Here is a 72,089-nt window from a genome sequence, read left to right as displayed (position 1 = left end):
AGAATGCCAAAAATATTGAAGTTTGCAAAAAAAGTATCCCAAGAATAAAGCCTTCTGGTTCTGATATTTGTCTCCAGGTCACTTAGCTATGTCAAATAAGACAAATTACTTACTTGAGAATAAGCAAATTCTGAATCTAGATACAGGTCATGGGGTAAACCAGGGATGTAGTAGTGCTCGGGGTTGGGCAGAAACTATTGTAGATGTTGGAAGAAAGTCTGCTTGAGAGACAGACCATGATTTCAGGCCATTTCAATGAGGGTCAAATGGAAATTATCCAATAGAACACATGACTCCAAGGAGGTCCAGCACAAGGGGTGCCAAATAGTGTGGGTGGCACTAGGGGCCAGCCAAGTGGGAAGGAATGCATAGCATCTGTGATGCATGTTCAACATGCCAAGTACTAAAGAAGGAAATATTCATCACAGAGAGGAAACTGAGGCTCAGACAGGCAGAGAAAACTCGCATTTGGTGAGCTCGGCCCACCTGCCAGGCGTTGTACCCTGTGCTTTCATAAACATTATGAGAGCTGCCCAAGGTCATACAGGTAGAAAGTGGGAGAGTTGCAATTCAAACCCAAGTTTTCTGATTTCATGCCTAGTGATTTTCCTACTCACTCTACTGCCCTGTGTGTAGCTCTGCATCATGAAGCATTGTCTCAAGAATCCATTCGAGCTGGAATCATGGATTGCCTCCTTCTTGGCTATTCTTTGCTGAAGCCAGCACTGGCAATGCTGCTCAGACAGAACACTTTCCTGAGGGCAGCATCGACACAGAGGCACAAATGCTATCTTCTCCCATGCCAGAGAAGCAGACAACATTTCTATCATTCTCCCTATTTCCACCGTTTTACTGGCTCTAACTTCCAACAATTTTTTGAAATAAACAAAATGAACCAGTTTAAAAGAACATTATTCATACTTTCAAAGGACATGATAACAGTGAGAAGGCGAATTTAAGGATGAGAAAGGAAGGACACAGATTGTTCTTTGAGTGAATGAAGAACACTGGTTGATGAAGGCCTAAAAGTGTGCAGCTCCTAAGACTTTTTTCAGCCAGACATTTTATACTGTTTGTGAGCCCATGAACTTTAACCAACCAGGCTCCTCTGTCCATGGAATTTTTCAAGCAAGAATACTGAAGTGGGTTGTCATGGCCTCCTCCAGGGTATCTTCCCCAGGGATCGAACCCATGTCTCTTATGTCTCCTGCATCGGCAGGCAGGTTCTTTACCACTAGTACCACCTGGTAAGTCCAACCAATTATTAAGTAACAACAAAAACCAAATGTTTGACTTTATTTTTTATACTTACTTTTTAAAGATTTATTAGTTAGTTCAGTTGCTCATTCGTGTCCGACTCTTTGCAACCCCATGAACTGCAGCACGTCAGGCCTCCCTGTCCATCACCAACTCCTGGAGCCTACCAAACTCATGTCCATTGAGTCAGTGATGCCATCTAACCATCTTATCTTCCGTCATGCCCTTCTCCTCCTGCCCTCAATATTTCCCAGCATCAGGGTCTTTTCAAATGAGTCAGTTCTTCACATCAGGTGGCCAAAGTGTTGGAGTTTCAGCTCTAACATCAGTCCTTCCAATGAACACCCAGGACTGATTTCCTTTAGGATGGATTGGTTGGATCTCCTTGCAGTCCAAGAGACTCTCAAGAGTCTTCTCCAACACCACAGTTCAAAAGCATCAATTCTTCAGTGCTCAGCTTTCTTTATAGTCCAGCTTTCAGATCCATACATGACTACTTGAAAAACCATAGCCTTGACTAGACAGACCTTTGTTGGCAAAGTAACATCTCTGCTCTTTAATAATCTGTCTAGGTTAGTCATAGCTTTTCTCCCAAGGAGTAAGTATCTTTTAATTTCATGACTGCAGTCACCATCTGCAGTGATTTGGAGCCCAAAAAAATAAAGTCAGCCACCGTTTCCACTGTTTCCCCATCTATTTGCCATGAAGTGATGGGACCAGCTGCCATGATCTTAGTTTTCTGAATGTTGAGCTTTAAGCCAACTTTTTCACTCTCCTCTTCTACTTTCATCAAGAAGCTCTTTAGTTCCTCTTCCCTCTGCCATAAGGGTGGTGTCATCTGCATATCTGAGGTTATTGATATTTCTCCCAGCAATCTTGATTCCAGCTTGTGCTTCATCCAGCCCAGCATTTCTCATGATGTACTCTGCATATAAGTTAAATAAGCAGGGTGACAATATACAGCCTTGACATACTCCTTTTCCTATATGGAACCAGTCTGTTGTTCCATGTCCAGTTCTAACTGTTGCTTCCTGATCTGCATACAAGTTTTTCAGGAGGCCCGTCAGGTGGTCTGGTATTCCCATCTCTTTCAGAGTTTTCCACAGTTTATTGTGATCCACACTGTCAAAGGCTTTGGCATTGTCAATAAAGCAGAAATAGATGTTTTTCTGGAGCTCTCTTGCTTTTTCAATGATCCAGCAGATGTTAGCAATTTGATCTCTGGTTCCTCTGCCTTTTCTAAAAACAGCTTGAACATCTGGAAGTTCACAGTTCACGTATTGCTGAAGCCTGGCTTGGAGAATTTTAAGCATTACTTTACTAGCGTGTGAGATGAGTTCAACTGTGCAGTAGTTTGAGCATTCTTTGGTATTGCCTTTCTTTGTCAACTGAAATTCCATCACCTCCACTAGCTTTGTTCGTAGTGATGCTTCTAAGGCCCATTTGACTTCCCATTCCAGGATATCTGGCTCTAGGTGAGTGATAACACCATCGTGATCATCTGGGTCGTGAAGATCTTTTTTGTACAGTTCTTCTGTGTATTCTTGCCACCTCTTCTTAATATCTTCTGCTTCTGTCAGGTCCATACCATTTCTGTCCTTTATTGAGCCCATTTTTGCATGAAATATTCTGTTGGTATCTCTAATTTTCTTGAAGAGATCTCTAGTCTTTCCCATTCTATTGCTTTCCTCTATTTCTTCGCGTTGATCACTGAGGATGGCTTTGTTATCTCTCTTTGCTATTCTTTGGAACTCTGCATTCATATGGGTATATCTTTCCTTTTCTCCTTTGCTTTTCGCTTCTCTTCTTTTCAAGATTACGGATGGGTATTATGGTTTTCATCCATCCAATATCCCATCTGTCCACCCATTTATCCATCCTTTTATCCATTCTTCTATCCACCCACTAACCCATCCATTTGATCAACCATCCACCTCAATATGTCATACACTGAGTTATGTGCCAAGAATCCAAAGAGCATGGTCCCTGCCTTCAGAGCACCCACTTCCATCTGGGTCTACTTGGCAATCATTCCTGGAATATAAGCACTTCTAGACATAATGACAACCTTTTTAAATGATTAAATATCACAAGCGTGAAAACATCAGCTGTTCTCAGATGTTACGTCAATAGAAATCACCTGGAGTTCTTGTTACACTGCAGATTCTGATATAGATCCGGGCAGCCAGATCCCCCATTTCTAATTAGCTCCCAGGGCTTCCCTGGTGACTAGACTGTAAAGAAGCTGCCTGCAATGCAGGTCGGGAAGATCCCCTGGAGAAGGGAATGGCTACCCACGCCAGTATTCTTGCCTGGTGAATTCCATGGACAGAGGAGCCTGGAAGGCTTCAGTCTGTGGGGTTCAAAGAGTTGGACACGACTGAGCAACTAACAGTAACCTAAACACTAATGCTTATATCATCAGTCCTTGGACCATGCTTTGAAAGCCAAATTTTATTTTACAGTACATAGAGATGACATTAAATTCTAGATTTTTGTACACCAGAAAGAGCCAGTCTTCACAAATTTAAGGGTAGATATACCACCACCAAATTCACTTTTCTTATCCTGCTTCAGAGAAACATCTTCACAGAAGTGGTTTAGGCTTTAACGTACTATATATAACCCCTACCTTCCTCCACACTTTCCCTTCCAAAAATTAAGAGTTCAGTTGATTTTTTTTTTTCTATTTCATAGGGCTTCTTCAATTTTCTCTCAAGAAAGGCAGAGTGTGGCTTCAGAAATCCACTGATAATTAGAAGCACTTCAGAACATGGGGTGGGGATCCAGAACTAATCACCCTAAGCCTGCAGGTTGTGTTAGGAATCCATCATGATCACATTTGTCTTGTACTGCAGACCTGCAGAGAAACCTGCAATTCATTCTGATGGCTACAAGCCACCAGGTACCTAACAGCTTGTGGGTGATTAAGGATGAATTATGGATCTTTCATTAAAAAGGTTCCAGGAAAAAAGTGGGGACAGATGCCAGATATGTTTATATTACTTACAGGGCTTAGCAATCATGAGCACTCACAGCTATTTTCTGGCAATGCCTCTTTTTAATTTTCTCATATTTTTAAGTGGCACTTGTCCTTTGGTGCCATAGTTGCACTGCCTTCATGCAACTTTTGCAAATAAGGGGAATTCCTTTCTTTCTAAGATCCAGAAATGTCTGGGTGTCATTCTTTCCTAGGAGAAAAGAAATTGGCAATGATCTTCACCAATTGATGTTGGACACACATTTTTTTTAGTAAAAGATGATTTCAGAGCAATACCCCATTAACATTCTGCATACTTTAAAGAGAATATTCTATGATACTGTTTACAAAGCCTGTATTGGTACACAGTTTCTAGTTCAATTACAGAAGACCCAAGTTATTTTTTCAGGGCCACAGAGAGTGCAATTCAATCTCAAAATCTTTGGGAAATATGCCCATACTCCAAAATGCACAGATATACTTCTTTTTAAAAGAAAACCTTTTATTTGTTGTTTCCTTGACACTGTCACAAGATCATTACATCGTATTTAATGGTGAATACATGTATATTCAATGGAATACTACTCAGCCATAAAAAGGATGAAATAATGCCATTTGAAGCAACACAGAAGGACCTAGAGATTATCATATTACGTGAGATAAGCCAGACAAAGACATATATATATGTTTCCCAAACTCCTAATTTATCCCTCTTCCCCTTTCCCTTTTGGTAGCCATAAGTTTGTTTTCTGTGTCTGTGGGTCTATTTCTGTTTTATATATAAGCTCATTTGTATCATTAAAAAAATTCCACATATATTGTCTTTGGCTTATATACATAAAAATATATACATATATATGTGTATATATATATATATATATATGTGGGGTTCAAAGTGTGTATGTACACATATACACACTTATATATTGGGCTTCCCTGATAGCTCAGTTGGTAAAGAATCCGCCTGCAATGCAGGAGACCCCCGTTTGATTCCTGGGTCGGGAAGATCCCCTGGAGAAGGAAAAGGCTACCCACTCCAGTATTCTGGCCTGGAGAATTCCATGGACTGTATAGTTCATGGGGTCACAGAGTCGGACACAACTGAGCAACTTTTAGTTCACATATATATATATATGATAACCAACAAGGACCTACTATATAGCACAGGGAACAATGCTCAATATTTTGCAATAACCTATAAGGAAAAGGAAAGAATATGAAAAAAATATATATATATCTGAATAACTTTGCTGTATATCTTTAACTAATACATTATAAATCAACTATACTTCAATAAAAATTTGTTAATTTAATGGTGAAGATAAAGGTGAGCACCACAGTGATTAAAAACAAATCAAATTTAAGTAGGGCACCATAAGATAGAAAGTTATCAAAGGATAGAAAAATGATTTACTTAAATTGCTCCATACTAATAAGCACTGTAGGGCTCTCAACGTCCATTTCCAGAAGACGCATCTGGTTAGGCACACCAGGATAGGACATGCCTCATGGAATGCCCTTCCAAGACTATTACAGAATGTGCCTATGATATAAACCAGAAAAGGCTGCATTTTAACCTCTGTGACTTAAGCATTACAGACTGCAGTTTCAAGAAAGGGTTAGGAGAAAGGGTTCCACTGGGTACAGGGTGAACAAACGTGCAGCCAAGAGAACCAGAAGCATCGACTTCCCAGAAGGGACCATGAAGCAGAGCCCCGTATGTCGGTGTTTAGTCGCTCGGTCGTGTCCACTCTTTGCGATCCCATGAACTGTAGCCTGCCAGGTTCCTCTGTCCATGGAATTCTCCAGGCAAGAATACTGCAGTGGGTTGCCATTTCCTCCTCTAGGAACGTTCCCCAACCCAGTGACTAAACCCACGTTTCCTGCATTGCAGGTGGGTTCTTTACCACTAAGCCGCTGGGGAAGCCGTCAGAGCCCCATACGTTACCTTAAATACTAGAAATCTTTAACCTGTCAGTGGTGGTGGATCCTCTGTGGGTAGAGGGTTTTATGCTTTCCTTTTTTTTTTTTTTTTTCTGATGTAGATATTTAAATTTCCCCGTAACATTAGAGTTACAACTTACTTTCCTGGAATGAAAACTCTAAAACTAACTGACAAACACTCTGTGGGGTTTCTACAAGGCAACAGGTTTGTTTCCATTATAGAACACCCAGAGTTTTTACCTCTTTCAATTTACCTATGTTACTGCTTCCCAAATCTCTAAGAACAGAGGGATCCTGGTTCTTACATAAGAAGGAAGGCACCAAAAACATACTAGGAAGACTCACCTATCTGAACTGTCAATACGAAATCTGCCTGACAGGCAGTGGTATGAAAATTTTTGCTAGTATTTGCTTTTGAACACTTTCATCTGGGGTTCTCAAAATCAGTTCCCTATAGAGATACTATCTCTATTTATGCTTCTTTACAATTAAAGTTTTAATGGCATCAGTAGTACTCAAGGCAGAAACCCAGCCTGAGATGGAGATTGTGAAGCAGTGTACTTAGGCTCTACAAGTGGACAAGAGTTATTATCAGTCTCTGTTCAATTATAGTGAAGATGATTTACCGTGGACAATTGGTTTTTGGTTGCCTAATACATTTCTGTTGACTCCATCTCATCTTTCTAGTGTAATAGTACCCCTATGGATGAATTATCTCCACCCTATTAGGTACAGTCTATTAAGGCTCTCAAGCTGGATCAGGCATGTGGTAGTTCAATCAGAATGAACTTCAGGAGTTTCGCAGAAAGTATTAGAAAAGCGATGTTCTCTTTCCTGGTGAGCATAATTTCAGAAAGATCTTTCTACTTTAAAGGTGGAGTTTGAAACTGCTGGGGACGCCCCGTGAAGACTGGGAATGGGGCCCACGGAGTCGAAGGCAAAGAAATTCCGCATTACAAGCTGGGAAGAGCCCTGCAGTGAGCTGTGTTTGAAAACAGATATCTATCCCTGGATTTTTACTTCTGGAAATAATAATTCACTTTTTGACCCAAGATACTTTGGATCAGGAATTCTGTGATTTGTTACGGAAATCCGTAATTGTCAGATTTTTCTACCAGGTGGTAAAAATTGTTATTTTGCCCCTTGCTACTTATAATGAAATTTCAATGAGCTGTCTCAAGGAAGACAAAAGAGTGGGGGTGGGGGAGGTGAACATTTTCAATTTAGGTATAATCTTATTTTCCCTTTTTCAAAACTTTCATCCTTTTCTTTCTCTCATCAAATATTTTGTCAGGATTAAGATGCTAATAAGCACTTCAATGAGTTGATTAGATTTTCACTGCCTTTTTTTATTTTTAGCTGTGTCTAAGCTTAGTTCCTGGTGTGCTGTTAGTAAAATTGTTAAATTGGGGGTAAAAGAAAAAGAACATAGTTAATTTACCAGTTTGATAAGTAAACAATTGAAAGTTGGTTGCATTTGTTTTTAATAGAATGGTAATGATGATGATGGTGATGATGATAAGTAGCCATTCTTGAATATTTTCTGTATGGGGAACAAAATGCAAAATGCTTGACATTAGCTCATTTTATCCTTAAACCTACTTAGGAGGCAGAGGATAGAGAGTGTGATATTTTGATTTATGATATGAAATACATATTTGGTCTTTGTCCTTGTTTCTAGCACAGAGCTCCCTTGGAATTTTTTAAGTGCTGAGAGTGATTAAGGTATTTTACTATGTTAATGAGGTGACTTTTGGAATGTTCCTAGGTCACCTAAGGACGAGGACTCATCTGCAAAGGAACCAGCCACTTGATTAGAGAGTTGGAACTTTCAGTTCCATCCCCTGACCTCTAGGGATGGGGGAGAGGCCAGAAGTTGAATCAATCACAACAGGGCCCAAAATTTTAATCAACATGACTGTGTAATGAAGCTTCTGTAAAAATCTTAATGGACTGGGTTCAGAGGGCTTCCAAGTTGGTGAATGCATAGGGATTTGGGGAGAAAGGAACACTCCAAGAAGGCAGGGAAGTTCCATGTCCCTTCCCACATACCTTGCCATCTGAATCAATTCTATTCTGCTGTTACTGAGTGATACCCATTTGTAATAAACCAGTAATCCAGTCAGTAAAATGTTTCTCTGGGTTCTATAAGTCACTCTAGAAAATTATTCAAAACTGAGGAAACTGTCTTGGGAACCCCCTGATTAAGTCAGTCTGTCAAAAGTAGGTGGGGGTAAGGGGCAGTCTTGTAGGACTAAACCCTTAATTTGTGGAATCTGATTTTATTTCTGGTAGATAGAATCAAGTTGAATTGTAGGACACCCAACTGGTGTCCCAAGTATTGCTTATTGGTATGAGGGAAACCAGACTTCGCAGGTGACGCAGTAATAAAGAACCTGCCTGCCAATGCAGGAGATGCAAGAGGTTCGATCTCCGAGTGGAGAAGTTCCCCTGGAATAGGAATGGTTACCCACTCCAGTTTTCTTGCCTGGAAAATCCCAAGGACAGAGGAGCCTGGTAAGCTACCAATCCAGGGGATTGTAAAGAGTCTGACATGACCGAGCATACACACACTCATGAGGGAAACCACCCCCACCCCACCAATACACATATTAGAATTAGGTCCAGGGACCTAATTTAGGGAGAAAACCCTGATTTACAGAGTTTGCCGATTTCTGTGGTATAAATTCTCCCACTATAGCTGATTTTAAGCAGCCAATGGTTTAAACAGTGGCTTGAAAAATTCTTGCATACTTAACGATTAGCCCTTGGCAACCAGTCTAATAGACTCCAGTACAACACTGGAGGAACTGGAATCCCAGAGACTATGCAGTTTACCCAAACCCAGCAATGTGCAATCCCTGGTCTGTGTTACTCCAGCGCCCGATCTCTACAGCCCTTCAAATCATGGGGCAGGTTTTCACTGTTTATTTGAGAAAAACATATGGGATTGCAAAAGTATTTTAAATATCCTTTGCATTTAGATAAATTATATTTAGTGGGACTATTTAAAGAGCATTTGAGTCTTCTATATTTTACCAATAAAGAGTCAAGAATCTATAGTATATATAGCATTTGTATTAACAACTGAGTAACAGTCACCAAGCTCTTCTGCTACAGTGTTTTGAAGATAATCTTTCTATGTCTAGTATGTCTGGGAATGTTAATGAAAATTGAAGAAATGATTAAAAAAGAATGGAGCACCAATTAAGGATGATTTATCAGCATGTTTCAGCACTAAACCCTGTCCCAATTCAAGTGTTGCCATGTATCTTAATTTTACCACAAGCCTTTCCAAGAGGTTTCCAGGAAATTTATGTGTGGGTTTTGAGCCCATGAAAAATATTGAGTTAAAACTATGGATTTAAAGTCATTGTACTTGTGTGTCTCTGTGTGTGTGTGTGTATATGTGTATGTGTGCTTTAGTACCAAATATTTCCATACTGTGGAAAATTCAGTAAATTATACTAATAAGCTATAACCCACATTACTTCCCTTTCATCACCCATGCAGGCCTGACTACAGTCTTTCTTGACTCATAAGTAAAGGATTTTGCATATATTGTTTATTATTTCGATCTAAGTCTAAAAGCCACAGCAAAGTAAAATTGATAACAATTATACACATTAGATAATTGACATCTTAGCACAGCAGAGCTATTAGTGTTCACTAGATAATAGGCATAAAAGCACTTCGGAAAATTCAAGGCACTGCACAAATGTGAGGAATTAGTATCGAGCAAAAAAAAAAAAGGAAAATATCAAAGATTATTTCTCAACTAGTACAGCCGCTATGGAGAACAGTGTGGAAATTTCTTAAAAATCCGGAAATAGAACTGCCATATGACCCAGCAATCCCACTCCTGGGCATACACACCGAGGAAACCAGATCTGAAAGAGACACGTGCACCCCGATGTTCATCGCAGCACTGTTTATAATAGCCAGGACATGGAAGCAACCTAGAAGCCCATCAGCAGATGAATGGATAAGGAAGCTGTGGTACATATACACCATGGAATATTACTCAGCCATTAAAAAGAATACATTTGAATCAGTTCTAATGAGATGGATGAAACTGGAGCCTATTATACAGAGTGAAGTAAGCCAGAAAGATAAAGACCAATACAGTATACTAACACATATATATGGAATTTAGAAAGATGGTAACAATAACCTTATATGCAAAACAGAAAAAGAGATACAGATGTACAGAACAGACTTTTGGACTCTGTGGGAGAAGGCGAGGGTGGGATGTTTCGAGAGAGCAGCATCAAAACATGTATATTATCAAGGGTGAAACAGATCACCAGCCCAGGTTGGATGCATGAGACAAAGTGCTCAGGGCTGGTGCACTGGGAAGACCCAGAGGGATCGGGTGGAGAGGGAGGTGGGGGGGGGGGTTGGGATCGGGATGGGGAACACATGTGAATCCATGGCTGATTCATGTCAATGTATGGCAAAAACCACTACAATATTGTAAAGTAATTAGCCTCCAACTAATAAAAATAAATGGAAAAAAAAAGAAATTAAAAAAATTATTTCTCTGCAACTCAACTTATACACGTTATTTTCAAACAGTAAATTATAACAGAGTAGAAACTTCCCCACTAAATACATGTAATAGAACTAATAACTAAAAGTGGCTTTAGGAGTTATATATTTTGTGTATATTTTAAGAAGCAATATTTTTAGTGTTGACTGAAAAAATACAGTGTGAGAGTTGTACATAAATTATTGGGGGCAAAGTGAGAACTACAGCCCATGAGCCAGCATTTCAAATAGCTTGAGAAACTGCTCCAAAGATGTAGGGTCAGTGTATATGTGATTTTGGTGAAGAGGGGAGTACATGTAATCAAGCATGTATTTTTGCAGAAGTTTACTGCTAGTCACAAGGAGCAGACGTCACCATGAAGGATTTTACTGCTTTTCCAGAGATGAGAAAATGCAAGAATTGGGCTCATAAAACCTTCTCCTGAAAATATCTAACTATCTGAAGGCCTGTTCTGCCAGTTTTCCCCAGAGCACAGAGTGCCTCATTCCTGATCTCCACCCTGAACTTCTTTCAGAGGGTACTGAAGGTCAGTGGTCATAGCAACTTGTGATTTAATCCTTATAGAGGCAGATGGCAAGTGTCAATTTTTAGCTGGCCATTATTTTTCAGGAAACTTGATCATACCTCTATCCATTACCAAAAGATACTAGTTCTCTATAAGAAATAGGTTGCAATTTTATATGTGAATATTTACATCAGTTGTTTAGTTTTTAAAACCTCATACCATTAAGAAATTAAGTTTACTTAGGATAATCATACTGAGGGAAATCAATCCTGAATGCTCATTGGAAGGACTGATGCTAAGCCTGAAGCTCCAGTATTTTGGTCATCTGATGCAAATAGCTGACTCATTGGAAAAGTCTTGATGCCTGAAAAAATTGAGGGCAGAAGGAGAAGAGGGCATCAGAAGATGAGATGATTGGATGGCATCAGCAATGCAATGGACATGAACTTGGGCAAACTTCAGGAGATGGTGAGGGACAGGGAGACCTGGCATGCTGCAGTCCATGGAATTGCAAAGAGTCGGACATGACTGGGCAACTGAACAACAGCAACAAATCATATTGAGATTGTACTCTTTAAAAAGAGTTCTTATCTGTTGGAGTCACATAATAAAGTATTTACAGATGAAATAATACGGTGTCTAGGATTTGCCTTAAAATATCCGGAAAGGGAGATGTTGGTAGAGGACATAGATAAAATGAGACTGGCCATGTGTGGATAAAAGTTGAATCTGTGCTGATAGGTACATGGAGTCTGTTTACTAGTCAGAGTTTTTAGATGTTTGAAGCACTCCGTAATGAAAGTTTAAGAAAACACACCTCATACCAATATTTCAAACACTGCAGAACATTCCTAAGGGCTGAATAAAAAGATATGGGAAGGGCTTCCCTGGTGATTCTGTGGTTAAGAATCTGCCTTGCAATGCAAGGAATACCAGTTCAATCCCTGGCCTGGGACAATCCCATATGCTGCAGGGCAACTGAGCCTGTGTGCCACAACTACTGAAGCCTGCGTGCCTGGAACCTGTGCTCCACAACGAGAGAAGCCACCTCAATGAGAAGCCTGCGTACCACAGTGAAGAGTAGCTCCCGCTCACTGCAACTGGAGAAAGCCCGTGTGCAGCAACGAAGGCCTGGCACAGCCAAAAATAAATAAATAAATAAAATAATTTTTTTAAAAAAGGATATGGGAAGAACTTATTGTCAAAATACCCATTTTTGCTGATCTTATCAATTTTTGTCTAGTCTAGTCCAACCCGCTCTCACATTGCTGCCAAAGTTATATTTCTAAAAATTAAGTTTATTTGTGGAATTCCCTTGCTCAGAAGACCTCTTCTGAGACCCCACTGCCTTAACGAAATGATTAGTGTTTCTTCTGTAAGCACACAACACTTTGGTCTTAATTCCCTTATAGAAACTTCTTATCTGGCATGATCTTCTCCCCCTCTCACATTTTTATCTCCTCAAGACTCTGAAATCCACAGGAAAAACCTGAAAGAACTTTTTTGCCAAACCAATATATACACATCTAAAAAATCTGAATATTAGAAATATACTAATCCTGTGTTTCTGGTTGGGTAATCCTGTGGACAGAGGAAGCTGGTAGGCTACATCCATGGGGTGCAAAGAGTTGTATATGACTTAGCAACTGAGCACCAGCATGACCCCCAACAGAGAGTACTGAAATCTGGTAATTCTCTCAGTGCAAGATTGTATTGCTTTAATGTACAACCATAATCAAAAAATCTACTTGAGTGCTTTCCCACAAGCAAGGATAGAAATAAGTAGATAAGTTGATTTTCATTAAAATTATTTTTATTAAAGGATACAATCAAGAGAGTAAAAAGTTCATTGCATGGGACAAACTATTTGCAAATCATTTTTGGACAAGAGTCTAGTATGCAGAAAATATAAAGAACTTTTACAACTCAGCAACAAAAAGGCAAACAATGCAACTGAAAAAAATGAGTATAGGGCCTGAATAGATTTTCCTCCAAAGAAGATGAATGAATGGACAGCAAAGCAAATATATGAAAAGATGCTCAACATCATTAGTCATTAGGGAAATGCAAAGCAAAACTACAAGAAAATATCACTTTCCATTCACTGCATGGCTATAATAAAAATGACAACATAACAAGGGTTGATGACGATGTGGATAAATTAGAACATGATATGTTGCCAATAGGAATGTAAAATGGTGCAACCATTGTGCACAGTAGTTTGGCAGTTCCTTAATAAGTTAACACAGAATTACCACGTGACCCAGTAATTCCATTTTTAGGTATATAACCAAAAGAATTGTAAAAAGTGTTCAAACAAAAACTGGTACACAAATATTCATAGAGACGCTTTTCACAATAGCCAAGGGAGGAAACACCCAAATGTCTATCAGCTAATGCTAATAACTGGATTTTTTTAAAAAGTGGAATTTTATACAATGGAACATTATTCAGTCATGAAAAAGGAATGAAGCAGTAATACATTCTACAAAATGGGTGAACCTTGAACATGTGCTAAGTGAAAGAAAGGTCACATATTGCATGATTCCATTTTTAGTAAATATCCAGAATAGTCAAATTCATAGAAACAGAAAGCAAATCAGTGGTTGTCAGAAGCCAGGGGAATGTGCAGGGACTGCTTAATGGGTGTGAGATTTCCTTCTGGGATGGTAAAAACATTTTGGAAATAGTGATGGTTGCACTACATGGTGAATGTACTGTTACTAAATTTACACTTTTAAATGGTAAAAATAGTAACATTAATGTTATGCGTATTAATATTTTACCAAAATAGAAAATGATGTTTTCCAAGTCCAACTTGGGGATCTTCCCAACCCAGGGATTGAACCTTTGTCTCTTATGTCATCTTCATTGGCAGGTGGGTTCTTTACCTCTAGCGCCACCTGGGTATGCCCCCTGACATCCTTTTCCTCTCTCATGCTTTCATCCTCTTTCCTACCGTTTCCTTCCTCACAGCCTAAAACCATGTACATGTTTCTGCATTCTAATAAAGGACCTTCCTTAACCTCCGCTCAAATATGTATAGAGCCAAGCTCTTTGAAAAGCCACTGGGTGGCTTCTCTCTCCACTTCCCTCTGCCTTCCGCGCACCCACCCTATCCTGATTTGGTGCTCAGAACACCTCTAGGAGACTGTACTATTTTTATTCCATTCGACTACAATGAAAATGAGTCATAGAATTGTTAAGTGACTTACTCAAGGTCATACAGGCAGCAAATGTTCAAGAAAAAAATGAAACACAACCTCTGGATCCCAAGCTCTTAACCAGATCAGGATTATAATAAGCTCTACCAGGATATAAGCTCCATGATAACAGGAATTTTGTGCCTTAAATTAAAAGGCAAAAATAAAGTAAGTATTATTCTTTCCCTTGAATCTAGAAGAGCACCATAACCAATGTTCAGTGAATATATGGACTCACAAGAGCATATAAATGACAAGCAATGCTTTTAGAGTAGAGGAATTCTAAGGAAGAAAATCCGCTTTCAGTGATCTTGACCCATTTAGAGATGTCACAGTTTGCAAACTGTAAAACTAAAGTAAAGTCAGCCTGATTTGGAGGTCTGACACCATTTTTGTCTCAGAGAATTTTGTTGGGTCTGGAAACTTCCCCGTGAATATTCAAAAACTTCTGGTCTGAGACACTTGCATCTATATTATTGACAGATATTTGAAAAGTTCAGAAGAAAGGACTCTAATTGTGACTTAGGTCTTTAATTAGAGAGGTAATTTGAAATAGGAAGATAAGAGAGGGTAGCTTCTACATGGTGTTTGCCTTAACCTATCAGTCTATGAAAGTATATAAACACATTTGAGTATTGTGCTTTCACAAACTTTTTTCATCTTGTTTCAATGCAGATGCCTAGTACTGTAAAAATTTCCTTTGGCAAGGTAAAACCACAGCTAGTAAGATGTATTTTTCACTTCTGAATTGCTGTCTTTTAAATATTATTTTGGGCTTCCCAGGTGGCGCTAGTGATAAAGAACCCACCTGCCAATGCAGGAGACACAGAGATGAAGGTTTCATCTCTGGGTTGAGAAGATCCCCTAGAAGAGGGCATGGCAGCCCACTCCAGTATTCTTGCCTGGTGAATCCAATGGACAGAGGAGCTTAGCAAGCTACAGTCCATAGAGTCACACAGAGTCAGACATGACTAAAGCATCTGAGAAGGCAGGCATGCAAATGTTATTTTATTGACAGTAAAACAATGATTTGATTTATTTACCTATGGAATTTATCTATAATTAATTAATTACCTATTCTAAACAACTAAAATTAAATATTCTAAATATTTGCACCCTGCGATATAGGAGACAGAATAGAGGCATGAGCAACAGGATGAAATAAAAAACATAGGAGGGACTTCCCTGGAGGTCCAGTGGCTAAGACTCTACCTCCCAATGGAGGGGGCCCAGGTTTGGTCCCTGCTCAGGGAACTAGATCCCACATGCCACAACTAAAAGATCCTGCGTGCTGCAAAGAAGATCAGAGGTCCCAAGTGCCACAGGTAAGACCTGTGCAGCCATATAAATATTTTTTTAAAATGGGAAAGGAGCTTAGTTCACTGGACTACAAAATCGATAATTTGCAAAAGTGATTTTGCTTGCATTGTCTTATTTAAGATGGTCTAATTTTCCCTGGGCTTTGACTGTGTGGATCACAATAAACTGTGGAAAATTCTTCAAGAGATGGGAATACCAAACCACCTGACCTGCCTCTTGAGAAATCTGTATGCAGGTCAGGAAGCAACAGTTGGAACTGGACATAGAACAACAGACTGGTTCTAAAGAGGGAAAGGAGTACGTCAAGGCTGTATATTGTCACCCTGCTTATTTAACTTATATGCAGAGTATATAATGAGAAACGCTGGACTGGAAGAAGCACAAGCTGGAATCAAGATTGCTGGGAGAAATATCAATAACCTCAGATATGCAGATGACAACACCCTTATGGCAGAAAGGGAAGAGGAACTAAAGAGCCTCTTGATGAAAGTGAAACAGGAGAGTGAAAAAGGTGGCTTAAAGTTCAACATTCAGAAAACTAAGATCATGGCAGCTGGTCCCATCATTTCATGGCAAATAGTTGGGGAAACAGTGGAAACAGTGGCTGACTTTATTTTTTTGGGCTCCAAATCGCTGCAGATGGTGACTGCAGCCATGAAATTAAAAGATGCTTACTCCTTGGGAGGAAAGTTATGACCAACCTAGGCAGCATATTAAAAAGCAGAGACATTACTTTGTCAACAAAGGTCCAGCTAGTCAAGGCTATGGTTTTTCCAGTGGTCATGTGTGGATGTGAGAGTTGGACTGTGAAGAAAGCTGAGCGCTGAAAAATTGATGCTTCTGAACTGTGGTGTTGGAGAAGACTCTTAAGAGTCTCTTGGACTGCAAGGAGATCCAACCAATCCATCCTAAAGGAAATCAGTCCTGGGTGTTCATTGGAAGGACTGATGTTAGAGCTGAAACTCCAACACTTTGGCCACCTGATACGAACAGCTTACTCATTTGAAAAGACCCTGATGCTAGGAAAGATTGAAGGTGGGAGGAGAAGGGGACGACAGAGGATGAGATGGTTGGATGGCATCACTGACTCAATGGACATGAGTTTGAGTAAACTCCGGGAGTTACTGATGGACAGGGAGGCCTAGCGTGCTGCAGTCCATGGGATCGCCAAGAGTCGGACATGACTGAGCGACTGAACCGAACTGAATTTTCCCTGAGCCCCATATTCTGAGCCAGGTATTGTGCTAGATGACATCAATAAAAAGACAAAGCAGAGTGTTCCCCACTGTGATGGTCTTGTAGCTTCATAAGGTAATGTTTCACTATATCTAAAAGATCTCGAAACTCCAGGAACAAAATCTGATTTCAGATGTGTAAGGATCATCCAAAATACAGCTCAAAGTGAGGAATCACTACTTTCCAACCTTCTTTCACAACATGCAAATATTTTCCTTTTGTGTGGACTGACAACTGGAATATGGGTTTCAAGAATAGGACAGGAAGGTCATCACACTCCAACAGAACTGCAGGCCCTCCTCATCTTTGCTACATTTTTCAGGTCCCTTAGCTACTCTTTCCTTTGTTCTCTATTACTCTTAATACTTCCACCTGAAGCACCAGAGTTGAATCCAGGCTTTGAAGAGAATTACAACTAAGGAACAAAACTATGTTCTAACTATTGTCAGTGATAGCTATGAAGCACTCAGAATGGGCAGTGAATTGGAAGGCTCCAGAGCACTGTCTCAGGAGACCAGCACACAAAGTGTGTTTTCTGCTGCAGTGTTCCAGGGGAAATATTTTTCTCACTACTCACTAGAACAGTTGGTTGGGGATTTCCCTAATTTTGTTAGACTGAATTAATTTGGCAAGTAAATAGATGAATCTTTAAAACTCTCCCCTCCCCAACAAGTCAACTGTACTTCAGGAAAGGTAAAAAGCAAATAAGAAGTCAGACTGTGGTTATTCATCTACAAATGACTCAAATGACTGGGTATTTCTTTCTGGGTTTCCCATCACCATGCAAGGAGATTAAATGGGAAAAAAAGAAAGCAAAACCCGTGCTACCAGCTACACATTCAATGGCTCTGCTCTCCAAAGACAATGAAAACTCCATGCCAGAACTCATTTCCCCAGGAGAACAGACTGGATAAACAGATGGTAAGTACCCACCTTCAATCAGTTCTTCTACCCACTGCCCCCTACACCCCACCCAAAGTTCTTAATGATGGCCATATTTCTCCAAGGTTAACTATTCAATCATTTTTTCATTCGACAAGTAGTTTAGTTGTTAACGTCCACTATGTGCCAGGCATAGTGATGAGAATTATAATAGTGAGAAAGATCAACCAGAGATATATAGTCTGTTGAAGAATAACAGTGGTCAGTGTGTAACACAAATGACAGCATCAGCTGTGTCGGTCGAGGGAAAATACAGTGTTGTGATGACTTATATAAAAGGACCAGATATGGACTGAGGTGGGGGCAGCTCAAGGAGACAGAGCTTAAGGATGAAGTCAACCAGGTAGAAACACAGAGGAGAAGGCTGAGATCTAGGCAGAGGGAATAGCATGTATTAAGATCCTGTAACAAGAGGGATGCTAACAAGTTAGAGAAAGTGAAATATCGGAGAGGGTAGAATTCAGATGAGGGAGATCGGTGCTAAATGAGACCTACCAAAACAGAGATCTATTAGAACTGATGGGTGAGTTCAGTCAGGTTTCAGGATATAAGATGTATAAAATTCAATTGTATTTCTCCACACCAGCAATGAACAATCTGAAAGTGAAATTAAGAAAACAATTTCATTTACAATAGCATTTGTGAGAATAATATACTCTGGAATAATTTTAACAAAAGATGTGTAAGACTTGTACGTTGAAAACTATGAAACGCTGTTGAGATAAATTAAAGAAGACCCAAGTAAATGGAAAGGCAGCCCATGTTCATGAACTGGAAGATTTAATATTAAGATGGTTATATTCTTCACACTGTTCTATAGGTTCAACACAATCCCTATCACTATCCTAGATGATTTCTATGGAGAAATTGACAAACTGTTCCTGAGATTCCTACGAAAAGTCAAGGAACTCAGAATAGCCAAAACAATGGAAAAGAAAAACAAGTTGAGAGACATGTACTTTCCAATTTCAAAACTTACTACAGAAAAAAAAAAGAATAACAGTAAAAAAACAGTAATCAAGACAGTGTGGTACTGATATGAAGACAGACATAGATCAAGGAAATAGAATTGAAAGTCTGGAAATAAATCCTTTTACCTTTATGGTGAATTGACTTTTAACAATTAATAGGAAATTAATAGGAAAAGATAGTAATTTCAATAAATTGCACCATAGCAACTGGATATGCACATGCAAAAGAATAAAGTTGAACTTCTACTTTATACCATATACAAAAATTCAAATATATCATCAACCTAAACAAAGAGTTAAAACTGTAAACTATGAGTCAAAAACATGGGAGTAAATCTTTTAACCTTAAATCAGGCAGTGGTTTCTTAGATATGACACTGAATTCACAAATTACAAGAGAAAAAATAGATAAATTGGATTTCATCAAAATTATAAAGTTTTGTGCTGCAAAACAGAGTGTCAGGAAAGTAACAAGGCAGCTTGCAGAATGGGAGGAAATATTCTCAAATTGTGTATCAGATGAGGGGCTTCTATCGAAATATACAAAATACTCTTACAATTCAACAATTAAAAAAAAAAAAAAGACCAACAATCCAATTAAAAACAGGCAGAATTGACAAAAAAAATCTAGATACAGATTTTTCACCATTTATAAAATTTAACTCAAAATAGATCATAGGCCTAAATGTAAATGCAAAAGTATAAAACTTCTGGAAAATAACATAGAAGAAATCTCTGGGCATGGCAATGACTTTTTTTATATAACAACAAAAGTGTACTCTGTGAAATAACTGGTAAGCTGAACTTCTTTAAAAAAATTTCTGCTCTGCAAAAGGCAGTGTCAAGAAAATGAAAAGACAAAGCACAGGTTGGGAGAAAATATTTGCAAATGATACACCCAATAAGATCTATTCTTTAAAATATACAATAAACTACTAAAACTCAAAAACAAAACAAAGCAAAACTCATTTAGAAACTAGATAAAAAACTTGAACAGACACCTCACCAAAGAAGATATACAAATGGCAATTAAGCATATGAAAAGTTGCTCAACATCATAAGTCATTAGGGAATGGTGAATTAAAACAAGATATCACTGTACATCTAATAGAATGGCCGAAGTGCAGAACACTGAAACACCAAATGCTGGCAATGTTTTGGAGCAACCAGAACCCTCATTCAAAGGGTGGGAATATAGGCTTCCCAGGCGACACTAGTGGTAAAGAATCCACATAGCAATGCAGGAGACACAGGAGTGGGTTCTTTGGAAAGATCCCCTGGAGGAGGAAATGGCAAGCTATTCTTGCCTGGAATATTCCAAGGACAGAATATTCCTTTGCATCCATGGAATTGCAAAGAGTTGGACATGACTGAACATACATGCATCACACAGCAGTCACTTTGGAAAAGAGTTTGGTACTTCCTTATAAAACCAACCACACTCTTACCACGTGATCCAGCAACTCTTCTCCTGGTTATTTATCCAAATGAGTTCAAAACTTATGTCCATACAAAAAGCTACACACAGACGTTTACAACACCTTTATTTATAATTGTCCAAATTTAGGAGAAACTGAGATGTCCATCGGCAAGTGAATGAATAAATAAACTGAGGTGCATCAATACAATAGAAAATTATTCAGCATGAAATGAGCAATCAAGCCATGAAAAAACATGGAAGAAGCTAAATGTATACTCCAATGTAAGAGAAGTCAATCTGAAAAATGCTACATACTGTATGATTCCAACTAAGTGACATCTTGTAAAAGGCAAAACTTAGAGATAGAAAAAAAAAAGATCATTATTTTGCAGGGGTTGGGAGGAAGAAGGGATGGATAGGGAGTATGGAGAATAGTGATATAGGCTGTGGATGTATGGGGGGTAAGAGGTACATAGGAACTCTCTATACTGTCCATTCAATTTTACTGTGAACTTAAAAACTTCTCTTAAAAGTATGTTTAAAAAGAAAACTCACCCAAATAAATTTAAAAATTCCATTACCTATATTACTCCACTATACAAAATGTTCTCCCTAAAACTGTTAGGCTGGTTTATGAGTGATCAAAACTAGAAACTAAAATATTTCCCCAAAACTTAAAAAAATATAAACAAGAATTTGAATAGAAATTTCTTCAAAGATAATATTCAGATGGCCAATAAACACATGATAAGGTATTCAGCATCATTACTCAAAAAAGAAATGCAAACCAAAACCATGATAGGATGGCATTTCATATCCACCAGAATGGCTAAAATTTAAAAAGACAGATAATAAGTGTTGACTTATTATTTTGGACGATGTAGAGAAATTAGAACCCTCATACCTTACTGGCAGAATTTTTAAATGGCAGTACCACTTTGGAAAACAGTTTGGCATTTCTTCAAAAAGTGAAACACAGAGTTACCATATACTGGCAATTTCAGTCTAAGAGAAATGAAGACTCCTGTCTGCATAAAGACATATACATGATGTCCATAGCAGCATTGTTCATAACAGACAATAGGTGAGAACAGTCAAAAAGTACATTACCTGATGAATGGATAGGCAAAATGTGGTGTATTCACACAGTGGAATATTGTTTAGCCATAAGAAGAAATGAAGCACTGATACATGCTGCAACATCAAAGACCCTTGAAACTATTGTAGTATAATAAATGAAATAATACAGTCACAGTCATATAATCACATATTATGAAGTGAAGTGAAGTGAAAGTCACTCAGTTGTGTCCGACTCCTTGTGACCCCATGGATCAAACAGTCCATGGAATTCTCTAGGCCAGAATACTGGAGTGGGTAGCCTTTCCCTTCTCCAGGGAATCTTCCCATATTATATGACTCCATTTATATGAAATGTCCAGAGTAAGCAAATTCATAGATACGGAAAGTAGATTAGTGGCTGCTTACATGGGTGGGTGGAGAGGGGATAGGGTTGTGATAGCTAAACTCTGTAGAATTTTTTTTAGTTCGTGTTATTTTATTTATTGATGTATTCTAAATCACCTTATTTTGCACAAAGTTTAAATCATTCTTCATGAGGCTTTTCTCATGCTGTAACTCCTTTACACATTTGTGTGTGTACATACATATTCTTTATATTCTTAAAAAATATTTGATTAAATCTGGGAGCCCTTAAAATATAAAAGTAGTTTAGAATAAAATAAAGGTGTATTCAAGAACAGGAGTAGTACTGTTTGAAAACTTTGGTTAATATCTTTTTTTTTCAATTGTTAAATTTTTTTAAAATTGAGATACTTACATACAGGAAAATGCATGGATCTTAAGAATATAGTTCAATGACAGATTCACATATCTATATAACTCAGATTATACAGATATTATTATTCTTTTTGAGGTGATGAAAATGTTTTAAAATTAAGTGAGGTGATAGTTGCACCTATCTGCAAATTTATTAAAAATCACTCTACTGAATATTTTAAAGGGATGAACTATATGCATGTATGCATGTAAATCATAATAAATAAAAAATAGTAGAAATAAAATAATCAATAAATACAATTTATTTTTTATAATAAATAAATTAAAAAAGTATCTCAACTTTATTTTTAAGTGGGTTTCAAAAGGTGGATTATACTAGACCTTTTCAGTCCCTGTAAGGACAGAAGGTACTGAGTTTCTCTGCTTTAACCAGAAAAATGACAGAACAGGCTCAAAATGTCTTTGCAGCTCCCTGAGCCTTGGAAGAGAGAACTGCCCAGAATGTCTAAAAACTGCTCAGTTCACGTAGGGTGGGGAAAGGCTGGGTTTCCACAGCCTGTGGATGGACTGTCCACTGTGCTTCCCTTCCCCAAAGTGGGAACTTCATTTCCCCAGGAGGCTCACCCTGGGTCGGCAGGACTGCATCCAGCCGAGTGGCTGCTCCCAGGGCCATGCTCTCCACTGGAGAGTACCTGGCACACACTTCTTGTCTTATCTGGGCTCCTGTTCGTCTGCCCAGCTCATTAGTTTTTTGTAAAACCAGCAGGAAACCATAACCTTTCGGGTCATGTAAGTGACCCTGCTACTCAGCTGAAGAGCAGGCCTTTGTCCGGTTGCTCCCTGCCCTGCTTCCTGCGGCGGCAGATATTGATTTTTCTCATGACAAAGCAAGTATTCACCCGTTCTGGAAGGCTGAGAATTTTAATCCCCAGTTTCCGGGGAAGCATAGTGATACTGACAACCCCTTTAAGTAAAATGGTTTAGAAGGAAAAGCTAAATAAAGTGACTGCTGTCTGGGCAGAGAAGAGAGAGATGGTGATATTTACATAGACCTGACAGGTATTCAAAATGGGAAAAGTAGAAAGGTTTTACAAAGCAAGCATCTCAATGGTCCACCAGGGAAGGAATTCCCTGTAGTCAGGCTCTAGGTACTTTTCAAGAAACAGCTCATCGTCCAGCCATCTAGCACTGTTGTGACTGACATTCATGTACTGATGACTGAATCACACACTGCTGGTGGGTAGAAGAAAATCCCCCCTTCCTTCAGTAGTGATATTAAATGTGTAATGGCTGTTTATGTGGAGGAAGTTGGGTTAAGCATGTGGTTCAGGGGGAAAATACCAGTAGCCTTCAGAATGAACTGATCTACAGCCATTCAAACTGTGTGAACAAGCCTGTGCAGGCAGACAGGAATGGGGTGAGTTCTCTGTGTGCCCCCACCCTCCACTGACTACCTCCTTGGTTGTGCAAGGAGCTAGTAGTGTTGCCTCACCCGAGCACACCACCAGTCAATCCAAGGCTTCAAATTAAGTTCTCTCCCCACCCTCCCAGGAGCAGCAATTCTTCTGGTCCTCAGAATGACCTCCTCCTGTGGGTCTCACTGCCATTGACAGAGATAAAGGGATCTGCACCAAGGAAAGTCTCCTGCAGTGAACACTGGAAATGGGGGGAGCCGACCAGTGTACAGTGACATGAGGCACAGCCTCTCTAGGACCCAGAAGATGCTTTCTGGACGTGGCACAGAGGAGATGCATGGCAGCCTAGGAAAGAGCAGAAACCCTGGGTCTGAGAACCTGCTAACATCCTCATTTTAAGACCATGACATTTATGGATATAGCTCAAGAGGATGTTGTTTTTTCTTTTTTTTAAAAGATGGGCTTAGTGGGTATGACAAAAAGGGTAGAAATATCTGAAAATGATTACTTCAAGGTTTCCACTGTGGTGAATGGGTTGAAGATCACCAGCATGTGGTGAGACTGAGCAGTAGGCCAGGCAGTACGCAGACAGAGGCAGCCGTGAACTCCCTGCATTTGGCTCCCATAAAATCCCAGTGTGTTACTCAGACTCTGAGCTAATAGCCTCAGGAAAAATAATTTATGCCATTCAGGGCAACTCATACAAATGCAATGTGGAACCTGTTTTTATCCAGCATTTTTTTTAAGACAACTTTTCTGTAAGTCAAACCACCTTGAGAAATAAATCCTGTAAGCCCTGCTAAGTAATTGCCAAAGATTCTTAAGTAGAGCAATTCCCCACCACCAACCTGCCTTTTCCCAGAACAACTTCCCGCGCTTTTTGAAGCACAATAGAAACTGAAGTGGGTCTTGGCTTTGGTCACGTGGCATTGCAATTCCTCTGAATGGTACTCTCTTCGTCACTGGGTTACACTGAGGAAAAATCGAGAGAGCTGCTAAAGGTGTGCAACCCAAGTATAGGCAAACATGGGAGAGGAGACACAGTCGCTGTTTGTAGGACATACCACTTTCCAAACAGTTTTAGGGAAGCATTCTTCAGTGACCTCAAAGGGCTGAATTATACAACATTTACGGAAGGCCTACTAAGAGCCAGCCAGTGCACGCAGCACTGGGTTGACAAAGATTTACAAAATGAGGTTGAGTGGGCTTCAGGATCATCTAAGGCTGAGCTCTGCCTTCCTATGGCCGTCACCATTTGAAGGTTAACTGTGGCTTTTAGAACGGAAACCAGTGGATGACAGGTCCTACATAAATATGGGATACTGATGTTGATCCTTCTATCTGAAAGGCTCAGATGTAAAAAGTTCCCAAAGACAAGTAATTTGGTTAAAGATTAAAGTTTAACTTTGAAGGAAGTAATAAAATCTAGGACTTCAATGGTGGTGGCTGTCATTTGTTTTTAAAAGTGGTCAACAAATATTTACTGAACACATACTGAGTTTCTGGCATGATTTATGGAAGCACATGAAGCAGTTAGTCTCTGCAATTAGAGACTTAAAGTCATGTTGGAGGATTTCACATACACTCACACAAACACAATCTAACAATCCAAAATACCATGTAATCTCCAAATGAATGGCATTGTAGGAAATAATTGTCCAGAAAGTAACACAGGAGCTGCAGGAAGGAGAACTGCAGAGACTGTCATGGAGGCTCTATGTAAGAGAAGGAAAGAATGGATGTGGTACCTGGTAAAGTGACAAGATTAACCTGAGCAGGGATAAAGGGAGAAGTTATTCCAGGCAGGAGGGGAGTGATGGCCAGGTATAAAAGGCAGGAAGGTAAAGAGTGGGTCCAGACGACATGGTAGCTCTTATATCTGGAAAAGTAGCTTGGGTCAGATTGAAGACATCAAGCAGTACATAATAACCGTATGTCTTATTACTGGTGATATTAATCTTATCAAAGGGTCAGATTAAGGTTAAGGTAGAATCTACCTGATCTCTACATTGTAAGGTTACAAAACTTGGTAAGTATTTTGTGGTACATGTAACATGTTTTTAAGTTTAACCTGCATTAATATTTTCCCATTACTAACTCTATATAATCCACAAAACAAGTCAAATTATGATTTGTAGCATATGCCAGTTTCTATGATGTAAATACTCACCACAGAAACCACCATGGCTAGTATTAAGTTCGCAGTGTGATGCCACTGAAAGGGGAGGTGGGCAGGAATACTCAGAGGCACATCATTGAACCGTATGGCTGCCAGTAACCTCCCGTGCATAGAGAGCAGTAAAATGTATACAGTAAGTAGGAAGTGATGAGTGTTTACTACTTTTGTTTAGAATAGGTTTGAGTTTATAAAATTTAATTTTTAATAGTGGCTGTTTTTAACAACTGCCTCACAGAATTCCCAAAAACGTCATAGTTGGCCTTCACGATCCAGCAGGAGCGACTCCAGACACCACTGCAGGCGCTGTTGTCTGTAACCAGGTGGCCCTTCCAGCATCTTGTCACAGAGTTGAGAGTGAGCAGCAAAATCTCTCCCAGATCCTTGTGGTCTGGCATTTGTTCCAACCACAGAAAATGTGTGCTTTAATGAGAAGAGTATAAATGGTTGTGTTGGGTCTTTATTCTAAGATGGGCTGCCAGGTACCTCTGCCAGGCAAGATGTTCAAGATGTGTCTCAGCATAGAGCGATATGTGTGAGATGCTGGGTCTAGGAAACAAAATCCCAATTTTATACTTACCATTTGCTTGGGGAGAAATTTTGGTTCTTTTACCTCATCCATAAGGGTGGGATGATTGCTAGTGGGTATATAACACATACACAGATATGAGCAATATTGATAAAATGCCCAGCCTAGTATCTGAACAAAGTAGCAGGCACCCTTCTATATTTATCTATTGACTGATCGGTCGATATAGATATGGGATACGTATATGTATGCCTATGTATATATGCATTTGTATTTGCTAAATTAGCAAACACATCTGTAACACTAACTAAATGGCAGTACTTTACATCCGTTAAAACAATATTAACTTATTTAATTGTCTTAACAATCCCAAAGGTATCTAGGTGTTACTGTTGTTACTATTATCCTTATTTTTTATAGAGGTGTCAACTAAGGCATAGGCCAGTTGTGTAACTTGCCCAGGGCCAAAAAGCTACTAGGAAGTATAGTAGCCAGGATTAACCCCAAGCTGTCTACTGCCATAATTAGTATGTGTTTTCAGACACTATAAATGTCACTTTTCTTCCTCATTCATTCAAAGAAAAGGCATAGGGAGGGAGGTGGGAGGGGGGATCGGGATGGGGAATACATGTAACTATATGGCTGATTCATGTCAATGTATGACAAAACCCACTGAAATGTTGTAAAGTGATTGGCCTCCAACTAATAAAATAATATTAAAAAAAAAAAAAAAAAAAAAGAAAAGGCATAAAAAAGAAACACCAATAACCGTGTTCCTAGGTCTATGGCTATTTTGCCAGCACATCGCATGGAGCAGACTATTGAAAGGCTGCTTGTGATGGTTTCAGTGAGTTTCTGAGTAGGAGGCCTGGGGGCTGTGGACCAGGAGGGCCCTCACAGTGAAGCTGGCAGAGAAGGAAGTGGCACCCTTGGCTGGGAAAGCTCTGCTGAGCCCTCGTGGTAAGTGGGGACTGGTGGCCGTGGGAGGGTTAACTCGACAAAGCTTCCTGGTCGCTCCTCCACTGACTGACCAGTTTTGCTGGCAGGTCTCTCTGCCCCGACATGACTCAACTCCATTCTATGTGGGTGCCTAGTTACTCAGTCACGTCCGACTCTTTGTGACCCCTTATGGGCTATAGCCAGGCAAGCTCCTCTGTCCATGGGGTTTCCCAGGCAAGAATTCTGGAGTGGGTTGCCATTCCCTTCTCCAGGGGATCTTCCCAACCCTGGGATTGAACCCCAGTCTCCTGCATTGCAGATGGATTCTCTACCATCTGATCCATTACTCTGATACAAAGGAATCATACGATAGCAGAACAATCAAATGACTGACTTTATGTTCTCAAAATTAGGAAAAACAGATATCAGGAGCAGTGGTTTTCAAACTTTTTGAGGGGGAGCAAGAAGATTTTTTTCTGTTCTGGCCTTTGGTGGCGCTCTGCCTTTGGGAACCTTTTCAGTGGCTCCTGAAAAATCTAAAATGCAGAGGTTTCGTGGTATAGATGGAAAATTACAGTTCTGTTTTAAATGCATCATATATCTGAGGACCTGAAAAACAGAAAGGTAAAGTAATTTTCCCAAAGCCACACAGCAAGCACAACCAGGCTGAGAATCTGCCATTTCCTAGTGCCCCAGTTCTCTGTGACTCATATCCTGGTGTTACTGACTTTGGGGCTCTCTGGGGACCAGTTTGGAACAGATAACACAGTGTCTGTGAGCCACGGGGTCCCTCAACTTCTCAGCTGGTGACCTGCTGGCCAAAGTGGGAATTCACCTGCCAATCCCAGGGCTCAAGCAGGAGCAACTAGCAATTGTTGACCATTGGCATCAGCAATTGCCAGCGTTGATGAAAGGTTCCCACTCTGGGGAACAGATGCTGAGACAGAGGGATCATATTTTACTATAATGGAGCCGTTTTAATGTATGCCTTGCCCATCTGTCTTCCATAAAGGTGCAGCAGCCTTCCCTCTTTATCTGGCTGGAAGGTACAGTTATTTTTATTGTCAGGTGCATAAAATATATGGAATCACTTGAAAGAGCTTCTTTGGAATGCACAGAGAGTAGCTGCTTGGCACAAAGCACTGCTAAATATTTTGTAAGGTTTTCATAATTCATGAAACCTGTTATTCGTGAAGGTTTTTCTTGAGACCCAATCAGGAATCCCCAATTACTCCTATGAAGAGCAGAGAAAGAAGACAGTGCTACTTTCCTTCTGGGTCTGCCTATCTGATCTATTTGTCTCATCCACACAAATATTTACACAGGGCTCTCTCTTGATTACTAACTCGTCTAGCTGTAACCAGTTTCTTGCCCCCAAATCTGGACGTTTTGGAACAAGCTGTTTAACTATCTCAGGCCTTGGTTTATCAATTCATGGCAAGGACCAATCTAGGGGTTTTCATGAGGGTGACATTGAGTTAATGTTTATAAACCATGGTGATGTTCTCAGATGAAAGATGTTCAGTGAATATAAAAATACTCAGCTATGATGATTAATGCATGGTCTTTGCCAATGAGATTATTTAGACGATGGAACAGTGGCTACTATTTTGATCGTATAGAGTCTCACTGAAGTATTGAAGCACTTTTCTGACAAGAAATCATGGCAAGTGTTATTTAATCCTCACTTTAGAGACCAACAAGTTGAAACTTCATAATGCACATGCTTTACCCACAGAGCAAGAGTTAAATTTACCTGAGGAAAAGTTATCAGCATTGCTTCTCTTCCAGGATACTGGCCCCAAAACTCATCTACCTTGTCTCTCTTGTTGGGAATTTTGTAAAATATTCTGAGCTATGCATCATTCCTCAAGGAAGATGGCACAGCCCATAGGAAATCCACTTAGCAAGCAGGTATCGAGTCCTGGAGATACAAAGATGAGAGACAAAAACGCATGTTCTCAAAGCCCTTAGGATTCAGAGAGAGTTGGGGGAATGAGCACACATGATCAGACTTTAAGATACCTGATAAACTTTGCTAATACAGCAGAAACTAACTATACTCCAATAATTGTTTTTATTTTATTCTAAAATTTTTTTTAATTTTTAATAATTTTAAAATTTTTTTATTTTATTATTTTTTAAATTTTTTATACTCCAATAATTTTTTTAAAGATAGAGCCACACACGTGAATGGAGAGGAGAGAGTCCAATGGATAGTAAAGGGAGAGTAGGGACAATATTAAAAGTGATGCTTTATTTGTTTGTAAATGTGCTTTTTTGTTTATGAGTCTTCACATAGGTTCCCTCAGAAGCAGATGCTGGGGCAAGGATTTGAGGTTTATAAAGAGATTTATTTGGAAGGTAAAGAAAACATCACCGGTGACAAGAAAGGGAGAGAGGGAAGGGAGTGAAGCTATCATTGTGGCCAATCAGGATCATTTCTGGGGAAACACACACCTCAGAGCCATTACCGCAAGGGACAAGGTTGAGCTCTTGAAGGAGATTGCTCCTGGGGGCAGTAATTCTTGCCTATGGAGTGTGTGGCAAGGTGGGCTGCAGACACCAGAAGTCTTTGAATAAAGAGGGCATAGTTAACTGCTCCACTTTTAAAGAAAATCACCACTGGAATGCAAGCTACTATATTCTCTAGTGCATCTCCTTGATTCTCTGGTTTATAGACACCATTTAACTGTAGATTTCAGTCAGTTGAAAACAGTTGCTATTAAGAGCAGGGACAGCCCTGGTGGAGGACTGGTTAAGAAGGAAAGATTAAGTTATAACCGATTGCTCATACTTTGACAAAAGATCCAGCAATCTCCTCTTGCCCTTCATGGCTCAGAAAAGGAGTCTCCTCCTCAGCCTTCATCCTGACCCTCCTAGGTCCCTTGCGGGACTCAGAGCTCACTGCTTTCATGGTCGTTATAACATCTACTTGGACTTTTTATTTACTCATCCTTCTCCTTCAAATGACTCGACTTCCAGAGGCAGAGTCTGAGCCCAACAGAGAATCTTTCAAGTGATGCATGTGACCTTCTTTTAAAGGAACAAAAGTAAGAAATCTTTTCTATTTTATGACTTTCCCTTTAGAGCAAATGTATGGGAGAATGTGAATGTGTGCCCTGCTCCAGAGGAAGAAGAGCTGAAAATCACAAGTCAGAGATTATGCAGTGAGCACAAAAAGAGACGTGAGGAAGGGAAGGGAGGCCCACCAGGTAGATATGTGCTAGGGGTTAAAAATCAAGCAGCAAAAAGCATGGCATCAGGGCTTCCCTGGTGGTCTGAAGGTTAAGAACCCAACTGCCAATACAGGGGACACAGGTTTGACCCCCGCTCTGGGAAGATCCCACATGTCACATGGCAACTAAGCCTGTGCGCCACAATTACTGAGTCTGTGTCCTCCGCAACACGAAAAACCACCACAAAAAGAAGGCCTTGTTCAGCAATTAGAGAGTAGCCCCCACTTGCCAAACTAGAGAAAGTCTGCACCCAGCAACGAACACCCAGAACAGCCTAAACAAATAAATAAGAAATGTTTACCTTTTTAAAAATATAATATCATATGAAGAAAGATGAGCCCTTAAACTCAAGCCTAAGACTCATTTCTTCTTCCATTTGTACTTTTAGAAATTTGTATTTATATGTCATCTATCTAACTATGTATTTATTGATCTATCCGTCCTAGATTGTGTGTTCTTATTTTTTGTTTAGTTTTTTCTTACATTTTATGCCATTGTTTTATTGATAGAAAAGGAGCTAAAATGCTCATCCCTCTCTCCCTGACATTAGGCTGCTTTGAGCAAGTATGTATCAACAGCATCCTAGATTGTGCGTTCTTTAATAGAGAAGAAAAAGTAAAACTCTCCCTGTACCAAAACCCCTGCTCTCATTAAAAATAAAAGTAATCCATATAAAAGATCAGCAAATCCAATGGTAGAGAATAGTACAGAGTGGAAAGGACTTCTCCAGACCCACAGCAGATCCTCTCCCCCAGGAAACACCTAGCAAAGTTCTGCATAATTCCTTCCAGAACATAGCCTGATATGAAGATAAAGTGACAATAGATAACATTTATTGGGTGGCTACTATGTGTCTGGCACTATTCTAAGACCTTGATAGATACTAAATTCTTTAATCTACAACATAAATATTTTCATGCACAATTTACAGAAGAAAAAACTGAGGCACTGAAAAGTAAACTCACTTGCCCAAAATGACATACATGCCTAGGTAGAGGGAAAGGCAAGATTTGAACTCAAGAATTCTGAATCAAGAATCAGCCTTTTAAGGGCTAATATATTCTGTTTGCAAACCACATGTGTTAATTTGTATATTTTAGTACACAAATGCTAATTTGTGTGTGTGCATGTGTATATGAAAATAGACAACTCTAAAACTGGCAAGAAGCACACTTGATTTAAGCAGCTGGGCCCTTTCCCTAGTGCCACCTCTTTCTGGAGGCTTTACCCCGACCTTGCCAGCACAAAATAAATTCCAAAGTACGTTTACAACATTTTTGTAACAATCACCTGCTTCCCACCATATACATTTTATTGTGCACAATTCTATCAACAGCATTGTCATTAATACACTTCCAGACTACAAACACTGAATACAGGCAATTTTACTAAGTCTGCTTTTACACTTAGGTAGAGCCTAAATCGCAGGTGTGCACCAGCGGTTCACTTGGTAAGCGAGATGTGAAACTCTAAATGCCTCCTTGATCCTCTTAGGCGTTATCGGGTGTTGGGCAGGGAGGGTCCAAAGTAAACAATTTGTGAAGGACCTTGAAATTGTTACCATACTATTCTGTATCACAAAGACCAGATGGCCAATGGAAATAAGCTAGCCAGGCAACCATAGTGAAGACCAATCATATCAAGAGCATTGTGTTAGGTGCCAGAGCTATCAGCTATATGGGTTCTGTCTTGAGAGTTAACTGCCTAGTTCACAAGCCATGGCCATAGTCAATGGTTTCCCAGGTGTATTCTGAGTGTCCCAGGTTTGGGGCAGTTGCCTTCCAGGTGAATGGGAGGCTGAAAGAAGAGATGGCTCAGCTTGTCCTCTATTTCTACTTTATCCCTCCAGAGCAATTCCTCTCTTCTCTGTTTTGTGTGCTGGGCATCAGCCTCCCATTTTATATTTACAAAAGCTTTCAGTACTCAAAATAACTTGAAAATCATTTCCCTGAGGTATTTGGTTTAAAGTAAAAATAAAATTTAATTCACTTTTGGTCAATTCTGTTTTTATCTTTAGGTAGTCAAATAGCTTGAATGAACATATCTTTTATATCTAAATGCTTTTATTCTGATTATGTATTTATATACCCTTACTGTTTAAAATGTTTAAAAATACAGAGAGGTTGTAGTCCTCATTCCCCAGGGTAATTACTTGCTTCCATTGTGCTGTATTTCCGTATAGCTTTTATCCTATGCAGATCACATTTTTAGCTTACATTTTTATACAATGAGAAGCACTTACAAGGATAGGCAGGTCATCTTATGGGTACCATGCTAATGTCCCCATATTGTTCCAATCTGAGCACACGTGCTGCTAAAATAATGTAGGTTAAATTTTATTTTATGTATTGCATTTTCAATTTCTATTATATTTTAACTTTGCCCACAGCAGGAAATTTTTTGGTCTGAGTCCTCCAGGCCACATCTAATTTGTTCTAGTTGCTGGCATAGAAAGTATTTTCAGTCTAGGGGGACATGTAGCATTCTCTTTCCAAATCCCCAAAGGGGTGTACTTGTACAAATTTGTCAAAACCATGGTTTTATGATGATGCTGAGATGCAGATCCATCTGACTGAATTTTAAATTCATGCTCCATTTCCTAGAGCCCTTTCTGAAAAAGTAGAAGGGAAAAACAGGCATTCTCATTATGGTGTTACTACCCCTGAAATGTAGTGCTGTAGGATTTTATAACAGCAATATGATGGACAGTCACCTGAACGGCAAAGCTAACTGAAACATGTACAACTGTTTGAAAAGGCTAATTTGGATTGTTCATCATCTTGTTATTTGACTCCTGTCCCTCCTTTGTGGATTTATGTGTTCACAGAAATATAGCAACACATAAAATATGCAACTAAAATTGTATTGTTTGCATGTCATTCATAACCTAAAATTTTCTAGGTTAAGACCAGATTATTTTCTGACATTTAGAAAAAAGATTTTTTATGTAAGAGTCCACTTTTGACTTCATGAGTGGTCTTGGATAAATAGTATGTGGTGTATCTAAGTCACTTTCAAAATTCTGCTAAAGAATAAATCTAAGAAACAGCTAAATTAAGAATGTCATCTTTTCAGTTTATATTTTTACAGATGATTCACTTAAATGACTTTAATCTTGGCACATTTAAAGTGATTACTACAATGAAAAGTATTAATTCTATACACTACATTTTCAATTGTGCATTGAGTTCCCAACACTGTTCAGAGAAAGGTCTATATAAATAAGCAGGTTTAAAGCAGATGTGGCCAAAAATATGATTTGTCCAAAGATAAACTCTTATAGTATGTAAATATCTCTTCTGCTCTTAACAAATAGAACTTTAGGGATGAAATAAGACCTGATCATTTTAGAATATGTATTAAACTCACCACATGCCACTTCCAATGCCAAGATTCCACTGAGAAAGGTGAGTAGACTGTGGGTCTCTATCTTAGACTGGTTCATGTCCGAGCAGAATCTCATGGTCTTCCATAGAACAGATAACGAGTCTTAGACCCAAGATGTATTCCAGGGAGAAGTTAAGGAATAGATGGGTCCAAGACTGAAATCTGTGTCTACAAAGTACACAGCATCTCTCCAGTGGAAATTTATCATTTCAAAACACTTGGCCACTGCAAGTCTCTTTTGTTTCTTCTGTTTTTGGTTGCGATTAAGACCTACTTTTGGCTAGGGTTTTTGCACCTAAGTTTCTTAAACTGCCCACTTCTTATCAACAAATCAATGCTTTTCTGCCATGAATTTAAACAAGAATGATGCCAGTCTCTGTTTTTAAGGCTGTATATTCTCTTTTGGAAGACAAAAGACATAAATCTGTAAATGTTTCCTGAAGATTCAAGTGCCTTGTGTTTCATATTCTCTGAGACATACCACACTACTGTTGTTGAAAGAATATGGAGCTAACATTTCTTTCAAATTATATACTCTGATCTTATTTTAGCTCTTTATATTCCTCAAATCCCCGTGAAATAACGTACTCCTTAACACCAACCCCAGGCAGCCATTTACCTGCTATCTACACTAATGACAATTATTACTACAATTAGATATATCATTTTTAGGCATCATGAAATGCATATTCTTTTGTGTTTATCTTTTTTGATCAGCATAACTTTTGAGATTTATCCACACTGTTGCACAGATGAATAGTTCATTCCTTTTAAATGCTGAGTTTAAGTCCATTATATGTCTATATCACATTTTGTATATTCCTTTACCATGATGGACATTGGGTTGTTTCTTCATAAAAAAGGATGAATAGGCAGTGAGTACAAACACCTTCTCACTGCAATGCAAGGGTCACCATGACCTCCTTGTTGCATTGGGAAAGTAACGTAAAAGTTTGGTTTTGTTCTAGATTTCAGGAAGAGAAATCTCTGATACATTGACTCAGAAAACACAAATCTCCTGTTGACCCTCAAAACTGGAACTCAGTGACTTCAACCTTTCTTCTAAGAAAACTAGTGGCCTGTGTTTTATTCATTTCTTTCTGTAAGTATTTGTTAAAATGCACTATATCCCCAGCACTGGTACTAGAAAAGCCTGAAATATCTAGAGTAGTATGTATCATGTCTTTTAGTTTATTGTTAATGAAACAGTGAGCATCTTAAGAACAGAAATGTGATTCATTCTTCTGTGCTCAGTATTGGTATATGGGTACTTACTAAATGTAGTTAATGTCTGAATGATTGTATGTATGTGTGCATGAGCAAAGTGTCAGAGAGAGTTGTCTTGCTTGAGTTTTCTATATTTTCTATGATGGAAGTTTTTTTTTATGATGGGAGATTTATAACCAAATAGCTAAAGCCACTCCAGGAAAATGATAATCCAGATCTCTACCAACATCCCAGTGAGGAAGTCAACTAATACTCTGAGTAAGGCTTGTAGCATTTTGATTCCTAATGGTTAAAATTTCCCAAGTAGAAGATAATGCACCAGACCTTGGACGTGAAGAGGGTCATAAGAAAATAATTTCTTCTTAGATTAAATCTGAGGTAAATTCAATAATGAAAAGAATATTGACTACCACTATAACAAATAGTATTTGGTACACTTTATAAAACATTTTCATATACAGTTTCCCAGTGGATCTTTCCAATATCCCTGGAAGATAGCCACAAGTAATATTGGTATACCTACCCCCACTATATACTGCTGGAAATGAGGTTTAGTAGCAAAATGGAGTAAATGGGCTCTAGAACTCTTTTTTACTGTCTTTCTAGGATAACCCCTTACTGACAGGGTGTCATGGTGGTAGTCTCTGTTTCCCATGATTTTTAAATATTATTCCTTTGCTGTGTGCCAAGAAATGAGATAAATTATCCTTATTACAGTGTATGTTTGTGGAAGGTACACTGTGCATAGTAGTAAAGAAAATTCAATTGTTAAGCAAAGTTTTAACACCGAATTCCATGGGGATGAGCCCCACAGAAGTCATGACTCTGTGAACCCTCAAATTCCTTTTTCTATACAAACTCTATTTCATAAGGTGTTAACGGGAACTTGCTGAGATGACTGTTTTCTCTTCAGTTCAGTCACTCAGTCATGTCTGACTCTTTGCGACCCCATGGACTGCAGCATTATAGGCTTCTCTGTCTATCACCAACTCCTGGAGCTTGCTCAAACTCATGTCCATCAAGTCAGTGATGCCAGCCAACCATCTCATCCTCTGTCATTCCCTTCTCTTCCTGCCTTCAATCTTTCCCAGCATCAGGGTCTCTTCCAATGAGTCAGTTCTTTGCATCAGGTGGCCAAAGTATTGGAGCTTTAGCTTCAGCATCAGTCCTTTCAGTGAATATTCAGGACTGATTTCCTTTAGGATTGAGTGGTTTTATCTCCTTGTGGTCTTAAAATACCCTTAATTATCTTTATGTTATACTTGTCCAGGAGGAATTCCTTAATTTAGACACATCTATTCAGGAATTTTATTGCCTTGGCTTGTTAGCTGTAGACAGGAGCTTGGAAGGAAGGATCTTTGAGCTACTAATCACTCCAGTTCAGTCCTTCAAGGAGCAGAGTGAGGCAGCACTATGTGTAAGCTATCACATCAGGATATACTAGAGAACTGCTCACATTTGGAGAACAGTCTTCAGTTGCAAGCACAGCCATCAGTGAAATAACTGTAGCTTGACATTAATCTTGTAGCAGGATTACATTTCAGGCCATTGCTTTGCAGAAGATGAAGTGTGTTTGCCTCTGCTTCAGTGACAATGGTGTAACTGTATGCTTTGTAATTGGGTCCTAAGGAAGGAAAACTCAACTTTGTTCAGGATCAGGACTGGGTAATTGAACAACATTTGAGTTTCTGTTATTCCCACCAATAGCTGAGAGCTATGACTGAGAAAAATTCAATTAATCCCTCTTTCTCAAACAGCTATATTTCTACACTCTTATTGGCCTCTATAATAGCTCATGAAGGGTAAATAGTTCTCTTTATTAACGCTTCATTAAGAATTTTTATATCTATGTGACAAGTGGTGCATTCTTTGCACAGAATAAAGTACTTGGAGACTTGATTCCAGCTGGTCTCGATTGGAAAACTCATTACTGTTCTTAGCCTGACTGCCAGGAAACTCCTCAGGGGAGAAATATAGCCTTGTATATATGGAAACACTCAAACTGGATTGGTCAACTTTTACAAATAAACCATTGGAAAATGTAATTTAGAGGGAGAAGTGTATCAATTGCAGATTGTTTTCTTAATTGTCGCTGTTCTTTCCCAGTTTCAAATTTTAGGTATTTTTCATAACAAAAATAATTAAAAGTAGGAAACAAAGCTCATCATTCAGTCTTTTAAAACAACATCTTTCTGTAATGACAAAGGGAATTATAAATGACTTTATAATTTGGAGGTAACATTACAAGATCCTTTATAGTTAGGCAATTGATAGTCATCTTGACCAAGTTTTAGACTCAAGTCACCATCTCTTGACTCAAAAATCGGCAAAATCAGGTTAGAATAGACAAGCAATTGTTTCCAGTGGAGAGGATTAAAACACAATTATGAATACATTCATCTTCCTTGGCCCAGGGACTCTATCCCATAATACCATTTGCATAATGGGTTACTTTGTTCCCTTTTAAATGTTAAATTTGGAACATTTTATTCCAAGAGCCATCAAAAAATAAACAAGTGGAGCTCCTAGTCCACAGATTTTCATATGTATCTGAGGCTAAAAATCAGTCCACTTCGCCTGTATTTAGGGAAGGATAAGCACTTTCTCATTTGTTTACACACCCAAGATGTTGTGGTTCTAAAGAGTTGTAAATATAGGTAAATGGAAGTTAGTATCTCACTTCATCTGCCACACACTCAACAAGACACACACCCACACACACACACCCTCTGCTCCTTTCTGAAGGAAACTGGGGAAGCCATTTTGTTTGTTCGTTGGCTTCTGACTGTCCAGCTCCCTCCCTGACCCTGATGTCTTCTACTCCTGAGCTGTACGCCTTAATCAATGCAAGTCTGCACTCTTTCCTCCCCTGGGTCCCCAGTGCAAATGAACCTGACCTATGTCTAATTGCCTGGATGGAAAAGTGGTAACTTAAAAACCAGTCACTGCACATGGAGGATCTATTATTCAACTCAAGTGGAACACATTTAGGTTTCGAAGAGGGTGTCTTAGGCTACCTGGGCTCCCCAGGTGACTGGGGTTGCAAAGAGTCAGATGCATGAAAGTGAAAAGTGAAACTGAAGTTGTTCAGTCATGTCCGACTCTTCTAGACCCCATGGACTGCAGTCCACCAGGCTCCTCTGCCCATGGGATTTTCCAGGCAAGAGTACTGGAGTGAGTTGCCATTGCCTTCTCCGAAAGAGTCAGGTACAATTAAGCAAATGAGCATGCATCCTGGGGATACATAATAGCTGAGTTTAGTCTTTAGTGGAGGGAATTCAAGGTACAAGGTTGACCAGCAGATAGATCTTTGGCTGGGGGAGAAAATTCCATGTTCTCTCATATACCATGTAGAGGTACTTTCTCCTGTCCCCAGTTCAGCCCTGCACAGGGCTCAGTTCAGAAAGGAAGTTAAAAAGCACTGCAGCCAACCTGTCCTGATGTTTGGGAGTAGTGATCAGTACAGCAATTGCCCAGAGGATTAGGAAGTGCCCCCTTCCAGCCTGAGTTACTATAGAAACTACTCTGCAGCATCTCAGCCGCCTAGAGCTTAAAGTTCTGCTTTTCTAAAGCTTCTCACATTCTATTTGTATTGGTACTGGCTTTTTTGGGGGGTGGGAGATTTAAACTTTGTTGGCAAGGCTCTAGGTAAAAAGATTTTATGCTTTTTAATGGTAAAAATTCAGCCTCCCTTATGGGCTTTCCCCAACACAGCTATTCACATAGCCAGTGGATGGGTCTCCTTGGAAACAGCAGCAGCTCAGTTTGATGACAATCTCTCTCTGTACCCTCGGCTGCCTATTCCCAGCAGTTGACTCCCTGACTAGAGCAGGACACTGAGGACCACGAGTGACAAGCATCAAATCTGTGATTAAGCTGGTGGGAGGTAGGCTTAGGTGACAGTGGGGGTTCTGCCAAACCAAGATACTATCCAGGGAACATGGGTAGCTCCATACAAGGTTGTAACAAAGTGGGGCACCAGTTGTTCTCAAAGTAAGGGCCCAACAGTAGGCTGAGCCCAACCATGAGAAATTTGACAATCAATGTTGAAGTTCAGGCAGTTAGGCAGGGCTGTATCACCAGGTAGAGGACGCGGGCTCTGCCACTGGGCAAAGAGACTTGTTAGCAATGGGCAGGCCTGAGTGATAGAAAGGGGACTAAGGGATGTTCCAGAACCAGCACTCAGATACAGGGAGCACAGCTGTATCTGAGTAATCTGTACTGGAATACTCAGTACTCAGCTGTACAGATACAGCTAAGATCTGGGTTTGGGGAATACAGGTGTGGTGGAGTGCCTGGGCATTTGGGAACAAGGGGCAGAGTTTTGTTATCAGAACTGGACCATTGAAGGAAGAGGCTGAATGAGGGGGAATGTGTGGTGTGGGTCTATTTCTATCTTATAGCACAATCTAAGAAAAGAGGCACAACAAGCCTCTAGAATAGGGGTAGAGGCAACACCATGGTTGAACCAGAAGATCAGGAACTCAGAGTATGTGTGAATACTCGCTGTTGGTTGGTTGATGGGAGAGAAAACAGGTTAAAAAAAACAGCAATATCCACAGTTGCTGTTTTTATCTGTCTTGCATCTTCTATTTCCCCCTCTCTCTCCTTATCACCAGTCTTAATAACTCTTTTACTAATATCTTAAAGATCTTTGAGAGGAATTACTTTTAAAGAATGTGTTAGGGTAGGGGAAAGCTTGGAGAATTATTCCTTTCTCTCTGTGTGACTACACTGTGTTTCGGAGTCTGCTGCCCAGCATTGGCTGCATCTGGGATTCAACAAGCAGGCAGAGACACGTGGGGGAGGCAATCCAAATGCTCATAGATGATAAAAGGGACTTTATATCACGTATTGAGCCCTTTCCCTGTTCCAGATACAAGAAATCTGGGGACCTTGTGAAAATGCAGAGTCCCAAGCCCCCAGATTCAGAGTGCTCTGCAGGCGGCTCTGGTTCAATAGGGCCCTGTAGGAATACTTTGGGGATGTCAAGCATAGACTCCCCTACCCCAACCCACCACTAATATCACTGTGCCTGTCTGGGTGGAATTGATATTGGACATTCCTCATTTTGAGAGGGTGCAGGTAGAAAGCCTCCCCATCAAACTTCAAATAGCAGCTTTTCCTACACACACCAATGTGCAGTGCAGGGAAGGAGAAGGTGTTCCAGGTGCACAGTGGCCAGTGCTCTGGGATCAAACCCAGGAGACAATGAGGCAGCAGGAGAGGAACTTTCTCAGGGAAGCTACATTTGCTTTCCCATTGAGCCCTAAACCTTATTTTTCTTCCATTCTAATCACATGAGCAGAGCTAAGTAGGTTCTCCAGAAATGAGGAACAAAAGAGGGAACCTACAGCCTGTTCTTTCTCCCAGTTGCTCTCCTCCACAGCTACTAGAACCCACCAATTTATTCTGCATACTGAAGACTAGTTTTTTATATCCATCTTGAAAAAAAAATGGATTCATGAGACCAACCATCAGAAGGAGGTTGTGACTTCTTAGTGTGAGCCAGTTTTAAGTACAAGCAGTTGTTGAGGCAGAAAATTCCCCAGTGGCAGGCTTGATGGATGATATGACATTGTCTCTTGGGGACATGGTGATTTGTTGCAGAATTGTGCAACTTAAAATAAATGATCACTCTGAACAAGGGCTGACAAGCTTCATGTCTATGCTTCTCATCACAATTCTAGTAGCGGAGCTTTCCAGCCTCTAGGTTAACCCCTTTCACTTTGGACCAAAAATCTGGAGCAGGAACATGGGTGGGATCATAAGATAACTTTTCTTTGGATAAGCAACTTTCATCTAAGGATCTCCAAGTACTTTAAAATAGTAATTAAATTGCCACAGCACCTTCACATGCCTAATTATTATCCATCCACCATCCCTAGCTCTGTGCCAACACTTAAAGATGAGAAACTTGAAGGACAGCCTGGCTAGACTTCAATGGCTGAGCTTATCATAGAGGTAAACCCCAAATTCAACATCCTTCATTTCTAGTCTAGTACTACAGAGGGCTAAAAATGATGAAGATGACCATATGATACTTATACATATACACACTGTGAAGTACTATTAGTAGAAAAGAAGAATAAAATATGTATATTGAATTTACAACCTAATTAAACTACTATATCAATCCTACCTTTTAACCAATTTTTCCCTCTCAAGAAATTTAGCTCCATTCTGTTTCAGTTTGTCTGTCTTTAATGGGGTTCCCTAATCACCTACCTTGGGCTTTCCTGGTGGCTCAGATGATAAAGAATCCACCTGCAATGAGGGAGACCCAGGTTCAGTCCCTGGGTTGGGAAGATCCCCTGGAAGAGGGCATGGCAACCCACTCCAGTATTCCTGCCTGGAGAATCCCCATGGACAGAGAAGCCTGGTGGGCTACAGTTCATGGGATTGCAAAGAGTTGGACACGACTGAGCAACTAAGCATACACACAATTGCTTAAATTACTTCATCATAAGTGCTGACGACTTGTCAGGTGGAATGTTCTACAACCTCTGAAAAGGATTCATGTTTCTCTGTGAGACAGCATCACCTCATAATTTGAAATGGATTATCCTAATCCGGGACTTAACCTTAAAGAATTTTCATGATCAAAGCTATTATTCACTTTATCAGAATTTCCTTCCTCTTCATTTTAGTTCATGGCCACTGGCTCGTATGATACTATCTTATCTGAAACAGTCACAATTCTTTTTTTGGAAAGCTGGTACTAAAACCACCACCAAGGTTAGAAACAAGAACTATAGTTAAGACCCAAAATTATTGGTGGTCCTGAAATGGATCTCAGCGTCTACTCTGAGGAACACCAGTTTCTCATTTAATATGTGGAATTGGAATTAGCCACCTGGGGATAGGTTAGAAAGTAGTAGGGCTGCTTAGAGGGACTGGGGCAGAGTTGCAGATGAACAAAGCAGCTAAATTAACAGTCTTTGCCAAGCAGTCCTCTAGGTTCACTCTGAGCTGTGGGCCACGGAGGAGATCAAGATAACGAGAAGATCCACACACGACTTCAAGATGAGCCAGAGAAGCACACACACGTGGAAAGGTCAGAGAGAATGTTGCCACCACCAAGGCTATGGGAAAATGAGGAAACTACAGAAGGTAGTCAAGGTGGGTCCTTCAGGTGTTAGTCATGGGGTTTACTTCCTGAGAGAAAGGCAGATTTGCAAGTTCTGGATGAGCTACCAATTACCAAGCATATTTGATGGAACTGTGAATACATGATATAATATGTTTACATACTGAGATTTCTTTTAAGATTTACAAAGAAAATAATGTATACTATTTGTAGTATGTCAATGATAAAACATTTCTACAGAGATCTCCTTTATGAGGCAAGGGAGAAACATCTACAAATGGCTAGAGTGAACATCTGTAGAAATAAAAATTTCTTGAGATTTCTTTTAGAAATCATGAATAATATTCTAGGACAAAATAGAGAAAGAAGTTCCTGAGGTGGGGGGAGGAATGTAAGTAATGAGACTACTGAGGATTAAGGAGAGACAGTCACATAAGAAAGGCACGAACACTCACGTAACACTGAGCAGTCTATGATGTGGTATGTTATTTAAGGCTCTAAACAGCTGGATGTGTTAGAAGCACAAAGAAAACAGATGACCTGTCTCAGGTTGGCAAGTGGGTGATTTGGGTCCTGGAATCAGCAAAACAAGTCCAAGTCCTGGGTCTGCATCTCTCTTGCTGTGTGACCATGGTCAGTTCCCTGCCTCTCAAAGCCTCAGCTTTCTCCCAGGGCTGCTGGGAGAATTAAATAGGATGCTGCACCGAACACGCTCAGTGTGGAGCCTGGTACATCACAGAGTGCACACGATAAAATGTTAGTGCATATCACAGGTCACAGCAGCCTTCTCTACATGGCAACAAGGCTGATGAAAACTAAACAACATGCAATGTCTCTGAACTGATACATGAAAGTGAAACACTCTTTTCCATCGTGGCCTCTCTGGGTGCTATGCCTGACTCCAACGTTGCTCTATTTTCACAAAATAATTTTAGACCATCTCCATTGTGAAGGCCCTTAAGGCTTACTTAAACTATCCACACGTGTGTGTTTTTATTGGTAGTCAATCTTGGCCACCAACAACAATTTACTTTAAAATTATTTTTTCCCTTCAGAAATCTGTCGTTTAGAGTTAAACCTATTGAAGAAGAAACATAATCAAGAGGGGACAAGAGGAGATGGCTTTTTGTGTGTGTGCCTTGCAAGCCATCCCCAAAGGCAATTCTAAATAAGGATTTGTATAAACATCTTGAGTAATGATGTTTAATACATGACTTCCTGAACTCATTACCTGAAGGATGTCCCTCATCTAAGCTTGACTTTTAAAATATTTTTTTAAACATAAAAGTCTCATTCTCTAATAGTCATACTTGTGCTGTTGGCCTCAGTTCACTTTTGGAATAGTGAATACTGGGAAGGAAGGGAAGAGGGAAAGGCCAAAGGCAGAAAGGAAAGGCGGGGAAGAGAGAGACACCCAGAGTGAAAGGGCAAGTTGAGGCAGAGAAAATCAAACCAGCTTAGAAACATCACAGAGAAATCTACCTTGTAGACAACAGACCTTAATTATAGTTTGCTTTTAAAGACTTAACTCATACTGCTCTTTGTTTTGTGGAAGGGGGGAGAGGGCTTATAATGGGCTGCAATAAACTTCCCAGTCCAGCCCCAATCATTTTTTTCTTCTGCTCTGGGAAAATGTGCTTTAGTATAATACCTCAACCTTTCAAAAAACTGAACCTTTTAGGAGAACATTTCTTTTGCCCTCATGTTTCGGATGCTCATTTACCACCTGTTCCTTTCTTTGCTCTTGTCTCCTCAAGGTCCCCGGAGAAGCAGGGGCTTGAGGAGGAGGAGTTGTGGGAAAGGAAGGAAGCATGCAGAGTCCTCTTATGTGAATAAAGTGATTAACAGAAAGTATAAAAGAGGCTTCTTCCCCTGTTCACAAAGCACATTTTCTTCAGAAACTGGCAGAGCTCCCAGACAATTTGCTCTGGGGACAGACTCCGGCTAAACTGCTGGCAGTGTGGGCCTTGGGGCCTCCAGATGGGTTTGGGGGGCCCTGGGGAGGGAGCACTACCAAGGGGGGAGGAGGGAAGGACTCAGAGCAGCACCGGCAGGGCCAGCGTGGGTCACACACAGAGCAGGCTAGGTGCTCTCCCAACCACCTCGTTGCCCAGGCCTCTGGCCACTGACACAGCTGTGGACAGGCTGAGGGGTTGGCAAGGGGAGAAGCTGGCTCCAAGGTCCAAGATGGAGGAACCTGAGTGGTCACAATGCAGGGAAGGAGCAATGAAGGATGGGGCAGTCCCCACGAGCTGGCCCAGGGAGCAGGCTGTTTTGAGCTGCACAGAACAGCTTGGAGGGCAAGGCAACCCTGTCCTCTAGCACCAAGCTAATTGTGCCTCCTGACTCTCTGCCTGGTCCAGGGATCTGAGCAAACCGCAGGGTAGGTTTGCGGAATAACCCAGAGGCAAAGATTGCTGCCACATTCCCTGGGCCCTGCATTCAGCACTGTCACCACAGCAATGCCCAGCCTGCCCCTTGCAGCTTCCGCTGGATAGTGTTTTCAACAAACACTCACTCTGGAGTACTTCTAATGAACTGGAAATCAGCAGGCACTCCATGAACTGTGATGCGGGTTGGTGGGGAAAGGAGGGGGAAGGGGACCAAGGCCATCAGCTTCTGAGGCTACTGCCAACTTCCTTGCTAACTTTTAGCTCAGTCAGATTAGGGTTCCTGATAGGGAGACTTTAAAAAGTGATTTTCCCCTATGGTAGAACTTGGAAAAGTTTTATGGCCATGAATTATTCAGGGTCACCCACTGATTTAGTTCCCTGTGTCTTCCAGATACTCTCATGTGGATTCTTGGCTAGCTTGGATATCAACAGAAAGGGTATGGGACACATTTGCCTCTCTGCTGCCTTAAATGTCCACCAACCAGGATGCCTTGAGGCTGTTAATAAAGCTGAGAACTGGTGGGCAATTTAAGCAGGCTAGACTGCTGCTTTTATCTTTCTCTGCTCTTTCCCCTAACGGAATAGCCTGTGTGTGTGTGTGTGTGTGTGTGTGTGTGTGTGTGTGTACACAACTCATCCCTGATCATTTCAAAAAATTCAGAAAATACAGAAAAATTTAAAGAACTCCATCAACTGGAAACAAGCATGGTTGGCCTGATAAAACACATTCCTCATGATTCGTTATACTATATTTTGATGGGAGATGATAGAATGCATATATTTTTATAATCAAATTTTTTTACCCTACAATTTATCACAAATACTACCCTTCCACATTCATAAGTATAGAACTATGTTATTATTTTTAATAGCTGTTTAATAACCCAGGATAAAAATGTGCTATGATCTATTTAATCAATTGACTGTAGTTAGATGATTTCAGTTATCACCAGATTATTGCTGATGGAAACAAGGGTCTTTTATAAGCATCACTGAATCCTTATCAGGTAATCCTCTTAAGATGAATTCTGCAATGTAGAATTGCTGGGTCAAATCTGCTTATCTTTTTAAAGGCACTGATGCATCCTTTCAAAATTTCCTATCACAAGCAAAGCTCTACTAATATTCCATCCTTCCAAAAATCAATGAAGCCACCTATTTTCCTCCCCTGCCCTGGACACTCGGCATTATGAATCTTTTTCATCTTTTTTAGTCTGATGGTTTTAAATGATAGATCTTATTTGCTGTTTGAATTCAGTGTTCAGTGTTTCCTCTTCTCTTCTGTCATCTCTTGGAGTTCTTTCTCCATTATCATCCCCTCCATCAATGATGAGCATCAGCGGATCATTTCCGTGTGTGGGCACTGACTGGGCTGAACATCAGTGCTACGGGAGCAGCACCATCTCAAGTGCTCGGGGGTGGAGGGATGGCCTGGAGGAATGACAGCTTCAGGGAGGAGGAGATGGTTATGTTAGATTTGATGAAATGGTGACAGCAGGATGGGGAGGAAAAGGTCGTTTGATGCAGAGGAAAGAGTATAAGCAAAGTCACTGAGGCCTGTGTTCCAGGGTGACCGGGCTGTGGGATGGCCAGGCTGATATGGGCTCTCTGTGCTGTACAATGGAGTTTAGATTATTCTATAGCGATGACAGAGCTTAAGGAAGGGTTTTAGAGGACAGCAGTGATCAAATGCGTGTTTACAAAGTTCATTTTGGCAGTGGTGTGAAGGAGGAAAGGAAGTGGGAGAGAGCAGTTGAAGCAGGAAGACCAATAAAAAGACTGCTGAAACCGTCTGTGTGAAGAGGCTGAGAGCGGAAAAGAGGTCAGGGCAGCCAGGCAGGGAGCAGAGGAATACAATTTCCAAGACTGGTAACTGAGTAGGAGAAGAAGGGGAGATGTTCAGGAAGAACTGGAACAGAAGAGAAGATATGAGCTTTGGCAAAAAAATAAATAAATAAAAAGGAAGAAAGATGGATTCCATTTTGAACATGCTATACGTAAGTGACCATTTGACTTTGGATAGATACAGTCAAAGGGAAAGTGTAAATATAAATTTGGGACCCTGAGAGCTGCTGTGGCTAGGATACAGGCAAGGGGATTAGGGGCACACAGAATCCACACCCTGATTGCCAGGAGCCCTTCCCTAAGGGTCCCTACACCCCCACATGGGCTAGACAGCCAGATGACTGCTTTGACCTTGTCCTCAGCTCGTGAGCCCCTTTTCTTTCTCTCAGAGGTGTCCAACTCATTACCAGGAAAGAGTAGATCAAATGTAGCCAATTCATATAAAAACTGGAAAAAAAAAATAAGCTCTTTCTCTTACGTTACAAACAGTAAGCCTTTGTTTAAAAGGTATGTGTTAACACAAAGAAATGACTTCTTAGTGGTGTGGCAACTGGGTGGGAGAGATCTGGGGGACCAAAGCCTTTCCGAGCTCTGCCAGGTCATGTCAACAAACCACCATCCAAGCCTGCCCTATGTTGGCGGCTCTGCTCTGCTGTTAGAGATCCAAAATTCAAAGCACTGCCAGCCTCTGAAGAAAGTGTTTATAACTTGAGTTTGCCTAAAGACAGAGCTTTGCAGCCAGAGACCTACTGCCAGGAGCCAGGTTTAAGCCCCGGGACCTGAAGAGGAACAGGGGGTTCATCCTGGTGCCATCAGCTGGGTGTCTTCTCAGTTATGACTTGAACAGCTCAATTAAAAGGACGGGGAGTGGCTGTCTAAATTTAAGTAGAAACACAGTAAAACAAATCTGGGTCATTTTAGCCTACTTTGTTCTCTTCAGCATCTTTTGGTTTATTTTTTTTAATTGGAGTTCAGCTGCTTTACAATGTTGTGTTAGTTTCTACTATACAACAAAGTGAATCAGCTATATGTATACACATATCCCCTCTCTATCACCACAGAGCATTTAGTAGATTTCCCTGTGCTTTACAGTGGGTTCTTATCTTCAGCATTTTAATATATATTTATCTAGAAAAACTAAAATTGCCTCAGAGAGTCTTCAGGGATGGAGATATGTGTCAGCTCTCAGCTTCTTGTTTCAGCAGCTGACATTCTAGCTTGTCTCCAGACCCAGAAAACCTTACTGTGACTCGACTAGAAATCACTCTGCCTTTCCTTTAATCCTGTCTATTTTTCTCCCTGGCTCCCTTCAAACCCTCTTTGTCTGTTGCATCAAATCAGGGATGCCTACTGCATCTGGAAACGCAGCTCTGGATGTGCCCAGGGAATCAGACAGGGACTGCCAACCACACCCATGGCTTCAATGGACATCATTCCATGCACTTCAGGAAATGAGTCTGCGGTGGATGCACCCCACTCACCAAAACTGATGAATAAACAAACAACGCCTCTATTATTTCAGTCGTAAGGACTTAACTAGAAAGGATGTATCTTAAAAACAATATTTTGCTCCATGATTTGTATTACTTCATGGCTTTCCCTGTTACAAATATATGGATGTCATTAAATGCAAGTCAAAAAATGAAAGGTTTCTTAAATAAATTAGGCATTTGAGGTGTAGGGGGATGGCGCAGAGAACATATCTCATGCACTTATGCAAGGAAGCAACAATGCAGAACGTGGGAACAAATGGCTCCCATCCAGTGCTGAACCTACACAAGATAAACAAACCATAAAGTAAAGAATCTGCCTGAAATGTGGGAGACCCAGGTTCAATCCCTGGGTCGGGAAGATCCCCTGGAGAAGGAAATAACAATCTGCTCCAGTATTCTTGCCTGGAGAATTCCATGGACAGAGGTGCATGGAGGGCTACAGTCCATGGGATCACAGAGTTAGACACGACTGAAGACTAACACTTTCATTAACACCTCAAAGGAGGAGGCAAGGCAAGAGGGAACAGGACACGGAGAGATTCCAATCTCTTATTCAGTCCATAACACAATTCTAAGCCCAAATGGTTAGAGTTCCCAGGCAGAGGAAATGATTTCCACTATGAAGGAGGAAGAGGCAAACTCCCTGGGGCACCAGTTTCCTTAATGACAGGCCACCCTGAGAAGCAGGCAAGGCTCCTTTAAGTATTCATGGCAAAAATCCCTGTAGTATCAAAGATCAAAAGAGCTTTGTAATGTAAGGCAACACTTTTGAGACTGTTGACACTTGCAATAGAAATTAACTTCAAAACAGCTTACTTCTGTGCTCACTGTATGGGCTTCCAAGTGCAGGGCCCTGAAGGTGAGTGACTCACACCTATCTGTGTAAACACGGCATCTTCTATGGCTTCCATGTTGCTTTACCTTCATAAACCTTCTTTCTCTGTTAACTGAATACACATTTAATTACCCAGGCCTTCAGTGTTCACATAAACAAAAACTACTCCAGAAGCAGTTGGGTAGTAAAGATATCCCTTCCTTCAAAGCTTCTCTCTATACAGACACACTCCATTATAGTACTTACACCTGTGCGTGCTAAGTCGCTTCAGTCATGTCTGACTCTGCGACCTTGTGGACTGTAGCCCGCCAGGTTCCTCTGTCCATGGGATTCTCCAGGTAAGAATTCTGGAGTGGGTTGCCATTTCCTACTCCAGGGAATCTTCCCAATCCAAGATCTAACCCTTGTCTCTTATATCTCCTGCATTGGTAGGCAGGTTCTTTACCACTAGTGCCTCCTGGGAAGACTTAGTTTATTTCTTTAACATTTCCACATTATTTCCCCAAATGTGTAACGGCCATAACCCTTTAAAGTGCCACACCAGCAACATTTGAGTAGATATTAAAAGACACAGTTGTGAATGTAAGCCGCTGCTTCTTTCTCACCGTGCAAACTTGGCCCTTTCATGTGTCATTAATCTTGAAACAGCAGCAGCAGAACCAGAGTGGCTGTTTTCTGCTGGGATCTGTGTGTTCTCCACTGCGGTGACAGTGAGCCCTGCCAAGTTCTTCTGAGACACAGCACACTCTGGCCAACATTCAGGGCTACCAAGCCATTATTATAAATAATATATCAGAAGATTTTCAACTTAACAAGCTCAGTTCAGATATGAGAATCACGTAAGATCAACTAGGAAAAAAAAAAAAAAAATCTCTCCCTATCTATTTGTCCTGAATGGGAAAGCTGATGGCCAAAGAAAAGTCAGGGTTCTAGAAGAAGAGTTTCTACAGAAAACCCAAAGGGCCAAACACCAGGGAAAAATATACAGGCTCTGGGATGCTGCCCTGATTCCTTCTGCACCCCAGGCCTTGTTTTCCTGCATTTTCGTTGGTCCTCCTGCTGTCCCTGTGTGTACACAGCCGTGCAGCAGTGATCACAAGTGATGACAAACAAGCACAGCCCCCAGAGCCTGGCTGCCTGGGCCCAGGACCAGGCTTATTTTCTTTGTGACCTTGGGCCATTAACTAGTTTCTCTGTGCTTTATTTCCTCATCTGTAAAATGGGCTGCTTTGAGGATTAAATGAGTGGATGTCTTTTGCACAGTGTCTGATATTAGACATAATCTGTTCCCTCTGCTCAACCCTTGGTCTTTGTTAGGCTGTGACAAGAACATGGATGGATCTTTCCAAACATGAAATAAGAGCAACTGTGGAACCAAATTCCAGAGTCTGCCTATGGGGATTTGGGCAGATTTAGAGCAGTAGTACTATGCTAAAAAATGCTTTATGTATAAATCCTCTCATGTAATCCATAAGATACCTATAAGAGGTTTACATTAGCTATTCTTCAACTAAACATTCCTCCCAGGACCCTTACTGTTGTGTAACTCCTCCCATATTGACTCTGGACTTGGTCACAGGCTTACTCTGGCCAATGGGACCAAGAAATGTAGATTAGTAGAAATTTGGTAAATGCTTATACATTAAATCTTGCACCTTTAGAATGCTGCCACCTCCATGTCACAAAGTCTAGCCTCCTTAAGGATGCAAAAGGACAGGGAGAAAGAGGCCACGGGCCATGCTGATCCCCACCCCTCGCTGGTTTTCCAGCTGAAGTTAGTTAACCTGAACAAGCCCAGGTGACATCAGCAATTAAAAGAGCCAGTCAACTCACAAAATCATCAGAAACAGTAAATTATTGTTGTCACCAAGTTTTAGAGTTATTTGTTACTCTGCAGAAAATAACTAAAACAGAAATTAGTGAGTACAGTGATTCCATAACAGAAACTTAAAAACAAGAGGCATTGGCTTTGGGACTAGATAGTTGGCAGAGGCTGAAAGGGCAGTTAGGAATTTTTTTTTTGGAGGCTGAAAATGGGCCACCTGAGTTGCTGAAACAATCTGCAAAACTATAACCTGTAGTCATTTGTAAGGCAAAAAACACATATCTAATAAATTTGTGGGTCTGAGCTAAAGAAATTTTCAGGTATAATGCTAGAAGTGCCAATAGATATTTTTTTCTTAACTTTGCTTAAAAAGGTATGCAAAGAGAGAAAGTTAAAGAAGGAACCGCTGAGTTTAAAAGCAGAATTTAGAGGAAATTAGGAGGACCTGGAACTTGCTGAGTTTAGAAATAAAACTGTTCCTCATTTCCATCCTCTCCAGATGGCAAAGGATTCTCAACATAAGAAATGGTCTCAGTGTAAAGATTACTCAAGATTGTGGCTGTAAGACCGTTTATTATGACCATTAAAAGACTTTGAGTAGATCTTTTCAACTAGACAAAAGCACTTCTAAGATAAATAGATGCCTAATCTCAAAATAGCTCCGAGTAATCTGGAGCTGGGCTGCCCAGTGCAGTAGCCACGAACCACACATGACCACAGCGTGCATACTTGAAGTGTAGCTAATCCAAAATGAGAGGTACTCTAGGTGTAAAATATACACTAGATTTCAAAAAATAGTAGGAAAAAAGCCAAATACCTTATTAATAATTTATTATATTGATTACCACATTGAAGTGGTAATATTTTGGATATATTCAGTTAAACAAAATGTATTACTAAAATTACTTCCATTTGTTTCATTATTAAAGTGTGGCTTTTACAACTTTAAAAAAGTTTTGAAAGAACAGCATGTATATTATCTATGGTGAAATAGACCACCAGCCCAGGTGGGATGCATGAGTCAAGTGCTCGGGCCTGGTGCACTGGGAGGACCCTGAGGAGTCGGGTGGAGAGGGAGGTGGGAGGGGGGATCGGGATGGGGAATACGTGTAACTATATGGCTGATTCATGTCAATGTATGACAAAACCCACTGAAATGTTGTGAAGTGATTGGCCTCCAACTAATAAAATAATATTAAAAAAAAAATAAATTAAAAAAAAAAAAATACATATGTGGTTCATAATGGTTGCTTACATTATATTTCTATTAGACAGCACTAGTGTAGAAAAAGGTCTGTCCCAAGAAGAATCTTAGGTATAGATTTTATTTAATGAAATAAACAATAATGAGGTACATAGAAAATCCATAATGTTTTTAAAGGAATCCTGTCAGATTCAAGTAAGTATCTAAAATGATAGGAGACTTCTAGACCACCCAACTTTCTACAATCAGTATGCAGGCTGAGAAAGCTACTTAGCTGCAATTATAGGCCATTTGTATTTAAAAAGAAATGACATCCCAGAGGATGGAGCCAAGAACCAGAGGACTGAATCCAGAGAAGACCTAGACCCTTATCAAGAAAGCTTGCCTGCTTGAGTTGGAAAACCTGATAATATGTACCCAGATAGATTTCAGAATTGCTGTTCTATGGAACAATTACTGCAATTGTCTCCTATTGTGTTATTTTTGAATGGGAATATCTATTGGGGTTACCATGCCCCTGTTTCAACACTTTATGTTGGGTGTATGGTTTAGTTTACAGGCAGAATTTAGAGGAAATACATAGGACCTAACCTTAATCTCTGATTGCAGAGAAGTTATCCATGAGAAACCCTATCTATATCTGTACCAGATTCAGATGTCAAGATCATGGCCTTTGAGTCTAATGGGGTCATTGGATGAGATCTCAGGGGTCTTAGGAGGGCAGTGTAAATGACCACACATTATTTAAAATTTTCTAATTAAGAGGTAGAGTTTATTTCTCCCACTCTTTGAATCTGGGCTGATCTTTTTACTTGCTTTGTTCAGTTGAATGTGGTGAAGTGGTGTTGTGCGATATCCCCAAGCCCAGACCATAAAAGGACTTACAGCTTCTATTCTTGTCTTCTTGGTACTCTGAGAATACCACACTCTTATAAAGCTCAAAAGGAAAGGCCACCCCAGCTATTCCATCCCTTGCTATTTGAGGCCCCAGATGTGAGGGTGTCACCGTCTTAAATCTGCATCTGACTGCAATCAAATGAACAGGTCCAGGAAAAACCAAAGTAAGAACGACTCAGCTGGACAAAGAATTAATAAATAATAATAAAAAACCTGATAAACAATGAATCATTGTTGTTTTCAGCCATTACTGTGAGGTGATTTGTTCTACAGCAACAGATAATGAATATCTATCCATAGTCTAACAAGGAATAGAGCGGAGCAGATGGGACAGGCTTTCTGGCAGAGGTGTCACTTGGATTCTACTGTGGTTGTGATGCCATTACTACCATGTTCTTCAACACATGGGCCTCTCCAAAGGGCTGCTCACAACATGACAGCTGATTTCCCCCAGAGTTAGTGAACCAGGAGAGGGAGAAAGTAGTCAAAATAGAAACCACAATATATTTTATCATCTCTTCTCCTCTACGCTACTGGTAACACAGACCAACCCTGATGGAATGTGGGAAGGGACCACTAGGGTGCTGATATCAGAGGACAGAGATCATTAGGGGCCCCCCAGGAGGCCGACTACAATATAAGCTAGGAAACAAATAAATGTTCTTCATATCCTAGTCTTCATTTCAAGAATCTCCAAGAGGCTAGTTTTCCCATATCCTCTATTTCTCCTCTGACCGACTTATTTATCATGAGTTTTACCCATTTCTCTTTACTTTTCAACTTATCCCTCACCTGTTATCCCCATCTCCAATTTCATCAGGCCACAGAATATGGCATTTCAGGTCTTCAAGATTGGCTGAAGGCAATTGCAGCAGTTACCTGACTCAGTGGGGTCCTCAGGTAGAGGCCTCAGGGATGGCAAGAGAGACCCTCCAACATCAGAACTCCCAAAATTTTTGCAGAGGAGAACTATAAATGATTTCAATTCAGTAAAAAGCAGGCCAACATGGAACTGTGAGGAAATAAGTCCCGGTGTTTGTTGCTGATGACAATATAAAGTTTCTGAGGAAAGTAATCTTTTCAGCTATTTGTTATAAATATTTGTCATACTATTTCATTCACTAATGTCCTCTTTGGAAAACATAACCTCCAAATACAACAATAATGATGACAAATAGAAAAAGTGATCTTTGAACCATCTCAAATCCTCAATAACAAAAAATTGGCCTGCGTAATAGGACAGAAAACTATATCAGCATAAGTGTCAAGCCTGTCATTTCATTGACACTGACCTGTGTCTATGGAATAAAACTATGCTAGAAGCACAAAGTAGGCATATGTAAGTACAGACACACTGCTAAGATCAAGGTCTGGAAAATCAAAGGTGATACAAATAGATTACAGTTGATTAGGATCTTGGAGGTTAAACCTTTTCATGTGAAGACTATTTCCTCAGGAAGTCATTCCTCTGAGATGAGTCGGAAACTATCAAACCTTAATAGAAGCTGATTGCCATTAACCCAAGCAACACCCTCTGAGTCTTGGTTTCCTTGTTCATCCAATAGATGTCACATACCTAAGTCTCAGAAGACTAGATGAGATCAACAATCTGAGTCCATCCTGTCTACTGGGAAGGGGTTTTGAATCCAGGTGGAAGCAGTGTGGAAGAAAGGAAGCAACCTGGGCTTTGCATTCTGCCTTATGTTTGTGTTACACCCCCACCATACTTACTAACTTAACTCTTTTTGACCCTGAGTTTCTTCAACTGAAAATGGGCCTTTCTACCTTGCCAGGTCCTGTTGTCATTCCCTTTTTCAGGGGATCTTCTGGATACAAGAATTGAAACTGGGTCTCCTGAATTGCAAGAAGATTCTTTACCACCAGAGAAGCCCAGCATATGTCAGGGGTTACTAGAATACTCAGCACATAGTAGGTGCTCAATTAATATTAGCTCCTTTTCTTTTTGTTACCTCAAATCTGCAACCCTTTCAATCTCTCCTAATAAAATGAAAAAGGAAACCCTTTGAAACTGGAAACAAGCAAGTTATGGCAAAAACTCAAAAAAGTGATCCTTTACTAGCTCATTACCAAGTCACATAATAAAAATAGTTTGTAAGTCTAAGGGGATGAGGTCCTGCTGTGCTGCTCTAGTTAACCAAAGGGCCATCAAACAGTTTCTGTGCGGAGGCCTGAAACTGCACAGGTTTCTGATTTGAGCCCTTCCCTGGCATCCTAAGTCTTGGGAGACAGAACAGTTTGCCTATAGGTTGAAAACAGAAAGCGTTCAAGATGTGAGAGTATTCCCCAGAAACGAGCCTGTGACATGACTTGTAAATGTGGAGCCCATGGATAAACAGACTAGAGACCACACTCTCTTCCTCAGAGGAATTTCCAATGGTACTAACAGAGGTAGTTGGTGAAACAGAAACCATCCCTATTGGAGAACTGCTCCAGCTTCCAGGTAGGTTCTGGGGAATATATCAGCTGAAAGTCAAGGAAAGGGAAAGAAGAGGTTATAGACTCCCTCAGAAAGGGAAAGAAGAGGTTATAGACTCTCTAAGACTCCTCTTAAGGCTGGAGTCTGTCTCCAAAAACACCAACACAGTGGAAGTAAAACATATGCTCCTTTGGATTTAAAGTCAGCCCCAAATAGCAAAGAAAGAACAGGACGCATGACCCTTGTTTGTAAACAAAGACCAAGATAAATGTCGGCTGCCAGACCTCAAAGGAAGGGATGACAGGCCACTTGCAGAGAGAAGCCACAGGCAGCAGAACGAGCCCTTTGGTCTCCCTGGTGGCCTCTGGCAGACCTTTCCAGAGGCATCACAGGAGAGCAGGGAAGCCAAGGGAGCCAGAAGGCCACCTGCCCCAGCACCCTCCTCACAGGTCTGTTTTCTGTCTTCTCTTAGTTAATGTTTAAGTGTTTATAAACTTGATCATCACTCACATTACAGCTGTGGTTGAAGGTTTTGGAGTCTGGCACTCAGATGCGAATCTCCCAACAACAGGTAAATGGCTAAGCCTCAATTTCCTTGTCTGTATCATGGGGATACCAGCATTCCCTACTTCATAGATGGTTGTAAAGAATAAATGAGAACATGTATGTTAAAAGGTCCATCTAGTCAAGGCTATGGTTTTTCCAGTGGTCATGTATGGATGTGAGAGTTGGATGGTGAAGAAAGCTGAGCACTGAAGAATTGATGCTTTTGAACTATGGTGTTGGAGAAGACTCTTGAGAGTCCCTTGGACTGCAAGGAGATCCAACCAGTCCATCCTAAAGGAGATCAGTCCTGGGTGTTCATTGGAAGGACTGATGTTGAAGCTGAAACTCCAATACTTTGGCCACCTCATGCGAAGAGTTGACTCATTGGAAAAGACCCTAACGCTGGGAAGGATTGGGGGCAGGAGGAGAAGAGGACGACAGAGGATGAGATGGCTGAGTGGCATCACCCTCTCGATGGACATGGGTTTGGATGGACTCCAGGAGTTGGTGATGGACAGGGAGGCCTGGTGTGCTGCGATTCATGGGGTCGCAAAGAGTCGGACACGACTGAGTGACTGAACTGAACTGAATTGATGTTAGCACAGTGGCTGGCACACAGCCAGTGCTCACACATGCTAGGTACTATTATTATTTGTGTTCTGTTGTTGCTGATTCTGCCCTTGGCTTTGTCATGACAGACTCAGACATTTTCCAGTGAGGAATTAGGTATTATTGATGTCAACAACAAAAAGTGGCAGCTGTAGGGGAGAAATGAAGAAGGAGTGTGTCAGTAATGATGTAGCATCCACATGTATCAGTCTAGTTTCTGAGTCTGTCTTGACCAGCTTAGAAGTTAGCTTCTCAGGGCAGAAGAAGCATCAGGGCTGGTCTTCAAGGAGATTCAGTCATGCTTGCTGAGGGTTCAGGGGCCAGTTCATAGGCTTCCCTAGTGGCTCAGACGGTAAAGAGTCTGCCCACAGTGTGGGAGACCTAGGTTCAATCCCTGGAGAAGGGAATGGCAACCCACTCCAGTATTCTTGCCTGGAGAATTCCATGGACAGGGGAGCCTGATGGGCTACAGTCCATGGGGTTGCAAAGAGTCAGACGCAACTGAATGACTAACACACACACACACACACACACACACACAGGCCATTCACACATGATATACAATGAAGAAGGTCCCCTGGGAGACATCTGGAGAAGACTCCTCCATAGGGGCAGGAGTTCTGTCCACCTCCCTCCCCACCTCTCACTCCCACAGGGTTTGGGGGAGAAAACAGTGCAGAGACGGCATCACCCCTGCCTTGGGGCCAAACATCCTGTCAAGGACCAGCACCTCACTCACAACCAGGGAACTCGAGACTCACAACAGGACCCAAATCAAACAGCAGAGCTCTGCTATTCCTCGGCCTCAGAGCACTGAATTTTACGGAAGCTGGGGCTGTTTGGTTTCAACAAGTTGTCATTTCCAATTGGAAGACAAGATATGCTTTTCTAGGAGATCAGTACACAAGTAGTTTTTATAACCAGGCCACCTTAGAAGCTGTCTTCTGATAATTGCACTACATCTCTGGAGTTCTTTTTTTGATAACACAAATAAGAAGAAAGTAAAGTAAAGGTTTCTGACTTTTGTCTTAGGTGTTACCAGCAAAGAGACAACTCCATAAGGGTTACTGAGGGCTTTCTGTCTCATGGTAAAGACTCTGCCTGCAATGCAGGAGACGTGGGTTCGATGACTGGATCAGGAAGATCCTCTGGAGCAGGAAATGGCAACTCACTCCAGTGATCTTGCCAGGATAATCCTATGGACAGAGGAGCCTGATGGGCTACAGTCCATGGGGTCTCAAAGAGTCGGACACGACTGAATGACTGAGTACACATATACACACACACAGAAAAGATTACTGAAAAGGAAATGCAGCATGATATATATATATATATGTGTGTGCGTGTGTATATATATATATATATATATATATGTATGTATGTATGTATGTATATCGTCCAGGGCCTAGGACAATGCCCAGAATACAGAGGTGCTGATTAATGTTTGCATAATAAGTGTTTACTGAAGTTCATTTAAAAATAGCCCTGCATCGGAACTTTCCTCGTGATCTAATGCCTAATACTCCACACTCCCAATGCAGCAGGCTGGGTTCAATTCCTGGTCAGTGAACTAGATCTCATGTGCTGTAACTAAGAGTTCATATACCGCAACAAAGCTGGAAGATCCCAAGTGCTGTAACTTAAGATCCAATACAGCCAAATAAAACAAATAAATACTCAAAAAAAAGCCCAGCACTGATCTGTAACTCCATGTATCAAGAGAGTGCCTTCTCTCTCTCTCTCTCTCTCTCTCACACACACACACACACACACACACACACACACACACACATAAAATGGCAAACAACAGGCAACCTCAATATATGGTCATTTAAAAAAATAACATAATAACACAATTCACAAATATTTTCTCTGAGAATCCATTTTCTGGTTGCTGACTCCCAAACTTTGTTTCTTTAAAAAAGATAGACCGAAAATTCTCATAGAACTCCACTTTGTTCTTTTCCATATTCCCTTTATTCCTTCATTCTATCATGCACACCTCATATTTTATCTTTACAACATTTGGGATCTGATTATGACAAACTCTGTAACAGCTCATCATATTCCCTCTAGTGTCTCTTGTCTAGTTTTACTAAGTTATATCCCTTATACAGAAGTACATGACCCCAAAATACATAAAAGTCTTTTTTTTGCAATCCAAAGAGTGAGGGTGTAACTGATATGAATGTAACTGACACTTATCTAACATTGATGTCTCCAAATAACTTCCTTTTTAAAAAATGTATGGTGTTTTACAAGAAATCCATTTATGGGCTCTTGAAAAATTTAGAACAAAACAATGAATCAAAGGGGGACTGTCTTCTAGTCAGATCATCATCTGTGCTTTTGTGAGTGTCCTTAACAAAGTCGACTGTTTGTCTGGCGAATGGGACACTTATGTATGTAAACATGCAGCCTACAAGGGAAAATCCAGAGAGCGCAGAGACTGTCTAATTCATCAAGGCATGAATTCCTTCCTGGTACAGACTGCAATGGCTATTACATTGGACAACCCAAGCCAACCCTTCCCCCCAAAAGAAATCAATCCTCTCACTAGCCTGGGATGATTGACGGACAGAAATCATATTATTTAAATCCTTTGTTGATTCTATGCCCAATATATTGATACTTAACATGAAATTTGCCTTCAGATCATACTTTACAAAAAACAAAAAGTAAGAACAACCATTCATTTCCTACCTGCTGCTGTGGCCACCAGAAGCCAGGCTGCTGCTCTCCAAATGGGGCAGGCTTCAGGATTTAATCTTCAGCTCCCTCCCCTGGAACCAGAATCGTCAGAAGAAAACTTTCAATTGCTATGAGCAAGCTGACTGTTTACTTCCAGCCAATTCTTCTTTATTCCCATGGCTTGCTGAGTGCCAGAGTGGGGTGCTTAAGAAAGGATGTCTGGGGATAAAGGGGTAGAGTTTGGGGGAAAAGAGAAGAGAGAGTTCCCAGGGCAAGAATTCGCTCACCCAATACCCTTCCTTCGAGCAGAGGAAAGCCCTCTTTTTCAGTTTTAATTTCTCATGGAAGAGCTGCCACTGCATTACTCACAAGTAATTACTACATTGCTCCTTTACAAACAGCAGACATACTTTTTGGGCGAGCCTCCAGATTTCTGATGCATGCCTGTACCTGTCCACAGGGATAATGCTGTGCCTGGGAAAATTGAGAGGACAACAAGCCCGCCCAAAGGGAGGACCAAGTCTAGACTATTAATCAAGTTCCTGAGATAAAATATGCCACAAAAGAAGATCAGAGGTTTCTGTGAGCCCCTCCATCCATAGGGCATCCACCTCACTCATGGAATCACCTGGTTAGGACTCACACTTTTTCCAGGTAGACCAGCAGCCACACTTCATCAAGCTTCAACTTGTTTGCCCAAGGAGGAAAGGAGGAGCAAGAATTACTATTACAGAAGGAATGTGGTTTTCTTACTTACTGTGAGCAGTCGATGTAGGGCAGTCCAAGATGATCGATGTGCAATTATAGCTCCTCTAAGTTTAATATCTGAAATACAGGGTTTAAGAAGACATTTCAGTGGTAAGCATGTGTTATAGAGGCTTCATATTCAATTCATTTCTAGTTTCCAACAAGAAGAGGTAACACAGTAGAGAGGTTTCTGCAGCAAAGGGGTAGCAATAGGGAAATCTTGGGTATATTGTTTACTATTGTGACTTACTCTGGTTTCCAAATAAGTAAAAGGAGAATACTGCGCTGCAAGATCTGCACAGTAATATAACATCATCTCTCACTTTTACATCTATCTGCCTTGTTCAACATTTTAGTTCTCCTCTAGGGACTCATCCCTTCCTTTCAGTTTTTTTGGGTGGAGTTGTACCACCCTTGGGCTTCTTCAGAAATGTAACTGTGGCAAAGCTGAGCTAGTCAGAGTCAGATTGATGGGGAGACTGGTCCAGAGAGGAGTTCACGCCAGCAGAAGTCATTGATAGGACTTGCTGTGAAGGGGAGTTCTCATCTTGCTGTGGCTGCTAATCTGGTAAAATAGAATCTCTTGCTTCTGGTGGCTGTCCTAGGGAAAGAGGGACTACATGGAGGCAAAGCCATTGCAGAGGAAAGGAGAGCTTAGAGGGAGCAAGAGACCAACTCCTAAGGATGTCATTTGATAAAGGCTTAGATTCAGCCGTGACTGAAACTATTATTTCCTTTGGATTTCTTGAAAATTTCCTTTGGTTCCTTAAGCCTGTTTTGCTTAGGTTTTTGATGCTTTCCACTGAAAAAAAAAATCCAGCTAATATGAGTCCTTTTCAGGTGCCCTCTACCACCTAACACCACTTTTAAAAAACATTTCTCTTTAATATTTATATCCACAATAAGCTGGGTGGCTTGGGGATGCATATGACCAATAAATCAGTTTCCTTTTGATGTACTCTTGGAAATTTTTGCTATTTTAAAGGCTAAGCCTACAGAACAGAGAGAGATAGAAGTAAGACAAATTCTGATGAAAGATTTTTAAAGTCTTTACTCTTCTCTCCCAACATAGCTCTTTGCAAGAAATTAAATCCAAACAATCCACAAAGGTGAAACTCACAAAGTGAAAACCTCCCATAATTTACTTTCCAGAAATAACCATGGCTGATGTTTCAGTGGTTTGCCATTCAAAATGTGATCCACAGACCAATGCTTTGGCCTGGAACTGGTTACAAATGCAGAACCTCAGGCCTCAATCCGCTCTCACATTTTAATGAGGACCCCCAGAAATCCGTATGGACACCAAAGGCTGAAAAGCCTTGGCCTAATATATAGTCCTCTAGATAATTTTTTTTTTCTTCTAGTTGCCAGCATTTTTGGGCACATTTAATTTTGTTTTTAATTTTTACTGATTTTTTAAAGAAAAGACATATGAATACAATGAATCAGGGAGAATGAAATCAAAATCCTTCACAAATGTAAGGAATTCATTTACTGGGATCATATGCAAATTAAAAAGGTGCTAAAAACCCATACATACCCTGCGTGTGTGCTAAGTCGCTTTAGTCATGATTCCACTCTGCAATCCCATTGACTATAGCCCACTAGGCTCCTCTGTCCATGGGATTCTCCAGGCAAAGATACTAGAGTGGGTTGCCATTTCCTCCTCCAGGGGATCTTCCTAATCCAGGCATCAAACTTACATCTCTTGTCTTGGCAGGTAGGTTCTTTACCACTAGCGCCATACACTAGTGGGAGCGGGGATACACACTCTAGGACACTACATATAGTAGCAAACAGTCACCGAACAGGACACATTAGAGCTTCGGTTCTCCACCATCTGGAGGTCACACTGCCAGCCTCACATTCAGAGTTTCCAATTCAGTAGTATGGCTGTGTGCTGGGTGGTGGGAGGGGCAGGGGTGAGGCCTAAGAATCAGCATTCTAACAAGTTCCTGGGCAATGCTGATGCTACATTTCACCAGTGCTTCAAAAATAAAAATGGTTTATACTATACATATATACATACTATATATACTACTCTGAACATTGTTTTTTCTTCACTTAATACTGTATCTTACAACCTTTCCATGTCATCCACATAGCATTATGGCATTCCTCTTAAGGGCTTCAAGTTCAGAGAATTTTGGCTAATATAATAATATATGACAAATGATAAAGAAGGGAATCACCAGCATCTTCAGAAGAAGGACAAGCAACCCCAACACTGGAGTTATCATTTTCAACATTAAATAAGCAGCCTGTGTTTGAGTCTACAGATAAGCAAAGATCTGAATGGACCAAGAAAGTGATCAGCAATGTGCAAGTGCCACTAAAGACACATAAGAATCTAATTAACAAACTTCTATATTTAAAGCCAAGAGTCAAGTCAAGGTCTTTCTGTGAGGACTTGGGGGAAAGAATTATATCCTCAACTGACATGGAATGCTCTCAAAATTCTCAGCTCAGACTTCTGAGGAGTAAGGTATGGTATGACTTACTAGACTTGCTTTGTCTAATCTTCATCTCATGCCAAGTCAACTCTGAAAATAAACTTCTCATATAAGGGAGCTGTGATGCAAAGGAAAGACATCCTCCACCTTCTCAAAGCTGGTGGGTGGTGAGAGGCTGTCTAAGACCCACAGTCTCAGGCTTCTTAAAATCCTACCATCCACAGATGCTATGAACTTGGTTAAACACTTGGCAAGATTAGTCGAGACATCATGTGAACTGTAATCACACTGTGTTCTTCTGGGGACCTTCCAGGGTGTAATCTAAATCCTCTGTTCACTTCTCTTTGAGGACAGAAGTATCATGGGACAAACACAGACCCAAGAAACTTCTCACACAGGAAGCTGCTATTGCAGACTTTCATTGCTCTGACTGGTGTCAACGCAAACCCTACCATGTTGGCTACATTCCTGAAGAGTTTCACAACTGCTTTGCCAAGTGGCAGATACTGCCTTTGGGCAGAAAGGGGAAGACTATGTCACTATGAGAACTTGGTATCCACTGTCCCTCCCATTTGCCTTCTTTGACGCAGAGGTTGGAAAGCTGAAAGCTATGTTCTACAGGCTCCTTGTGGCCAGGGTATGGCCTGCCATAGATACATGTGTGGGAGATTTGGAAGATGGACATAGGGTGGGTCTGTTCTTCCTGTTGCTTCTACTCTGCTGTTGGCAGACAGGAGCGATTCTTCAGCAGTGTCCCAGGGTCCAGGCTCCAGGCTCCAGCTGTGTGACTGCTGAGGGGCTCTTCTGGTAGTGGTGGTGGAGTTTTCTGGATTGTTTCATTGCAGCTAAGGTGATGTGTTCAGTCTAGTCCATGAACTTCTAGTCACATCCTGCTCCTGAGTAGCAGTAGGAGGTAGAAGGGGCTTCCCCTGGCAGGGCAGATAGTCATTTGCTCTGGGGGTCAGCTGGGAGTCCTGGCCTGGCAGCCCCTTTTCCAACCTCCCCAACAATTTTGAGGTCTTCACACAGGCGTCTTGTCTGTTGAGTATTTGCTGGTTGCTGTTTCTCTGACAAGGACCAAAAATCAAGTTTGTCTTCTTTCTGATGTCACTCTACATAAGTTTCTCAGGTAACCCAGGTGCCAGTACTTCTCAAATTTCAGTCACAGTCCTGAAAAGGTCAGGTATCACTCTCCAACAATTCTGAATGTACTGAAATCCTGGATTAAATTTCTTTCTGCTTAAGAAAGTGGATTGTGTTTCCCATGACTGAACCCTGACTCAGATCCTGATTTAAACACAAGTCCTGAGTTTTTCTAGATAGTTTCTAAAACTTTTCAGACCCTCGCTGAAGTAGGGCTAGTGCTATTATTTTTATTTACTTCTTATGCTAAGCTATCATTTTGGCATTTGATATTGAAGATAAAATTTTTAAATGGAAATGTTTGCTCTTTTCATATTTTAACAAAGATTTATTAGATGTCCTCTATGTTCAAGACACTATACTAGACACCCAAGTGCTAAGACAGCATAGCACAATGGAAATACCACACACTCTTCATCTGGAATGGATTTTTGGCTTGCTCTATCCATGTGGTCTGGGGTAAATCATTTAATCTTTCCAAGTCTCAGTTTTATCATCAGGATGAACAGATATACTAGGAACTACCTCTAGAATTGTTCTAAAAGTTACATGAAACATAGATATATCTAAAACAATATGGAGTACATTCAAGGTGTTCAGTAAATTGCAATTCCCTTCATTTTTCCTAAAACATGTAAAAATGAAATATTTATTAAAAAATAAATTTTGAGTAATCTTCAACAGTTTTGCCTGTCATTTTCAAATCAAATTTTGTCATCTCCCTGATTAAAATCCTCATGATTAAAATTCTCAAGGTACTTAGAGAAAAATTCAAATTCCTTGCAAGCCTAGAAGGTCTGAACACCAAGAACTTCCAGATGTACAAGCTGGATTTAGAAAAGGCAAAAAAATCAGAGATCAAATTGCCAACATCACTGAATCATAGGAAAAGCAAGGGAATTCCAGAAAAACACCTGCTTCTGCTTTGTTGACTACACTAAAGCCTTTGACTGTGTGGATCACAACAAACTGTGGAAAATTCTTAATGAGATGGGAATACCAGACCACCTTACCTGTCTCCTGAGAAACCTGTATGCAGGTCAAGAAGGAACAGTTAGAACCAGACATGGAACAAAGCACTGGTTCAAAATTGGGAAAGGGGTACATCAAGGCTGTATTTTGTCACCCTGCTTATTTAACTTCTATGCAGGATACATTGTGTGAAATACCAAGCTGCATGAATCACAAGCTAGCATCAAGATTGCCAGGAGAAACATCAACAACTTCAGATATGCAGATGATACCAGTCAAATGGCAGAAAGTGAAGAGGAACTAAAGAGCCTCTTGATGAGGGTAAAAGAAAGTGAAAAAGCTGGCTTAAAACTTGACATTAAAAAAAAACTAAGATCATGACATCTGGTCCCATCACTTCATGGCAAATATATGGGGAAAAAGTGGAAACAGTGGCAGATTTTGTTTTCTTGGACACCAAAACCACTGTAGAAGTGACTACAGCCATGAAATTAAAAGATGCATGCTCCAAGGAAGAAAAGCTATGACAAATTTTATGTATTAAAAAGTAGAGACATCACTTTGCCCCTTGTGGCTCAGCTGGTAAAGAATCCACCTACAAGGTGGGAGACCTGGGTTCGATCCCTGGGTTGGGAAGATCCCCTGGAGATGGGAAAGGCTACCCACTCCTGTATTCTGGCCTGGAGAATTCCATGAACTCTGTAGTCCATGGGGTTGCAAAGAGTCAGACACAACTGAGTGACTTTCACTTCACTTTGCCAACAAAGTCGGTATAGTTAAAGTTATGGTTTTTCTAGTAGTCATGTACAGATGTGAGAGTTGGACCATAAGGAAGGCTGATTGCCCAAGAATTGATGCTTTCAAATTGTGGTGCTGGAGAAGACTCTTGAGAGTCCCTTGGACAGCAAGGAGATCGAACCAGTAGATTCTAAAGGAAATCAACCCTGAATATTCATTGGAAAAACTGATGCTGAAACTGAAGCTCCAATACTTTGGCCACCTGATGCAAACAGCCTGCTTATGGAAATGACTCTGATGCTAAGAAAGATTGAGGGAAGGAGGAGAAGAGGATGACAGGGGACAAGATGGTTGGATGCATCACAGACTCAACGGACATAAGTTTGAACAAACTCTAGGAGATAGTGGTTTGAACAAATTCTAGGAGATAGTGAAGGACAGGAAAGCCTGGCGTGCTGCAGTCCTTAGGGTCACAAAGAGTTGGATGCAGCTTAGAGACTGAACAACACATTCCTGTTATAGTTGTATTGAGACTATTTCTGTTCTTTAGACAGATTCTCCCACTTAAGTAAGAATTTTTGTGGCATTCCTTAATTTTACTATTCCCAGGGATGCTCAATGAGCAGAGATGGAATAAAAGCTACAATTCGGACTCCCTGGGCAAAAAAACAGGGTATGGAAAAACCAACAGAGTCCTTCTTCCAATCTGCTCTGTGGCAGTTCAAGCTTCATTCTAGAGACATGAATTGAGAAGCCCCTCCATGGACCCTGGAGGGATTATGTGGCCTAAGGCCAAATATGGGTGTGAGTTTCTTCAGTCCCGATTACACCATGTGCTCAGGCTGGCTCCAGAAAAAGGGCCTATGTCCTGTTCTCGTGCCATGACAAAAGCCCCAATCAACATTTCAGGTGGTCAGTAAACAGCTCTAGGGAACACATGGATCTGAGCCCAAAGTAGGCAAAACCATATAATTCTATTGGAGACAGCATTTCTTTTATGTCAAAGAAAGTGCTAATCAAATTCAGATGGCCATCCTTGGCTAAACATGTTTTTCCTTTCTATACTGAAATGATTCCCATTCTACAGTCTCTGAAACTTCCAATTCCTTTGAAAAATGACAAGAGTTGACATTCCTATCACCATACTGCTTGCCTTCTGGTACACCCAGGGAAAAGCACAATTATAAGCTTGATTTGAACAAACAAATTAAAACATAATACAAATTGGGGCCAGTTCCTAGGAAAATAAAAGGGCCTGTTCTGCATATGCCCTAATCTCTGTTACTGATTTACTGGCTGAATGGCCCACTCAAGAAAGCATTTGGAGAAGCCCACATGCCAGAAAGCACTCTAACGCTTTTCAGTTTTCAATCAAGTGACTTGGAATCTTCCTTTGACAGAACACACTTACTGTAAGCTGGCCACTTATCCCAACCTAGGATACAACTTATCCGCAGCATAAGAGCTATAATAAAATCCATCTTGAGTGACAGAGAAAACATGATCTAAGGGAGCTCAACCTGGAATCCAGATGTTATTAACTCATGTAAAGTATCTATGTCTTTTATATCTTATACTTTTGCAGACAGTAGGTACCTAGTGTTTTCCCTCTTTCCTTTCAAGTGCTGTGCCTATAGGAATGCAATCTGCAGAGTACTGCTTTAATTAAATGGTCTTTGCGTGAACCCAGGTGACACTCCCTGAAACCTGAGATTTGGGCTTTAATGGATAACACCCAATCCCAAATATTCACTCAGTACTTCTAGTCTTAAACATGTAGCTTCACAGGAATTACCTTGGAAAACTATACTTTCAGCATATTGGTTGGAGACCCATTTCCTGAAGGTTATGATGTTTACATTCAGCGGGGTAAAGTGAACTACTTCCGCTCACCTGCACTGTGACTCACCACTAAGACGACTCTTACAACTCCTCCTAGATAATATCTGGTGCCCTCTAGGCACTGTTTTGAGCACTTAGCATGTATCACCTCACTTAAGTCTCACAATATCACTATGCAGTAGATATTATTATTATTATTCCATTTTAACCATGAGGCATAGAAAGTTCCAGTAGCTCATTCAGGAGCACACGTGGTGTACTCATTCACAGTTACACGTGGTGCAATCAGTATTTGAACATAGGTAGGACACCAGGCTATCCCCAGTTGATATAGTCACTATTTTTAAGTATGATGCCATTTTACCCTCAAGCACCAATAGACCCGTGGAAGATATACACATGGAAGTAGATCATTACAGTCCTGGATTTTTAAACCAACGTTTGCTTCCTAGCAAACATTTCCTACACAGCAGGAATGCAGATACACAATAGATAATAAGCTAAAAGAATACTGGATTGGATAGCTCCCTCTTCATATCCTTTCCCACTTTTATTAGTCTTTGTTCTCTGTCAGGCCATATATTTTGCTCCTCATAAGTCTCATTTTCAGGGGCATCTTCAGTTATTCGGTCTCAGTTGTTTCATGAATACACACATATTTGTCAACCTTGTATTTGGGTGCTGGGCTCAGAAAATATGGCACTAGATTTCAAAACATTACTATTATTTCATTTTCCTGTTATTTTCCCCCTACTTGTCACTTCTTCCATTATAGTTTCTTGGCTCTATGTCTTACTGTCCATTCCGCCAACTAAGCCCTAATCACAGCTCACTGGGCAGGGTTAATAGCCTTCCTGTCCTCCACTCCCTCCAACCATCCTGCCTCCTACTACCAGACTCCTCTCTGTTATATCACTCCTCCCACTCAAGTAGAGATAATTCATTGTTGATTCTATCAAAATCTGAACTCCTTTGCCTGACTTGTAAAGCCTCCATAATCTCACCCCACCCTATCCATTCAATTTTGTTTCCCACAACGTCCTATACATACCCACTGAACCAATCAGGCTATTAACTTAACTGTATAGGCAGCAATCTACATGCCTCTACAATGACTATTTTTCCCACCTCGTATGACCTCCCCAATGCTTTAAGTCACCAGCTAGCTAAATTTTACATATCATTCAAAGGCCAGACTTAAATCACAATCAGGAATTAAACATTCTCCACTGCTGCAGCACACCCTGATCACTTCTTTTTCTTACCTCCTATTACATTTACAAATTAACAGTAATTTAAATAACAGTGATTATGGGCTACCCTCTGTTGAGCACTAACTATGTACCAGGTCCTATTGGGATAAGTAGTTTTATTATAAGTAGCTTTTTAAATTTTATAGATGAAGAAACACAAGCACAGGGAAGACAGTACAATTCAGCTTCACACCTGATGGTTTGCTAATCATTTCATTTGTGTCATACTGCTCTGCCTAAACTAGCTTTCCACTTCATTGAGAGCAGAGACTAAGATTCATATTTATTCCATGTCTTCCACACAATTAGTGGAGTCTGCATGCATTGTGAGTCATCAGGACTCTTAGTTGGTTAGTTGTACATACTGACGTTACACATCTTTTAAAATTTCTACCCTGTAAAAGTGGCACCACTGTTTGTATAAGGTGCAAATAAATACTAAACAAACCCTTTAGAGAACAGCAATGAGTGGTTTGGGACAATTCATAGTCTACAAATGGCCTTAAGTGATTCTGTCTAACCTACCCTTACTGCATCTGTCCTTTATATGCTTAGAAACACATTAAAGATGGGAAACCATAGATGAGTTGTCAGCAGTCAATGACAAAATGAATTAGAATGTTTTGAGGGTTGCAGGGAAGATTATTAATTCTATCCTGGTCAAGTTTCTGTTTTTATTAAAAATCAGGAGGTAGCAAGATTTCCCCAAGTAACCAAATACTTGCACCAAAATATGATGGATTTTCCTCAAATTCTTCTAGCACGTTTTTTTTTTCTTTCACAACTCTAACTGGTATAGATATAACTTTAGCAAAGATAAACAGCACAACAAAGACAGGAAAAGACTATGACTTAGACTGAAGCTTTAAGACTTTTAAAGTCATAATTATTTCTGATGTTCAGCATAGGCGTAATTTCTAGTTTCTCATTTCTACACCCACTCCATGAAGAGCACCACATGGAAGAATTCCTGAGATTCCTCTCCTTCTTACTTCAAATCAAAGCTTCAACAAAAGCCAAAACAAAAGAAAAAAATTTATTTCAAAGTTCTTATATTGGCTCAAGTGCAATTCATGAATTCCTGAGCAAATTCTCATAATCAGCAAAGAAACAGATTTTTAAAAACAACTTATCAAATAAGAAAACTTATCTTACCAAAGTCATCCTAGCTGAATTTCCACTGACTACTGCTCACTCTCCCTGATGCCAGCACTTTTCTTAACTTGAAAAAAAAAATAGATAAGAAGAAAAAAAATAATTCATGTGTCTTGTCTCTCTATGTAATTTCTTAACACCTCAGCTTATCAGGATTTCCTTCATTTTCTTTCATTTTCCTATCAGGATTTCCTTCAGGTTCCTTTATCAGGATCTGAAGCCAGATACATGGCCGTATAATAATTCCAGTTTTAGAGATAAGCTGCCGAAAAGCATTCTCTTGGAGAAGTCAGTTTTCAGACTAAAATTACTCCCAAAAAACATGTTTTCTCATTAAATGACAATATTTTATATATTTCTCCCTAATTACACACACACAAAAAAAACAACCCCACCAGCTCATAGTGGATAAATAGGAACATATTCCTCCTCCCTCTTTTATCAGTCTTTATCTAATTTCAGTTTTTAGACCCAAGTAAATCGTTTTTCAGCAGTTAGGTATTAGGTTTTGCATACAGCTTTGGAATCACATTTTAAACTATTATTTTTTATATTTTGAATAGCCTCCAGTGCTCTCTGCAAGTCATTTTGTGTGTTTCCTTATACAAATTCATCTGTTGATCAACTGGACAGGAAATTCAGATACTTTTTTTCAAGAAAAGGTCATGCAAGATATATTTACAGTCTCTTTGTAAATCTGAAAATCAATCTCTACAGCCTTTGAACAAAACATCATGTTGGGTGAATATGGAATTCTTGAGACACAACCTTGTCTTCTGGAACAGTCCTCATGGTTGAGAAAGTCTGAGCCCAACTTGATGTTTATTTCATTAGTAACCTGTTCACATCTATCTAAATGCCTGAAAGATTCTTTCTTTAACTTGGAAACTCAAGTATTGATATTTTAAAAGATATGTCTCTATATGGGTCTGGTCATTTTAATTTTGTCTCAAATCTTCTCCAACTCAGAATAGTTTTCTTCTGACATGTGCCTGACTACTGCTGTTTCCAGTATTTTGTTCCATTTCTTCATTGGGAATAAATGTAATTCTCAGATTAGATCTGTGTTTGCTGTCTTCTCTCCCAACATTTTCATCTTGGTCCTTTCCCTTATTTTGTCTTCTACTTTACTGGTTTGATTTCTGCTATGTCTTCTCTGTATTGACACTCGTTCATACAGGTGCTTAATTCTATTATACTTTTGGCATATTTGCCCTCATTTCTCATTTAAGCCTTTGCAAATCTTACTTCATCCCAATCTGCTTTCTCCAGATGGCCCCTGACTCTGATCTCATTGTGGCTAGGCCTTCCCACATCTTTTTGAGACAACCAAAAATATGTCTGCTAAAATGTTTCTCTCCTTCATGGAGAAATTTATTTTCAGTGTTATGATTTCACTTCAAGTTTTAACACAAAGGCTTTCTTTCCTTTATCTTGCAGTATTCTCTCCTTAGGCCCCTTTGGGCATTTTTCTCTCTCTGCAAAAGAGAACAGTATGTTCCAGCCTGGCACTTGCTAGTGGATAGTCCTGATGAAGTCTTTTTTGTCCCTCAATTTCCTCTTGGGCACAAGTAAAGCAGATCTGAAGTGCACACTGACTCCTGTGCCTACCTCCTTTTTCAGGATCTGACAGATACTTAGCTATTGTGGACTGGAGAAGAAAAAGGCAACCCACTGGGGAATCCTATGGACATCTCTGGGCATTAGATTGGGGCTCTTGCTCTAACTGTTATAATTTCCTACTAGCAGGAGACACTGCTGTAATTTCCTACTAGTTGGAGATACTAGTAGGAGACAACAGAGTCTGCTGTCCTGTTTTAAAGGGTAGCACATAAAATCACAAGCCCTCCAAGCACGCACTGCCCTCCCCCTTCTTCTTGTCTCTCTCCAATTTACAGTACTTAAAAAAAAATTATTTATTTGGAGGCAGCTTGCAAAATCTTCATTGCAATGTGCAGGTTTGGTTGCCCCACCACAAGTGGAATCTTAGTTCTCTGACCAGGAATTAAATTTGCATCCCTTGCATCAGAAGGTAGATTCTTAACTACTAAGCCACCATGTATGTCCCTACAGTACTTTTTATTTTTTTAATTTAAATTCATTTATTTTTAATTGAAGGATAATTGCTTTAAAATACCCTACAGTACTTTTTATTACACAACTAGCCCTTCCAGGACACAACCCACCTCTACTTGTCTCCATCTATATCCTGCCTGACTGTGGACTGGGAGCCATAGTCTTTTAAGGCATGTGGGAGGAGAAATTGATGGGTTGGGTGGGAGGTTTGACTCTGGACATGACTCTGCCTGGCTCAGAAGACAGTTTCTTCCCAGTTGGAATGTCTGGCCAGTGTATCTCCAAGTTCCTAAAGTAGTTGGGCGCAAATGATGGGGGCCAGGTGTACTTGCTTTCCATTCTCCTTCAGCACCAACTGGGCTTCCCTGGTTCAGTTTGTGAGCCATGCATCTTGTAATCTTGAGAATATGCTTCTCAATCCATCCCATTGACAATTACAGTAGTAGACATTCCCTATGGATTTAAGCACATGGTCTTTCTCCATCTTAAATTTACATTTATTTTCCTCCCTTTTTTCACTCTTTCTATGCAGTTTCATGGGTATTTTAGGATGAAACATCTCAAATATTACCTGTCTCCTCCTATTATGACCAAAGAAGTTTGTAAATTAAAAAATTGTATTATTGCTAGCTAAAATGTACAGGTAATCCATAATAGCATATCTACATTAGGTTTTGAATGCAACACAAGGGAAACACAGAGAGATTTTCTCATCACTTATAGATTCAAAGGACAGAGATAAGGATCTACTGTATAGCACAGGGAATTCTACTCAATACTCTATAATAACCTCTATGGGAAAAGAA

General features: G+C 40.4%; 1 long non-coding RNA gene across 1 annotated transcript; it reads left to right on the top strand.

Annotated features, from left to right (window-relative positions):
• The first annotated feature begins 17,786 nt into the window (after positions 1–17,786).
• On the top strand, positions 17,787–55,180 carry LOC136172308 (uncharacterized). The gene is made up of 3 exons (XR_010664000.1): positions 17,787–17,918; positions 34,781–34,914; positions 54,415–55,180. It is a non-coding gene; the product is annotated as an uncharacterized lncRNA (long non-coding RNA).
• Positions 55,181–72,089: the final 16,909 nt, after the last annotated feature.

The sequence above is a fragment of the Muntiacus reevesi genome, chromosome 7, assembly GCF_963930625.1.
Source record: "Muntiacus reevesi chromosome 7, mMunRee1.1, whole genome shotgun sequence".
In the NCBI taxonomy this organism is placed as follows: domain Eukaryota; kingdom Metazoa; phylum Chordata; class Mammalia; order Artiodactyla; family Cervidae; genus Muntiacus; species Muntiacus reevesi.
Note: the sequence above shows the minus strand (reverse complement) of the source record. Positions and strands in the feature narration are given on the sequence as shown.